We start from the raw sequence: 72,089 nt of genomic DNA, 5'->3' as shown, positions 1-72,089 counted from the left end.
CACATTATTGGGGTTAAAATCATATCTCTAACAGTCATTTCACATATGGCTTTATGAAATTCATCTCAATATTGTGTAACACCAAATTTACACAATAAATGGTAATATTTGGAAGTTAGAAATTTGTAACACCAAATATGTTACATTATTTGGATATATATCATATATCTAAATATTGTAACTCTCTATTATATGTTACAATATGTGACACTCTTTGTCACATTTATTTAATCTAAAACGTTATATTACAATATAATATAATATTACATTATATTATAAAATAATATAACATTCTCCCACTAGATTAAATAGTTATCTATCGTAACACTTATTTAATCAATCATTATATTTTAAAATATAACATATCCCCCACTTGATTAAATAAGAACTCTCTCTTATAGGAGTCATTGCATTAGTGCATAAAGCAAAGTGTTTTTCAACTTGAACATTACTATAATGTAATTATCACAAAATTTGTCGAAAATTTGGTTGCACTAGGCATTGAACCATCTTTTCGTGATAAGAAATTGGTGATAACACACACACATTTGCAATGTTCACTTGAGACCTCTATGTCTCGCTTTGCACCGTTAATGGCCATGTGCACTTTCCATTCATGGACGTTCTTGAGAATACTCCCAATTCTCATGAGAGGCGGCACCACCCTTAGGTCCATATAGGTAGAATTCTTACAATATTTTGTTACCAAAAATACTTGTATTCACAAGACTGAATTCTATTAAAAAACCTTTCGGTTTTAACCCTCAACTTGGTAACACGCAGGTACTCAATATCTCAGATGGGACTTGTTTTGAGTACAACTAATATTCACTTGATTGACTTGTTGTTACCTATTGAACCTAACACTAGTTGAATAACTAGTGTTAAGATAGGTTACCATCAATTGTGAATCTCTTTAGGGAGTTTTAGTCCCATCCCTCGAGATGATGCAGCCACTAAATCCCTCGTTATTGGCTTAGTGAAAGGATCCGCAAGTTTTTCACTTGTTCTCACATAGGATATTGAGATGACTCCTCTTTGAATCAATTCTCTTACATATCCATGTCTTAGACTAATATGTCTAGACTTCCCATTATACACTCCGTTGTATGCTCTAGCCAATGTCACTTGGCTATCACAGTGTATCGATATAGTAGATACATTCTCTTTGATTAGGGGAATCTTTATCAACAGATCCTTTAACCATTCTGCCTCTTTGCCGGTAGCAGCTAGAGCTATGAACTCTGCTTCCATAGTGGAATGATATATACAGGTTTGTTTCTTGGAACCCCAAGAAATTGCACCTCCACCAAGTGTAAATACCCAACCAGTTGTGGACAAGTTCTCCGCAAGATTGGATATCCAACTTGCATCTGTATATCCTTCTAAAATCGAAGGAATTTGGAGTAGTGAAGGCTTAATCCTTTGGTTTTCTTGAGATAACCTAGGACTCTTCTAATTTCCTTCCAGTGATCCACACTTGGATTAATTGTAAACCTACTAAGTTTACGTACCGCAAATGCTATATCAGGTCTAGTACATTGGGCAGCGTACATTACATTCCCTATAGCACTAGCGTACTCCAATTGAGTCACCGCTCTTTCTTCATTCTTCTCTAGTTTTACACTATGATCAAATGGAGTATTGGCATCTTTAACCTTGAGATGGTTAAATTTGTTTAATACTTTCTCAACATAGTGGGCTTGCCCTAGCGCAAAACCCCCACTATGTTTCTTGACTTTGATACCTAGTATGGTGTCAACTTCTCCAAGATCTTTCATCTTGAAGGTTGATGATAGAAACCTCTTCGTTTCTTCTATCCCTTTCATGCTATTACTATAAGCATGTCATCCACATATAAGCAAACAATGATCACATATCCCTTACAAGTTTTGGAATACAAACACTTGTCTCCATTGTTATATCTAAACCCATTAGACATGATGGCTTGATCAAATTTCTCATGCCATTGCTTAGGAGCTTGTTTCAATCCATATAAGGATTTTACAATTCTACAAACTTTTTGTTCATATTTTTGTAGGACAAACCCTTCAGGTTGTTCCATATAGACCTCCTCATTGAGGTCACCATTAAGGAATGCAGTTTTGACATCCATTTGATGAACATACAAGTTGTGTATAGAAGCTAAAGGGAACAAAATTCTTATAGAAGTTGTTCTTGCAATAGGCGCATAAGTATCGAAATAATCGATACCCTCTTTTTTCCTAAACCCTTTAGCTACTAATCTAGCATTAAAGGTTTGGATAGTGTCGTCAGTGTGGTATTTTCTCCTAAATACTCACTTACACCCAATTGGCTTAGACCCCGGTGGGAGGTCTGCCAATTCCCAAGTGTTATTGGAAATAATGGAATCCATCTCATCATTGATGGCGTCTTTCCAAAATGCACTATCTCTCGATTGCATAGCTTCTCTATAAGTCTTAGGATCATCCTCAACGAGAAGTACAATAGGAATTTTCCTAATAACTTCCTCTCTATTTCCTTCTACCATGTAGAATGAAATTCGTTGAGAATTTATCTCATTTACTACTAGACTTTTATGATTTTTAAGACTTTGACTTCTTCTAGCTCAAAGGGTTGCTTTACATCCTTTTGAGATTTCTCCTCTTGAGAATCAACTTTGGATGTAGAAGCTTGAGAATTGTTCTCATATAACAAATTATCCTTTAGAGATGTTGAAGCTTGAGAATTGTTGTCACATAACATATTCTCAAAAAATTCAACTTCTCTAGATTCAATCACAATATTAGACTCTAAGTCTAATAGCCTATAAGCTTTACTATTGTTGGCATAACCAACAGAAGCACACTTTATGGCTCTTGAACCTAACTTTGTTCTATTAGGTTCGTTTTTCTTGCAATATGCAAGACACCCCCACACTTTGAAGTACCCTATGTTGGGTTTTCTTCCTTTCCATAACTCATATGGAGATATCTAATTTTTCTTCATCGGTATTCGATTAAGAATGTGACAAGCGATTAAAAGAACTTCACCCCATAAGTTGAAGTTCGACTTAGAAAACACCAACATAGAATTTATCATCTCTAGATAAGCCTTATTTTTCCTTTCGGTAACACTATTGTGTTGTGGTGTATAAGGTACAGTGCACTCATGAATTATACAATTTTCTTCACAAAATGTATTGAATTCATTAGAGAAGTACTCTCCTCCTCTATCACTTCTAAGCACCTTAATCTTTTTATTTAGTTGATTTTCAACTTCTAATTTATATAATTTAAAAGCATCAAAAGTTTCATCTTTATGCTTTAAAAGAAACACATAGGTATATCTACTAAAATCATCTATAAAAGTAAGAAAATAGATTTTACCACCTCTAGTTAAAACACCATTTAATTCACAAAGATCACTGTGGATTAAATCTAGTAAATTAGATGATCTTTCTACACTAGGAAATAGTTTCTTACTCATTTTTGCCTTAACACATGTTTCACATTTACCATAGTTTTTAATATTGCATGAAATCATACTACATTTTACTACTCTTTTTATGGTTGAAAAACCTATATGCGATAGTCTAAGATGCCACAAAAATAAAGAATCATACTCAACAATATAGGCGGAATTAGCATTTTTATTGATAACATTGAAAGTTACACCATTGGTGCACAATTTAACCATACCCTCACAAGAGTGCCCATTTCCCAAAAATACATTTGATTTGGTAAGTATAAGTTTACTGGACTCAAAAATGGCTTTAATGCTAGGCTTGCCGAGAAAATCACCACTTACCAAGTTTCTACTCATTTCGGGAACATAAAGTACATTAACTAATGTAACTTTCTTGCCAGAGGTGAAAAAGACTTCAATGGTACCTTTGCCAAGTACCTTGGATTTTCCCTCATTGCCCATTTGAATCTCATGGTTGCCCTTTGACTCTTCAAAGGTCTTGAACAATGATTTGTCATAGGTGACATGGACGGTGGCGCATGTTTCATACCACCATCCTTTCACCTTGACTTGGACCGCATTCACCCCACTAAAGGTAGCAACTATGTTTTCCTCTTGAGTTGCGTTCACCTTAGGTCCTTGTTGGTCTTTTCTATGCCTACACTCTCTAGCATAGTGACCCTTTTTTCCCACACAAAAAGCAAGGACCTTTCTCGCCCTTAAACTTGTTTGGGTTGGTTTTTGGACCCAAAGGTTTCTCGTTACCCTTTTTCCCTTTGTTTTTTGGGATGTTTTGGTTGTGACACCACATTTTCTTTGGAAGTCTCTCCATTAGACCCTCCACAAGTTTATCTCTACATATCGATTCCTCTTTGATTTGAATATGCTTTTGGATTTCCTCCAAAGAATAATCCTTGTTTTTATGAAGGATTCTTTTCCTATAGCTCTTCCAAGTTGGTAATTTAGCCACTGTAGCACCAACTTGAAAGGCCTCGGGAAGTTCAATCTTTAAAACTTTCAGTTTGTTAACAATTATTTGCAATTCATGAATTTGAGGAAGAATAGGTTTATCACCAAAAAATTTGAAATCGAAGTATTAAGATATCAAAATCTTTTTGGTACCTTCCTCTTCCGCCTTGAACTTTTTCTCAAGTGTATCCCATATCTCCTTGCCCGATTTGGTCTCGGTGTAGAGGTCATAGAGCCTATTGGATAGGGCATTGAGGATATGACCCCTACAAAGGAGATTGTCCTCCTCCCTCTTCCTTCTTTTCTCCACCTCCTCGGGAGTGTCCTTGTCGGATGGTGTTGGGAGAGGTTCTAGAGTGGATTCTAGGATGTAGGCGATTTTGAGAGTGGTCAAAAGGAATCTCACATTGTCTTGCCACCTAGTGAAATTGGATCCATCAAACCTATCCAACCTCACTAGGTCTTGATTCATTATCTTGATGGTCTCACCTTCCATTGAAACAAACAAAGGAATAAGCTTTTGAATGTTAGGAAAAATAGATTGCCTCAATGGAAATGGTAAGAAAATACAACTCTATGCAATATATTACAAATAAATAATGATTGATTAAAAGGAGTGTTACAAATCTATAACTGAAAATACAAATAAAAGGAGAAGGAGATGTAAGATGATAGAAATAGAAAGTAGAACTCTATTACAAAATATACAAATAAACTAGAAGAGTTTGAACAAAGGAACTAAAAGGATTACAACTCTTAAACAAACCTACAAGTAAATAGAACAAGAAGAAAAAGAAGAAAATAAGAACAAGAACAAAAACAATAAACTCTCACTCACACAACCAAAGTGAAGAGTGTTGGGTATCACCAACTTGAACAAGGTTTGAAACCTTTGTCCAAAAGCTTATTTTCCCCTAACTCAAGCACCAAGGGATCTCTCACAGATATTTGAAATGCTTTCTGGAATTATCAAGCCCCAAGGTGTTTCTAGCCATGTTCTCTAATGGATAGAAAAGTTGTGTCTTTCAAGTGAGCTATAGGCTCATATTTATAGAGTTTAGAGACACCCATTGAATTTCAAATTCCACCAACCCTCATGGCTGTTGCCAATGTTTAATTGGATTAATATGGAATTAAAAATGAGATTTGGGGTTTATTTGAGTTTTTTTAGTCGTTCAACAAAGATTGAAAAAAATGAAAAATTGGTCAGTTTTTGGCCTGTGGTCGCGGCCACTACTCTCTGTCCCACAGGCTGCGGCCACCAACATTCAGTGGCTGCAGCCATTGACCATTTTCAACACTTAAAAATGTGTTGTTTTCCAAACGATTCCAAACCCTCCCAAATGATTTTGTAACTCCCAAAACACATTATTGGGGTTAAAATCATATTTCTAACAGCTATTTCACATATGGATTTATGATATTCATCTCAATATTGTGTAACACCAAATTTACACAATAAAGGGTAATATTTGGAAGTTACAAATTTGTAACAACAAATATGTTACATTATTTGGATATATCTCATATATCTAAATTTTGTAACTCTCTATTATATGTTACAATATGTGACACTCTTTGTCACAGTTATTTAATCTAAAACATTATATTATAATATAATATAATAGAAAAAATATGACTTATCTTGAGATGATTAACTCTATGCTTTTACATGCTAAATTGTGTTATAATTTGTGAGGTGCTTTGCTTATTTTGTATCATATATTGAATCAAATTCCTATGAAAAAGAACAATGTGTCTCCATATGAGTTATGGAAAGGAAATAAGCTTAACCTAGTCTATCTTAAAGTGTAGGGGTGTCTTGCTTATTGTAAGATCACAGAGCCTAAAATGACCAAGTTGGGTCCAAGGGTCGTAAATTGTGCATTTGTTGGCTATGCCTCAAATAGCAAGGTCTATAGGCTATTAGACTTGGTGTCTAATGTGATAAATGAATCAAGAGAAGTGGAGTTCTTTGAGAATATGTTATATTGAGAAAGCAACTCTCAAGAACCCACTGGAAGATCCAATGGTTGATGAGAAACCAATATTGTCTCGCAGAAGCCAAAGGCTTAAAGAGTTGGGGTCAATTGAGAAATGTTCTCAAGTAGATATACTCTACGGTACACTTGTAGAAGTCACATTGAAATTTCCAATTATTCTTCAAGTTGAGGATGATCTCAAAACCTACCAAGAAGCAATGTCTTCGAGAGACTTTGCTTTTTTGGAAGGAGGCAATAAATGATGAGGCGGATTCAATTATGTAAAACCACACATGGGAATTGGTAGACCTTTCACTTGGTTCAAAACCAATTGGGTGCAAGTGGGTTTCAGATGAGATATCACACCAATGTCACATACAAATCCTTCAAAGCTAGATGAGTAGCTAAAGGGTTCAAACAAAAGGAAGGAATCGATTATTCTAACACGTATGCACCGTTTGCTAGGACAACCACAAAAAGAGTTGTATTTTTCTTATCGCCAATATATAACCTTTATGTTCATTAAATGGATGTCAAAACGACATTCCTAAATGGAGATCTTGATGATGAGATCTTTATGGAACAACATGAGGGTTTTGTTCTAAGGAGAAATGAACTTATAGTGTATAGGCTTGTTAGATCATTATATGGTTTAAAATAAGCACCAAAACAATGGCATGAGAAGTTTGATAATGCTATTTTTTCGAATGGGTTTAGACACAATAATGTAGGCAAGTTCTTATAATCTAAGACTTATGATGGCTATGTCATCTTGGTGTGTCTATATATTGATGATTGTTAATTTTGATTAATGAGATGAGAGGCATAATAGAAACAAAGAGGTTTCTATCTTCAACTTTCTAGATGAATGACCTTTGAGAGGTCGATACCTTCTTTGGTATAAAAGTGAGAAGAAATAGTGGAGGTTATGCCTTAAGTGAAGATCAATTTGTTGGGAAAGTGCTTGAGAAGTTTAGTAATCTCAAAATCAAAGAGGTGAATACACCATTTGATTCAAGCATAAAGCTTAAAAAGAACAATGGAAGAGTGGTTAGTAAACTAAGAAGGATTACTAGAAGTTGAATTATCAAACATTGGAAGGAAATTGAGAGAATTCTAGGGTACCTAGAAGACCAAGAAGCTAGATCTCCAATATTTTCTAAAATACTTGAGGAATACTCCGACGCAAGTTGGATATGGAGTGTGGGAGACAATCTTTCCACCATCGGTTGGGTGTTATGCTCAAAAGAGGAGCGGTCTCTTGGGGCTCAAAGAAACAAACATATATTTCCCTCAACCATGGAGAATGAGTTTATAGCTCTAGCGGCAAATAGAAAAGAGGCCAAGTGGCTTAGAGATTTCAGGAGGAATATCTCAATGGTGATAAACAAGCCACATTAGCTAGAGCTTATAATGACATATAAATAATGGGAAGTCTAGACATATAAATCTAAGACATGAGTATGTGAGACAATTGATTCGAGGAGGTATCATGTCAATCTCATATATAAAGATAAGTGAGAACTTAGCAGATCTATTTACAAAAACCTTTTCCGAAGATGTTAGTAAGTCCCACTTCAAAAGGGATGGGACTAAAACTCCTAGAATAATATATTCACTAATGATGGCAACCCAAATCCAAACTTGTGAACTTCAAGGTCAAGTGTTCAATGGGTAAGAACAATATTGGGTGAATAGTTTCAACACTAACAAAGTCGTGAGTTCCATCCAAGGATGGTTAGTGCTGGTTGCTACCGAGAGGGTTAAGCCTAGGGATTTTAATGAAGTTCATTTGTGTACAACAAACATATCTAACGGTAGCAAAGATGTTGTAAGAACTTTGCCTATGTGAACTTATAGGTGGTGCCGCCTCTCATGGGAGTTAGAGTTTCCCATTGGAATGTCCATGAAATGGATGAGCACATGGCCATATGAGTGCTAAGCGAGAAAAGTGGGAAAATGAATGGTTAAGTGGAGGTGTTTAAGGTGTTACCGGTTATATCACTAAGGAGTACTTGGTTCAATCTTTAAGACATCAATGATTTCGATAAGACTTTGTATTGCTTTCACTAAGGTAAAGTTCAAATCGCAAGATACTTTACTTTATGCACCAACATTGTATGAGCTAAGAGTAGAGGATCATATTTAACCAAGTGGGGGAATGTTGATATTGATTAAATATAATGGTTAAGATGTTTACACGTTGAGGTGCAAAACACTTAACGATTTTCACTTAAGGAGAAGTGAAAACAAGAGATTATGTAGAAGGCATCTAAAAGTTAACTTTATGGGTCTAAAGTATACAATGAGGTATCCAAATATTCCCAAAATGTTTGGTAGCACTTGGAGAAATTTTAGGACCATTGGAGGGGTCCAAAGTCAAAGGGGTGGCGATGCGTCGCCCCCTAAGTGGCCTAGCATCACCAAAATTCGAAGTGCTTCAAAAGCCCAAGCAAGCGATGTATCACCTACATCGCCTAGGCAGTTTTCTAGGGTTGTACAGTTACGTAAAATGCTCCAAACGATGTCTTTTAAATTCTCTAATCCTATTGGTTAAACTAATAACGATACCTACACTATAAATATGAGTGACTAGAGTTTTAAAGCTTTGATCACATTTTCCAACTCTCTCTCTCTCTCTCTCTCTCTCTCTCTCTCTCTCAAAGATCAAAGTTTTCACCAAGAAACTGATCAAGCTTTGCTTGACTTGCATGAGTTTTAGGCTAGTGAAATCACAAATCTCATTCTACTTAGTTGAAGCTTCAAGCAATAAGGGAAGGCTTGGAATAGAGATTTTGGACAACAATATTCGTATTATATATAAGCCTTAGAAGTTCCCCAAGTTTGAAGATTCAAGTTGCTCTAAATCAAAGGTTGTGTCTAACTCTAACTTTGTTTTGTGTTACTCTATTGTGTTTTCATTATTAGTATTGATGATTAAATATTTATAAGTTCATCTTATCATTATTTAATCAATTAGTTTCTTATATTCAAGATTGACATTCATATTATGAACATGTTTCTTTAATTATCAAGATGTGTGCTCATGTTTTGAACAAGGTTCTTGCTTAGCATTTAGAGTTTCAAATATTTAATTATTCTCAGTATTAATTGTTGATTTGCAAAGTATAAAGTCATATATTACCAACAATCAAAATCTCTTTTTCTAATTACTTTCATTTTATGTGTTTTTCAAAAACAACAATGAGCAAAAAATTTCATCTTCTACAATCTTCAAATCCTTATTTCAATATATGGTTTTAGTTGAACACATGCCCATGAAAGAACAAAGAAAGTTCTATTTGGAAATGCTCTACATGAATGTGGATATAGATTCAAAGTCTTCATCAACTAAGGATGAGACAACTCAATGGGATTACATACTCAAGGAGATTGGTATAATGAAATTCCATATTCTAAATATGTAGATTTCAAGAATCTGAATTAAATGTGTTTGCTGTCATTTGAATAGTTGTAACCAGTTACAACTTTTTTATTGTTACGAATTATTATGACAGGATTTCAAGATTTGGGAAAAGAAAAATACAATTTCAAATTCAAATTCCACCCACAAATCAATTGTTAGTTTCAATTATTTTAATGGATTTGTAGATTGGCTTTTATTGAGATTGGGCAAAATAAAATCAATCATTGAGAATGTGTACAAGCAAACAAAAATTTAATAAATTGAGAATATATATAAAAAGCTAGTCATTCATTTTTTTTCTAGAATACTTTTACATTGTTGTCTCTCTATACAAAGAACACATGAAAATTAGTTAATAATTATATATTTATAAATAGGAATAAAAAAATACTTTGTTATATATAAATAAATATACTTATATATGGCAAAGCTAAGTATGGAAGACTTCTCAATGGTTACTACCTATAGATGGGTACTAACAATTATGATGATGTAGCAACATAGTGACTTAGTATAGCAAGTCACCAACAGGTAAATATTTTATTTTTTACATTAATTTCGAATTGAGTTTTTTTTTTTTTTTTGCCATAATTAATATAGTTTCCAACCAATGAGAGACACTAGTAATATTAAGAAATTGACATGCATTTGAAAAATGAAAAGTTTACATTATTATATTTTCATAATAAATACACTTTTTCATTAGATAACCCTTCCAAAAATTTGAAAAACTCAAATTTTATTTTTAGAAATATTAATTAACAACTATAAGTATAGACCATTGATCTTAATCCAATAATTAATATTAAAGTAATCATCCATAGGTAGTAACAATTAAGAGTACACCCGTATATATGTATGTCAAAGAGAATATCACTTAATTTTCTTTATATATATAAACTACTCATATATATATATAAATTATAATACTTTGATTTTATATAAATTTTAATATAAAGTTTTATATAATATTTCTCACAATATATAAAAAGTCACCTAAAATAAAAACTACTTATACCTATATTTAAACAAGAATGAAAAAAAAAATTTATATATAAATAGATTAATTTAAATGAGTCATATAATTTTTTGATTTTCGGTATATTTTATATAAATAATTTATTAATTATTCATGTTTAATATTTTTTGTTGCTAGAAGATTAGTTAACACATGGGAGAATATGAGATTTTTTAAAACTTAATTACTAAAAAAGCCTTATAAAGTAGACTTTTTAAAAATAATTACAGCAAAACTTACCCATGGTAAAACTATATTTTTATACATTAGCTTTTAGAACTTTCCATAAAATAAAGGGAATTTTTCAAAAATATGGCTTTTATATCATCAATGTGCAAAAATATGGGAATTATACTTTTTTTAATTTGTATGGGAAAATTTATTAAAGACAAAATTAAAGTATGAGAAATACAATTAGTAGCTAACTAAAATATGAAAATGCCATATTTTTATCATAGTTATATATTTTTTATTTTGAAGGTGATTTTATTTTATTTTTTTCAAATTTTTATTTTTTCCTTTATTTTTTAATTATTTTTTTAGTTAATTTTTCTTTTTTTCGTCTTACTTATTTTTTCTTCTATTTTTTCTTTTTTTATTTTTTTTAACAATTTTTTCCTTTATCATTTTTTTTCTTTCCATTTTTCCATTCTTCTTCTTCTTCATTTTTATTAATTTATCTATTTTTTTATTTCATTTGTATTGTTTTGTTTTCCTTTCATATTTTTTCAGTTTTCTTTCTTTTTTTTATTTTTTTCCTTCTATTTTTTCTTGATTTTTATATTTATTATTTTCTCCTTCCATTTTTTTTTTCTTTTTTCACACCTATGAACTTTTTTTTTTCTTCTTCCATTTTTTCTTTTTTTTTTCATTTTTTTCTACCAATTTTTTCATTCATTTTTTTCTTTCCATTTTTCTAATATTTTTCTTCTTCTTCTTTTCATTTTTATTCATTCATCTATTTTTTGTCCTTCATCATTTCTTTTGTTTTATTTTTTTTCATATTTTTTTAGTTTTCCTTCCTAAGGTTTTTTTCTTTCTTTTTTCTTCTTTTTTTGTACTTATTTTCTTCTCATTCCATTTTTCCCTTTTTTTGTACATAATTACTTTACTAGTTTTTTATTTATTATCTTTTATTATTGTAATATTTTATATTTTTTTCCACTATATTTAAAAAAAATTCAAATCAATTTTTTTAGCATTTTCTTTTTACTGTGACCCTTATAGGAACACCAAAATTTAGAAAGAAAACTAATAAATATATGAAAACGTGAATGGGTAGCTAGTTACCCTAAAGGGAACATTCAAATTTAGAAAAAAAAATTATATGAAGAAGATAGGAGAGAAGGGAAAGGGGGTGGATCTGATTTTTTTTCTGTCTTCAAATTTGTGGAAATTGGTTACCTTCCCGTTATTTGTATGTATATTTCTAGGGCAACTGGTTACATTCACGTTCTTTGTGTGTATATTTCTGGAGATAACTAGTTACCTTCACGTTATGATGTGTGTGTGTATTTCTGGGTTCTTTATGGTAACTGGTTACCTATGTTACTTAAATAATAGTTACTTCTTCCTTTTTTTAATGAAGTTTGTTCATCATCTTTTTCATTCAGATTTGATGTTTCTTTTCATATTTAATATGAGTAACCTGTCACCCCTTTTATGGTAACTGGTTACCCCTCTTAGGGTGTTGACGCCGTTTTTCGTCAACTTAAAACGTAGAGTAGTTAAACAACAAGAACTATGGCGCAGATAAATAATACAGAATAACAACAAGAATTTTACATGGTTCAACAGTTAACTCTGCCTAGTCCATGAGTCAATGTTATTAAGACTTTGGATATTTCAGGAAATTCTTCAGGGATGAATTCTCCAGAAATTCTCTCAAGATATCAAAAATCTGTCCCTTACAAAAGTTCATGACCTCTCTATTTATAGAGGGTTCTCAGAGTTCGTTCCCACATATTTCGGGAAGATACTCATCTTCATTAATGGGAATAATGACATTAAATTATGTAACTCATATATACAAGGAAACGTCCCCTGAAGATCAGGGGGCATATAACAGACTAGTTAATATCCCTTTAATGTAGGGAAGTTACAACAATAAATATCTTTTGGATGCATGGACTACGTTTCATCAGATGACCCACTAAGTTGTTCGAGGTCGGCAATCTGCATCGTGCCAGTCCATGTCTTTAGGTAAATTATGAGCTATTCAGCTTTCCCCAAGACCAGCTCGGACTGGGTAAATACCACCGAGGCCATTGCATTTTGGGCTCATACCCATGTCAAGCTCGGGCTACTTGATTCGAAGATACCTGACAAGGGATATACTCTGATGCTATGCGTTTCGAGCTTCTAAAGAACTTCGAGGTTACATTATCTTCGAGGTTGCCACATCTTCGAGGTTGCCACCTAGCTTCGAGGGTTTGGCATCTGGACCATGAAAATGCATTGTAGCTATCGTGAGCTCACACTTGACGAATCCAGCTTTCGAGGTCACAATCTCATGTCTCGAAATCTGGGTGTAACATTTTGCCCCCTCAAAAGTATTAGTTCGAATCCTATGAGAAGGAAACTTTTGAACTACTTCCTTCGTGAACCGTTCCACCGCACACTTGAGTATGGACAGTGTCAGCTGGGTGTTGCTTACTCAAGGTACTCGAGTGCCTTGAGAATCTGCCCACGATCGTTCGCCTGCCAACTTTATGGTACCATCATGTTATTTTTCCGTGGCCATCAGATCTGATACGGAATTTGGCCAATGGCTCAGATTAATTCAACTTTTACAATCTATGAAGGTCTATAAATATATCCCCATTTGTCTTCTCCATTTTTCCTTCACATTTAACTTCTCAGAGAGAGAAAAAAAACACTTATTTTCCTGGTTCTTGCATGTTCTCCAAGCCGAAAAGACAAAGCACTGTTGGACTTTTTGAATCAGTGAGATCGTACCTGCAACTGCTCGTTCAATCATCCATTTCTCTGTTTCCACCGATTACATTGTGTAAGTTTTCGGTCTATGGTTTCTTTGCGTTATGTATATATACATTTTTTTATGCATGCTTTTGCTTCTATTACACCGTAGGCATTAGGATTTATTCTTGTATTTCCCATTTATCAATTCACTAGTTTAACGCACTAGGATTAGGATGCTTCGAATGATGGACACTAGATTCAAACCCACCTTCCGCGAAAAAGGGTCCAAAAATGGTTCCTCTTTTGGGTTTTCAAATTTTAGAAACCGTATCTTGCACACCAAGATTACGGGTACAAAATTAGGGTTTGTCTTCAAGGAATGCACGATTCCCAAAAATATCACCTTTTTAATAATCGCCACCTTTCTTCCCTAATATTTTGGGATTTCCCATGACATATCCACTTTCCTTCCCTTCGGTGGAACACACGCTCTGGGACTGGTCTCATTCTTCGGATCGAGCTTGCCTTGTAGCCTCGATCATTCAAGCTTAGGTACTATTTATCTCTATACTTCTTTTTTTCTTGGCCCCCACCCTTTTACTTTCTAGTTACATGCTGCAGAATTTGGGAAAGTGGTGGGGGTCAAAGCTTGCAATTCCCTACTAACCAGTAACTCCGAGCCTGGAATCTCCTTTCACCCGGAATCAACGTTTAATTCGGGAGCACGAACAGAGACGTGAGCAAGAGGACACTTGAGATCACTTCCGTCGTCAAATAAACGAGGTTGAAGAAGGGAAAAGGAAAAGACTAAGGATCGCCCTTCATCCAGATCCAAATATCGAGTTTAGACCGATTCCACTCGACCCTTCGCTTAAAGTGACGATTGCCTTCAACTCAGGTGATCTTCAGTTTTCACTGATGGGGGAACCCTCTACTTCACAGCCGAGGAGGGAATTTTTCGAGGATGAGCATTATTGGAGCTCGATTACGTCACTAGGCCAGATAACTGATATCCTAGCCCTTCATGGTGTGGGACTATCAGGCTCGCTAAGGTGTCGAGCCCTGGCCTCCCACGAGCGAAGCTACTGCGCTCCAGGAGATGGAAATCCTGACAGCAAGCTGAGATACGCAGCTTAGAGCCAGGAGCACATGAAGGCAGGGGCGGTACTGCCCTTGAAGTCTTTTTCCAAGGACTTCACAGATTTTGTTGGGTTGGCCCCCTTCCAGCTCAACACTAATTCTTACAGGGTACTGTCTTCCCTGAGGTCGCTGTATCACGAGTTGAAGTGGGCAGAACCTTCACTAGAAGAGATTTTATATCTCTTATGCTTGAAAAGCAATCCCTCCCGAGCTCGGGGAGGGGACGGCTTCTACTATCTTTCGAGCTATCCGGAGGAGAAGAAGATGTTTGAAGACCTTCCCAATCATCCTCCTGACTTTAAGAAGGCCTTCTTCTGGACAGATGGCCTAGCCCCGTCTCGATTCTACTCATTCAAACGGATCCGTAAGTATTTCAACCTCCTTCTTTTTATGCTCGAACTTTGCTTTAGTCTCGTGCTTAGCTGAAATGTGCATAATTTTCCAGCCAACTATCATCACCCTACACCCACTGATGAGATGAGGGAGCGCCGAGAGACTCTACTCCAGCTTCCCTATGGCAGGAGATCCCTTTCCTATCTCCTGCATGAAGACAAGCTTCGGGCTTGTAGGCTCTTCGGAGAGGATCAGTCAACATCAGACTGGTCCAATGAAAAATATGACCAGTGGGAGCTCGTGCCTTTGCCAACTGGCAACCTCCCTCCAAGGAGAGATGCGAGGCCTCCACCTCTAGTTCATCATAGGAGTCCACAATCGGGGAACGAGGCCAATGATGAGGCTTCAAGCTCGGGCTCGGATGAGCAAGGTACAGTCATCCTTAGCTCAAAAATGTGGTCCCCTTCCCTATTAAAGCATAGACCCGATAAGTTAGTATTGTGTGAGGACGATAGGAACCATTTTTATGTATGGTCTTGGGTAGATGAACGAGTTCATAGGTTTGATAGCTGGCTCGGGAAATACGACACCATGTATAGCCTAAACGAGGTATGGAACGAAATAGCCGTCCAATATGGGACCAATGACTATAGGGACCTTTTGAGGTTGACGTCCACCTATAGGGAAGGTACTCCCCCCGCCTCTTCTGAAGATGGGGGAATTTCGTGGTCGCCGAGCACAAGCTCGGGGGAGAGTTCCAGTTAGGTTTCTCTCCACTTGTCTTTTTATCCCATGTATGTTTGCATTATGCTGAGTTACTTTTTATTTTTTGATAACTCATATTGTGGTGTAACTGTGCAGGAAAGATGGACTCCGATCTCGACAACATCCTTGAGAGTGGCAGAGCCAAGAGGAGTAAGCGTCCCAGGGGGTCACGAAAGACCGACCGGCCCGCCAAGGTCCTTAAGAGGACCGAGAAAACACCACCTCCCCCGGCTCCGGTTGCTCCGAGCTGGGCTCTAAGTCCATCTGCCCAGGTCGGGACTTCCTCGTCGACCCTACCCTCGGCTCCTTCTGCATCCCAAGTCAATCCCCCAGCTGACCTGCCTCCGAAGAAACCCTCGTCCTCAAGACACCACTGCTCTCGATATCCACTCATGTTGATGAGTATGTGATCAACAATGCTGCTGGATCCCACTGGGCAACACTAGGCTCGAACATCCTGTCTCGGGTGGGCCAAAGCTTTGGGAGCTTTGACGCTCCTTACTGGCAGTTTCTGAACAATGCCAAAGACTGCAACACTCTTTACGAGAAGAGTGTTGAGCTCCACGCTGCGGTAATCTTTCTTCTCCCGCCAGTTAGTTGCATTTACACTTAGTCCATATACTAATTTTGTGTTTTTTTTTGTATGTCAGGCTCTTGCTGTCGATGCTCAGCTTAATTATAGGCTGAACAACGAAGTCCACTCGAGCATGACTCTTGCTCAGGAGGCAAAGGATCTTCAGCTTAAATTGAGTGACCAGCTTAAGTCCACAAAAGCAAAGGTAGAGGCAGGAGCCAAGGAGCTTAAGGTGAAGATATCCGAGCTTGAAAAGCATAATGCCAGGCTCGCAGAGCTTGAGAGGGAGATTGCTCGGGTCAAGGAGGTCAATACCAAGCTTGAAGAAGAGAAGGCCCTCACTTTGGAGATCATTGAGAGTGAAAAGGCTAGTCTTCTTGAAGAGTTTAAGGAGAAAAAGGATCGGGCGGTCGACCTAGCCATGTACAGAATCTAGGCCAACAATGTCGACCTCGATACCAGCTTCCTAGGCCATCTTGAAGCAAAGCTCGTGGCCAAATGGCAGCCTTGGCTTAATGAGGAGGAGGCTGGTCGAGATGATGCAGAGGGAGTTGAGGAGGATGCAGATGCTGAGAAGTCCAAGGCGGATGCTGAGAAGGCCAAGGAGATTGCTCCTTCTCTTTAGATGATACCTCGGGGCTGCGTCCCTTTATTTTTTGTAATTGTTTTAATTTATGCCCATTCGGCTGATACAATTTTTCTTTTTTTTGACTTCATTTTAATATATATGCTTTACATTTCTCGGGTTGAAATATTTTGCACATTTTATAATAAAGTTTCATATATGCCTGTTTAATCACACAAAAATAGTTTGGATTTAAGCTCGAGGTTCAATGCCTTCATGCACAGTTTGCTTGAATTATCCGCTTCCGATCTCGTTATTTGTCAAGGTCGGATATTACTTTTACCATGCACCCGAAATCTTGTATGGTTTAGTAATGCAAATGGTTTAGTTATATCTTACTTTTTAGTTACTTTTTCTCATCCTCGGTTAGCTCTCCGAGGTTATGAGGTTGAAACTATTGTTTTGCAAGAAACTCCAGCCTCGATCTCAGCTTATACGAAGTGGGTTATGCTCCAACTTACTGTCGATTAGTTTTAGCTGGTCTGTTCCAAACCTATTAAGGTCGTGTTAGGTTTGTAATCCATACACTTACATTTTAATCTAGTTTGCATATTTGGTTACATCCAAGAATTTTTCTCTTTTTGCCAGTTTGGTTATATCCAAACTTATCTTATTTCACGCATTTGATTATTTCCAAATACTTGTGTACTTTTGACAGTTTGGTTATATCCAGACTGTCTTAGCTCGCGTATTTGGTTACGTCCAAACACTTATATGTATTTCGTATATGCTGTTTTATTTTTTCAAGCTGGTGGTATATGTGCCACTGATGCCCCTTAATATCCTATGAGTGAGAACATAGGTTATTAAATTAAGAGAGATTGCAAAAAATATAGCATATTAAACGAAATCAACCTTTATTTGAAAAAAATCCAAAAATAGAAAAATAGTACAGATAAACAAACATGGTTATAGGCAACACCTTTCCTATACTATTGATAGTAAGGTCGTAGGTGTTCGCCATTCCATGCTCGCGGTACTAGACTTCCATCCAATCTCGCCAACTTGTAAACACCAGGTCGGATGACTGACTCTATCTGGTAGGGTCCTTCCCAATTTGGCCAGAGCACGCCAGCTGCTGGATCCCGCGTTGCCAAGAATACACGCCTTAGCACCAAATCTCCCATGCCGAATTTTCGATCCTGAACTCTTTTGTTGAAGTACCGGGTAGCTCGCTGTTGGTATGCAACAATTTTTAATTGAGCTTCATTCCTTCTTTCTTTGATCAAGTCAAGAGTTTCTTCGAGCTGAGAGTGGTTCGAGGCTTGATCATAAGCGAGGGCTCGAATTGTGGGAATTTCGACCTCGATTGGCAACATAGCCTCACAACAGTACGCTAGAGAGAACGGGGTATGTCCTATCGATGTACGAGACGTGGTCCTATATCCCCATAGGACTTGGGGCAATTCTTTGGGCCATCTTCCTTTAGCTTCTTCCAACTTTTTCTTCAGCGAACTTTTTAGAGCCTTGTTTATAGCTTCAACCTAGCCATTCGCCTGGGGATGGGCCACTGACGAGAAGCTCTTTATTATTCCATTTTTTTTTACAAAAGTTGGTAAACAGATCGCTGTCGAACTGGGTTCCGTTATCGGACACAATCTTCCTCGGCATCCCATATCGACATATGATGTTTTTCACCACAAAGTCAAGGACATTTTTGGAGGTTATTGTCGCCAAAGGTTCAGCTTCTGTCCATTTTGTGAAGTAGTCTACGGCGACTACCGCATACTTTACTCCGCCCTTGCCAGTCGGAAGAGAGCCTATGAGGTCAATTTCCCATACCGCAAATGGCCATGGGGAGGTCATCATAGTTAGCTCGGATGGTGGAGCTCGAGGAATTGTATCGAATCGTTGGCACTTATCACACCTTTTTACGTAATCAAACGAGTCTGATTTGATGGTAGGCCAGAAGTATCCTTGGCGTATGATTTTCTTGGACAGGCTATGCCCCCCAGTATGGTCTCCACAAAACCCTTTGTGAATTTCTTCTATGAATTTTTTAGCTTTGGGAGGAGTCACACACCGGAGTAGTGGCATGGAATATCCTCTTCTATACAGCCTTCCATCTATAATGGTATAACGAGGGATTTGATACATCAATTTTCGAGCCTTGGTCCGTTCTTCCGGGAGGATGCCGGTCTCGAGATATTCAACTATCGGAGTCATCCAGGTAGGCTCGAAATTGATCATACACACGTCCTCCTGCTCTGGCTCGTCAATACTAGGTGCTGAGAGATGTTCAATTGGCACGACATTCAGTTCGTCATTCTTAGTAGAGGTAGCGAGCCTGGCTAAGTCATCCGCATTCGAGTTAGTTCTCGAGGGACCTGTTCTATCGCATAGAACTCGAAATGTTCCAAGGCTGATTTTGCCTTTTCTAAGTACGCTGCCATTCTCGTACCACGAGCCTGGTACTCTCCCAAGATCTGGTTAACCACTATCTGGGAGTCGCTGTAACAATGTATTACTTTAGCTTTGAGCTCTTTGGCTATACGAAGTCCCGCCAGTAAAGCCTCGTACTCGGCCTCGTTATTTGACGCGTTGAAGTCAAATCTCAAGGCAGAGTGAAATCTGCTTCCTGCAGGAGTGATCAAAATTACTCTTGCCCCCGATCCATTTTCATTAGATGACCCATCAACGTAAAGTTTCCACAGCTCGTGGGTCGGGGTTATAACTTCAACGTTGGTCATGCCAGTACACTCCACTATGAAGTCTGCTAAGGCTTGCGCCCTAATGGTCGTCCTTGGATGATAGGTGATCTTGAATTGCCCGAGTTCAACGGCCCATTTAAGAAGATGACCTGAAGGTTCTGGCTTGGACAAGACTTGTCTTAGTGGTTGATCAGTTAGTACATGGATAGGGTGTGCTTGAAAATAGGGTCGAAGTTTTCGAGATGAGTGAATTAAGCTGAGAGCTAGCTTCTCCATCAAGGGATATCTTGATTTTGCCCCCATTAACCTTTTACTGACGTAATACACGGACCTTTGCACCTTTTCTTCCTCTCGTACGAGTACTGGACTTATGGCGTGCTCGATCGTAGCAAGATATAAGTACATAACTTTTCCTGTAATGGGTTTTGACAAGATAGGGGGTTCTGCGAGGTGTTTCTTGAGTTCTTGAAAAGCCAACTCGCATTCCTATGTCCATTCAAATTTCTTGCCTCCCTTCAACAGGTTGAAAAACAGAAGACAACGGTCTGTAGATTTTGATATAAACCTACTTAGTGCCGCCATCCTGCCAGTCAAACTCTAGACATCTTTGTGTTTTCGAGGTGAAGGCATATCGATCAAGGCCTGGATCTTATCCGGATTAGCCTCTATTCCTCGAGCATTTACAATGAAACCCAGGAATTTTCCTGAAGATACTCTGAAAGAGCACTTCTGAGGGTTAAGTTTCATGTTATATTTCCGGAGCACGGCAAAGCATTCTTCGAGGTCATCAACATGGTTATTGTTAAGTTGAGATTTGACTAACATATCGTCAACATAAACTTCCATGTTGTTCCTTATTTGTTCGGAGAACATCATGTTCACGAGCCGCTGGTAAGTTGCTCCAGCACTTTTGAGCCCGAATGGCATGACGTTATAACAACATAACCCTTTATCTGTTATGAAGCTCGTATGTTCCTGGTCAGGGGCATGCATGGAAATCTGGTTATATCAAGAATAGGCATCCATAAATGACATTAGTCCATGCCCTGCCGTGGCATCCACGAGCTGGTCCATCTGTGGTAAAGGAAAGCAGTCCTTAGGACAGGCCTTGTTAAGGTCTGTGTAGTCAATGCAGGTTTGCCACGTCCCATTAGGCTTCGGGACCAGTACCGAATTGGCTACCCAATCAGGGTAAAAAGCATCCCTAATGAATCAGTTTGCCTTTAACCTGTCGACTTCCTCTTTTAGGGCCTTTTTCCTATCGTCATCCAGCTGTCTTCACTTTTGCTGCTTCGGCGGGAAGCATTTTTTATATTTAGTGTGTGGCTCACTATATTTGGACTTATTCCTACCATGTCCGAATGTGACCATGCGAAGACATCCTGGTTTTTCTTCAAAAAGCATATTAATTGCTATTTAGTTTCTTCATGGAGGTTTTTCCCGACCTTTATCGTTTTCGGGGGGTCTGATTCTACGAGCCTAATTTCTTCGATCTCTTCTAATTGTTCGAGATCAGCTCTTTCCTCCACTCTTGGGTCGATTTCTCTCTAGCTCGGGAATTTTTGTTTTGAGCCGGATGTGGCGCAGCTGCCCTCTGGCTAGTAGAAGCCTGATTATTATTCTGGTTCCTGACATACTGTAATGCCCCGGATTCCCTAATATGGTTTAATGGCTGGATTAGTAGGCCGAGAGGGCCATAACTGTTTAATTATTCCATTAAATGAATTCATGCATGTTTATATGAATTATATTATTATATGATGCTAAATGCATGCATGTGGGTCCACATTTGTTTACAGGGGTGTTTTGGTAATTTGGCCCGTTGAGGGCATAATTGTATATATTTGTTTGGATGTCAATGATATATTGTGAGGCCACATTATAATATGGATTGATTCGAGTTGTTCGGCATGAGACGATCTTTAAGTATAATTTATCAATTTGGTCATAACAGGCTTAAGATCGGGGCTCGGGGTGAGTCTCGGGGTGTTTTTAATGATTAGAGCATTACCGGGAATTATAGGGTAACGGGATGTGAATTATTGGTGTTTGAGATTGTTGAGGTTAGCGGGAATTGGAGAGCGTTAATTATAATTAACGGTACAGGTTCAAAAGTGCCAATTTTGCCCTTGGGAAGGTTTTAGAAACTTTTAATGACTTAGGGGCATTTAGGTCATTTGGGTCGATGTATATGACCTTTAGATGGCTGTAGAAAAACAGAGCAAAAACAGGGTTTTCCTTCTTCATCCCGTACATCATTTCCTTCCATTTCTCCTTTGGAGTTTTTGAGCTCAAAGTGAGGTTTCAAGCTAGGTAATCAAGGGGCTGGGTTTGTAGACTTGGTTCAGCCATTGAAGGAGGTCTAATCTCAAATTTGAGGTGAGTTTTAGCCATTGGTTTCTAGTTCTACTCTGTTTTCTTTTAGTTTTTCAGCCTATGGTTTTGTTGAGGATAGTTTGGATTTATGGAGGTTTTGATTGATGTTTAACTTGGGTTTTGATGAGGGTTTGATATAGATGATGTTTAGGGGTTGGATTGAGTGTTTGGAGGAGGTTTGGAACTGGTTTGAAGGTTTGGTTCCAAGGGAAAATGCAGGGGAAGTCGAGCTGGTGCATGCTGGTTTTCTTGGCTGTTTTGCGTAATGAGCCGCAGCATGGCTATGGTGAGCCGCGGCCCATGGTGCTTGACAGGAAAAGGCCACCTCTGTTTGAGGGGCGCGCCGCGGCGCAGCTAGGGAGGGCTGCGACCCTTAGGGAAATTTTGGCCACAATTGTGTTTTTAGCTTGGGGATTCAAGCCTTAGGCCTCGGGATCGATCCTACTACCCGGTTTAGTGGGATTCGATGTCTCGGAGGCTAGGTTTTGGTTTGGGAACCCTTTGTTATCATTTTCATTGATGAATCCTATATTTTGGTTGTGACCAGGTGACCGTCCAGGAATTAAAAGATTGATCGTTCTCAGGGGTCGTTCTTATAATAACTTTCACTCGAACCAGAGGTAAGAAAACAGTGTATGAATACAGTTGCACCTTGTATATGTATATGACATGCATGGTTTGTTATTGAAGAATCTTGGTTGATATATGTGGACATGGATTGCATATTAAATGCTAGTGAATGTTGATTACTTGTTTATGGCACTGACTAGTCAGGGACACTGACCCAAGAGTCAGAAATGGAAGAGCATTATGAACGTCGGGCCAAATGAAGATTAGATCTAATCGATATAAGCATTGAATGGTTCTATGGCATTAATGCTGGACCAACCCTAAAGTCGATGAACTTATAAGCGCTTGGCTAGTCTAAGACTAGTACTCAAAGCCAGGGCATAAGGCCCCGGTGACTGTTGTCACATGGCTAGGGAACGATGTTCCAAGGTTATGACTCTATGGTCATGAGGAAGGTTATGTTGGTGACCATTCACCATACACCTATCCTGATCAAAATTATGAAAGGATAACTTATCAGTTAAGCCTTGGTGACCCTATCATCACATAGGAAAAGGGAGCTGAACCCACTTTTGTGACTTTTGCTACTGTCACCTATCTGTTTTGGACTATTAGTCCTGAATGATTATTATGGTCATTGTTGATATTATATCATGCTTTATTGGGTTTTCTTGCTGGGCCTTGGCTCATGGGTGCTATGTGGTGCAGGTAAAGGGAAAGAGAAGCTCACCCAACCTTGAGTGGAGAGCTTAGGTGGTGTTGTGTACATATTTGGCCGCTTTACCACCACGGCCAAGGAGTTCTCAGAGGGACTAGGGGTTTACCCTATTTTTGCCGCTTAGGTCGGCGGGGATTGTAAATTTGAAACAATAGAGACCATTTTGTATTGTAAACAACTTGTAAACGTTTTGAATGGCTCATGAGTAGTTTATATACTTAATGAAATGTATCCTTTCCCTTTTACTGGTTTTTCACCTTAACCTGATAATAACATTTAGATCACGTTTTTAACCAAAGGACTCGGGTAGCGGGTCAAATTTCTGTTTCACTGTTCATCGTAATTGTTCTCGGGTAGCCAGGGTGTTACACATACTGTCTGAAGTATCCTCTCGAGATCAGTCCTTAGATCTCGTCCTTCAACTGCTTGCATTCATCAGTAGTGTGCCCAGTATCTCGGTGAAATCGACAGTACTTGCTGGAGTCCCTCTTCGACTTCAGATTTCTCATGGGGTCTGGACGCCTGAAAGGGACCTGGTTTTCATTAGCCAGGTATATATTCTCCCGAGACTCGTTGAGCTCGGTGTACACTTTGTACACGTAGAAATACCTTTCCCCTTTCTTCTTCTTTCCCCCTTCCACCTCGAGGTTACTTCCTTCATTCTTCTTCCTTTTGGAAGGGTTTTCTGCAGGGGGTTTTGAGGCTGATGGGTCTGCCGAGGTCGAGGCAGAGTTTACATTTGTCGTTGTAGTTATGGGCTAAGAGGTCATGTTCAGCGTTGACCTCGCCTCTTCTACATTGACAAACCTCTGAGCTCGCCTATTAAACTCAGTTAAGGACCTCACAGGTTTTCTCTGCATATCATCCCAGAGGGGACTTCCTGCCATTACCCCAGCTTGGATGGACATTAGGTGACCGCTGTTGTAACGACCCAAATTCACTAAGAAGGCTTAAGGGCCTTGATTAGTGTGCCGGGAGGCCATGATGAGAATTATGTGTGATGATTATGATTTTAAGCATGTTATATGACTATGTGAATTATATTATGTGATAATTATGATGTGTGAATCGTACCACGGGGGTGCTGTGATACTAGTGTGATGCACGTGCCGGGACGGTCCTAGAAAGCTAGATAATGGTAACTGGTGATTTGGTAACCCGTGTAACTTTTAGTAACCATAGAGAGTAACAGGTTTTATGGGGAAAGTGGTAGAATTGCAAAGCTGGTGAAAAGACAAGTGTACCCTTGAGGCTTAGTTAGAAAAGGATATTTGAGGAAGGTTAAAAAGGTCTTTTGGCAGTAATATAGAGTCTTTGGCTGAGGGAAAAAGATATGTACGATTTATTATGCTAAGTAAAGCTGAAGTTAAGCTTTTGGAAGGCTAGAAAGGGCAAGAAGGAAATGGGGAATCAAGAACCTAGGAAGCAAGGTGGGAGAGGAGCTGAACTGAATTCTTTGAGGCTAAAGAAGGGCTTAAGGGGTGTGGAATCAAGCTTATATCAAGGTTTATACTGAGGTAAGGGATTGATCTCTGTTTTGTTAAGTTTTGAATTTGGTTTTGAAAGGAATTGAGAAATAGTCATGGTTTTTCTTGTGTGGGATTCAGCTGTTTTTTTTTAAGGTGGAACTTAGCTCAAGCTTGGATTGGAGGAAGCTCAGGTCGAATTTCTGTTTGAGGAATTTGGAGAGGCTCGGGGTAGAGGACCGTGCTTGTGGCTACGTGGCATCGGAAACCAATGAATTGAAAGGTAAGAAAGCTGCACCTGAGTATGTGGTTAGGTTGGGACTAAGTGTTCCCTATGTTGGTATTTATTGTTATGTGAGTGTGATTAACCATGTGGTCACGATGGGACTAAGTGTTCCCAATATTTGTATATCATGTCGTGAGATGGTGTTATTACGCCATGGGACATGCGATTACCGACCTAAGGGTGTCGGAATCATTATTTGCGCACTGGGGCGCGGCTCAGCCACTGGGAGCTGAGGCAGCTTGTTTATCACTGAGCTTGGTTAAGCTGGCCAGAGTCAGTGAGTATTACACTGGGGGCGGCTCTATTGAGCCGAAGACAGTGTGCCAAATAGAGGGTGCGACTAAGGGCGCCAACCCTGAATGTTATTTGATGGGTATGACAATCTATTAGTTATGAACGTGAATATTGCGCTATGATTATAGTTGATTGACTGTCTGGATGACAACTGTTATTACTGATTGGATAAATGTATGAGATGTTGAATTCTTGGTTGAGTATTGTGAAATATTTGTTAAGTGTTGCTGATTTTATTATGTTATCATGCTTTCTTGCTGGGCCTTGGCTCACGGGTGCTACGTGGTGCAGGTTAAGGCAAGGGCAGGTTGGACCAAGCCCGAGGTGGAGAGCTCCAAGGTGAAATGTACATAGCTAGCTGTTCGATCACCACGATCGAGGAGTGGACCAGGACAGGGACTACCTAACTGCTCGTTTTTGCCTTAGTATGGCCAGTCAGTGTATTTAAACTTTGTAACTTTTGTAAATGGCTTTTAAACTGTCATTTTTGGGATCCCATGTAAATAAACAATGCTTAGTAATGAAAATATAACTTTTGAGACCAAAACACTTTTAACCCTAGTTCCTCTACTGTTTCAGTAACACGATTTTACGTAAATAACTTGATTAGCAAGTCTGGCACCTTATAAACACACAGTGTAACGGTCTTGGCTATCCAGGGCGTTACAACTTGGTATCAGAGCGTCCTAGGTTTATGGGTCCTGAAGACTAGCTGGATATGTACATTCGCCGCGGGAGACAAGCTCAACTCAGGGTTTGGTAATTGTGTATGCATGATGATGTGCTTAAATGATTTGAGTAAGATATGATTGTTGATATCTGTTTGATGAATAGGGAGCATGAGATACTGATGGGGCCTGGCCCTTGACTGCTGTGTGGTGCTATTTAGGCATGTTGATTAGTATTGCTCTTGCATGTGGTTGAATACATGGATAATGGCGATATAGGGATTGCAAGTTATTATATGTTAAATTGAACTTATAAGATATACCCGTTTGTTGGCATGGAGGGCATAAAAGGTATGAACGCATCTAGTGATAAAGAGATTTGATAATTTATGCATAATATGGGTGTTTAATATGTTTTATGTGTGTTTGATTATTATAATTGTTTGGATCTGCCCTTGAGTTGGTTTTGGGTATGAACGTCAGGGCTGAGAAGTTTAGTCGGTGAAGACAGATTAATTCAGGGTGTATGTATTGAGAATGGTCAATTGGATTCGGTTTTTGTTTTGGTAGAGATAGAAGATGATAGTTGGGGGTTGGAATCCTCCACCTTCCCTAGAGATTCGCAGCAAGTGTTTGTTGATATTTGAGTCAGGCTGTGAGGTCTGATGGAATTTATTGGATGGATGAAAAAGGCAAGTTACTGAGGAGGAACAGACAAGAATTATTGTACGGAAGTCTTATCCTCTAGTTTCGAGGAAGGTTTGGGTTTGTTCAGGAATCAATTAGTGAATGGGTGTGGCTAACCCCGTTCTAAGTGATATGAGAAGGATAAATTGGGATAAGTAACCTTACTAGGCAATTGTGGTAAAAGGGTGTCAAAAGTGGCAAGATAGCGATAATACATATTGCTGAGTTTGGTGGGTTGGTCGGTTCACTTTGGATTACGATACAAATGGATGAAGCCGAGGATGATAAGTCATTTGTGAGTTAAACTCTGAGTTGGTTGTCTGTGCTTGGGCAGTAGAGAGAGAGGGCCTCATTATCTATGGTGAAGGGAATACATGTGATGATATTTTCGTTCGTCGAAATATAGTAAGTGTGGCTACTCAGTGATTGGAAGAATGAGAACCTTTGGTGGTTTTATGGTTCCTGGTTTGGACAGGAAAGGGGTTCAATGCACAGGTTGGCCATTGAGGCAGGGGAGACTGGGATACTTTACTCATTTAAAGCCCAAGGTTAGTTTCTCAGAAGTGACCAGTGGATTGGATAGCCTTTGCTTTGGTTGGGAAGAGAGCTGAAAGGAGTTGGTGTTGTGCATCTATTAGGAAGGATTCAGATGGGTATATGTTGAGGGAAGTTAATATGTTATATTAGGGACAACTTTGGATAGTCATGAGTATTTCTTGAAGTATATTGATGGGACTGAATGGGAATTAGATTAGTCAGTAGGGAAGTAGATAAGAATGCAGTTTTCGGCCACAGCTTGGAACTTGGGTATGGAAGGAGTTGGTATCAGGGACGCAATGAGGAGTGATATTAGGTTGGCTTAAGGAATTATTGAGTTGCCTGGAAAAGTATGCGACTTTTAAGTGAATTGGGTAGAGTATTGTGTCGTGGGACTCGTGGATATTGCCTGCTAGGGATGAAGAGTTTAAATGCCTCGTTACAAGACAGGACGGTGTCTTTAGGAGTTGATTATCGGTCTGGTTATTACTAGACAAGGATCAAGGAAAGAGACATCTTAGGGAATTATTACTTGTACCGAGAGGGGTGTGATGCATTACTAGTAAGGATTTCTAGTCGTTTGTACTTTAATAACATGAGTAAGTCTGACGAGCAGAGAACAAGAAATGACATGGATGGTTTGCATTCAGGATTCACTGGTGACTAGCTGAATTACTCCCCAGTTAGAAGTGGAATGTGAACGACTACTATACTGATGATATCACGACTGAAGCAGTAGGGTTAGAGGTAAAGTTTCAGAGGGTAGTAACTTCATTCTTCAAAGGTATTCCAGGTTAAGTACAGGATGGGAGGAGATCAGGTACGGAAAGAGTTGATCAGAAGCACACTAAGACCGATGAATGTATCAGCTACTACTTGAAGTATCCTCGAAGACAGTTACAACGTGAGGGTTTTGAACATAAAGAGTCGGTCAAGCAGGGGGAACGGTGATGGGTTGTAAGAAAGGAGCGGTAACTCTTGAGTTTAAAAAGGGGAAATCCTTGCAGTGGCTGGCGTTTATATTTGGAGTGTGAGGTCTACTGCAAGGGAAATGATTAGAGCCTTAGTTGATGTGATGGACACTACTTGAGTTATATCAGTGGGACAAGACAGACTGGGTTGGTTTGTGGGTTTCCAGATAAGTTTCTAAGGAATTTGTCAGGGAGTTCGTCTGCGCAAAGAGATGGATTGGGGACAAGACTGGTGTCAGGGATGGAATTAGATCTAAGATGTTGTATTGAATAGTTTTAACAAAACGATGAGAGTTAAGGTCTTAATTGTTGAGTAGGATGACATACTTCAGGAAGGATCTTTGATCTGGTTATTACCAGCTAGAGATCAGAAATAGTTAAGGATCTTTGATCTGGTTATTACCAGCTAAAGATCAGGTGCAGTTAGGGATCTTCGACCTGGTTATTACCAATTGGAGAACAGGGAAGAGGATAAGTAGGAGGTTGCTATTATGTTGGATAAGGGCACTGAGGATGCTAGGTTATGTGTTGAGGGTTTGGTCAGTGCCAAACTGTTTTTTTTTGTGAAATAGGTGAAAAGAGTATTCAAAGATTATCTGAATTGGACTTGTAATTGTCTTGATCGACAGCATAGTGATGTATTCTGGTTAGAGCTTTGTTAAGGTTGAAGAATGCCTTGGAAGTAAGAGTTTCCCTAGGTAAGCATAATGGTACCGGTAGTTGGGTGAGATTCACGTCTTCTTACAGATTAGAATCAATTGTTGTGTTGCTATGATACCTCAAGACAGGAGGAAGTGATGATCTATGCATGGTGTTGGTTAAAGGATCCGACTGGAACTAGAGTGGAGTATCTAGTAGGCTTAATAGCCAGTGGATACCTGGAATTATTATCGTATACAGGAACAAGAATGACAGTTAAGGAAAACCCAAATGAAAGGAATTAAAAGCAAGCCTTAATTGAATTAGCAAAGGGTTCTACAGTGTTGTGTATAAGTTTGGACTCTGGTGGACATCGAAATTACATGGAAATTCTGGATGAATCTTGTACCACTCTCTTGGTCCTTTCATCCAGATATTAGGAAAAAGGTACAATAATTTAAAGGTTTTTATTGGAGGCCTAGATGGAGAAGAATATAATGAATGAGGAACAAAATTCTTATCCCGATAGAAGTTTGTGATTGGCATCGCAACCTTTGAGTATGTTATAATGGGAATAAGGAAAAATGGTGATAGGTATTGCAGAGAGGTTGTCAAGATGGTGGGGTCATCATGGAGCAGCGTCTGGGGAGAACTTGCTTTTATCAGTAAGAATAATTTATACAGCTGACTAGTACTAAGAACTTTAAGCGAGATGGGTGGTAAGCCTCCATGGAATTCAGAGTTAATTTCATTGAACAAGGACTTTATCTTACTCACAGGTCTTGGGAGGATTAAAAGAAAGGCAATGAACAGATAAGCAGAATCTGACGAGTTTTATTATTTTCAGACTGATGGTAAATCAGAGAGAAAGGGAGTTATTTGGTTATTGGAAGAACACTTGATAAAATGGAATATAAGAAGGATTGTATATCATCCCTTCGTTGGAATGAGATAAGTGATAGGTTGTGTCTGGATCTGGAGGTAGTTCAGGGGATCATTGAGATTATTAAAAGATTAGAGCATGAAACTCACTTTTCAAAGTAGTTGGAAAAGCTTTATTGAATTGGGAAACAGGAGTATGGAGTTTCGAGTAGAAGATGGTAGCTCTCGTGGGATGTCACCAGAGATAGAGAGGTGAAGAGCTAGATGGACCCCAGGGTATTAAAGTTGTTTGGATTCGGTAAGGGATCAGTGAGGTCGTTTTTAAGTTGACTACATCTTTGGGCACCGTTAGCTATATGCAGTGGATTTTGTATTCCATGTTAGGGACATGGATTGGAGAAACTCATGTGTTGATTGATAAGGATCTACAGATTAAGATGAAGATATTCCATGTGGGGTGACCGGTTTAAGCATAAAATTGAAAGACTGAGGTTTTGAGGAATAAGATTATACCTTGAGTTAAGGCAACACACTAGAAAAGGTAGGGTCAAGGAGTGACCGGGATAGCTGGAATCAGTTGTGCGGAATTTGTGTCCTGAATTGCTCAGGTGAATTTCGAGGACGAAATTCTCATTAGGAGGGGATAGTTGTAACGACCCAAATTCACTAAGAAGGCTTAAGGGCCTTGATTAGTGTGCCGGGAGGCCATGATGAGAATTATGTGTGATGATTATGATTTTAAGCATGTTATATGACTATGTGAATTATATTATGTGATAATTATGATGTGTGAATGGTACCACGGGGGTGCTGTGATACTAGTGTGATGCACGTGCCGGGACGGTCCTAGAAAGCTAGATAATGGTAACTGGTGATTTGGTAACCCGTGTAACTGTTAGTAACCATAGAGAGTAACAGGTTTTATGGGGAAAGTGGTAGAATTGCAAAGCTGGTGAAAAGACAAGTGTACCCTTGAGGCTTAGTTAGAAAAGGATATTTGAGGAAGGTTAAAAAGGTCTTTTGGCAGTAATATAGAGTCTTTGGCTGAGGGAAAAAGATATGTACGATTTATTATGCTAAGTAAAGCTGAAGTTAAGCTTTTGGAAGGCTAGAAAGGGCAAGAAGGAAATGGGGAATCAAGAACCTAGGAAGCAAGGTGGGAGAGGAGCTGAACTGAATTCTTTGAGGCTAAAGAAGGGCTTAAGGGGTGTGGAATCAAGCTTATATCAAGGTTTATACTGAGGTAAGGGATTGATCTCTGTTTTGTTAAGTTTTGAATTTGGTTTTGAAAGGAATTGAGAAATAGTCATGGTTTTTCTTGTGTGGGATTCAGCTGTTTTTTTTTAAGGTGGAACTTAGCTCAAGCTTGGATTGGAGGAAGCTCAGGTCGAATTTCTGTTTGAGGAATTTGGAGAGGCTCGGGGTAGAGGACCGTGCTTGTGGCTACGTGGCATCGGAAACCAATGAATTGAAAGGTAAGAAAGCTGCACCTGAGTATGTGGTTAGGTTGGGACTAAGTGTTCCCTATGTTGGTATTTATTGTTATGTGAGTGTGATTAACCATGTGGTCACGATGGGACTAAGTGTTCCCAATATTTGTATATCATGTCGTGAGATGGTGTTATTACGCCATGGGACATGCGATTACCGACCTAAGGGTGTCGGAATCATTATTTGCACACTGGGGCGCGGCTCAGCCACTGGGAGCTGAGGCAGCTTGTTTATCACTGAGCTTGGTTAAGCTGGCCAGAGTCAGTGAGTATTACACTGGGGGCGGCTCTATTGAGCCGAAGACAGTGTGCCAAATAGAGGGTGCGACTAAGGGCGCCAACCCTGAATGTTATTTGATGGGTATGACAATCTATTAGTTATGAACGTGAATATTGCGCTATGATTATAGTTGATTGACTGTCTGGATGACAACTGTTATTACTGATTGGATAAATGTATGAGATGTTGAATTCTTGGTTGAGTATTGTGAAATATTTGTTAAGTGTTGCTGATTTTATTATGTTATCATGCTTTCTTGCTGGGCCTTGGCTCACGGGTGCTACGTGGTGCAGGTTAAGGCAAGGGCAGGTTGGACCAAGCCCGAGGTGGAGAGCTCCAAGGTGAAATGTACATAGCTAGCTGTTCGATCACCACGATCGATGAGTGGACCAGGACAGGGACTACCTAACTGCTCGTTTTTGCCTTAGTATGGCCAGTCAGTGTATTTAAACTTTGTAACTTTTGTAAATGGCTTTTAAACTGTCATTTTTGGGATCCCATGCAAATAAACAATGCTTAGTAATGAAAATATAACTTTTGAGACCAAAACACTTTTAACCCTAGTTCCTCTACTGTTTCAGTAACACGATTTTACGTAAATAACTTGATTAGCAAGTCTGGCACCTTATAAACACACAGTGTAACGGTCTTGGCTATCCAGGGCGTTACAGCTGTCGTCTACATCCCGAGCTCGGGCGACTTCCAGATTAAATCTTGTTAGGTAGCTCTTCAACGTTTCACCCGGCTGTTGCCGAACGTTGGTCAGGGTCGATGCCTCGGGTCTTACCCCGATCATGGCTCTAAACTGCTTCTTGAAATCCTTTGATAGCTGATCCCAAGAAATGATTGAATGTCTCTTATATTTTTTGAACCAGTTTTTTGCTGGTCCTGTAAGCGATGTTGGAAATAACATGCATCTGAGCTCGTAACTCACATTACTTGCTCTCATTATGGTGTTAAATGTACTCAAATGATTGTACGGGTCGAATTTCCCTTCAAAAGGCGGGACATGAGGAATCCGAAACCCTTGAGGAAACGGAGTGTTGGAAATATGGGGAGTGAATGGTTCAAGCTCCTCATCAGAATCCTCATCCCGACTTCGACCTCGCTCATTCTGCAAGAGCCTAAATTCCCTTTTCCAGCTGGTCAATTCTTTCTTGAACTGGGCCCGCATGGGGTCTTGCCTGAAATTGGCTATCATTGATCACAATTCTAGGCTCGTGCCTTCGCAGGGGATCTTTGCACCCATTTAGGCGATCTCTCAGGTCCGGGTTCGATGGATTACCACTACCCCGATTCTGATTCAGGTGCTCCCGTAGGTCGAAGCGGTTCCTATGGTTTCTAGTATTTCTTCGTCCTTGATCATACATGCTGACTGATCTGGCGTCCCTTAAGTCGTCACTGGCGAGGCTTGTCGCATGATTGTTCCGAGACTGATTTCTTTCATGTTGCCTCGTCTCTGCAGTGCGAGATCGAGACATTTGGCTTCTCGCAGGCTAATCGCCTCTCCGTTCTCTAGTAGCCTCTCTATTCCCCTGTCTCCGTCCTGCCCTCCTTGCCTCATCACCCCGAGTTGGTTGTGTGTTCCTCCGAGGTGGTGAGGGGTATCTTATTGGTGACGGAGGGAATCGTATGGGTAACGGTGCCTGCCAACCATTTCGAGGCCTGGATGGCCTCGAGTTCGCCCGTGCTGACTCGGTAACATTTTGAGTGTTACCAGGAACCTGAGTCCGAGCCTCTGTAGGGCTCGGTTATTCCTAGTTTGTGCTGGTAACTCCACAGTCGAGTTAGCCGGAGCCCTAGCCCGAGTGTTTCTTCGGGGTCTCGAGGGAGTAGGTTGCTTTGCTAGTGGACGAGGTTGCTCCGTTCCTCTTGTGGCAGCGTTTTTCCGGGGTCGCCCACGAGGCCTGCGAGGAGGAACATGAACGTCCCGCGGAGGTGGGTCTTGGTTCTCCTGGAGAGGTTGAGGTTGAGCCGCCTACGCATCCGCGACTAACCTAGCAAATTCTTCGTTCTGCTTCTTGGCTTCAGCCAACTATTTTCTTAACTGTCGGTTTTCAAGTTCCACAATGGGGACGTACCATTCAGGATTATAGTACATGTCCTCATCATCCCTTGGAGTCGGAGGTGCTGGAGGTCCTCGAGAATCGGAGGATTCACTTCTCTCTTCAGTTTCAGGATTCATCATCGGCTGCTTCCTAGGGCGCCGCAGATAGTTTTCTTCAGGAATATTCTGATCATTCGCGACCATAGCTAATCGGGGATTGTATTGCTTAAGGCTCTCAATGAAAGCACCAAAATGTTGATGTCGTTTTTCGTCAACTTAAAACGTAGAGCAGTTAAACAACAAGAACTATGGCGCAGATAAATAATACAGAATAACAACAAGAATTTTACATGGTTCAGCAGTTAACTCTGCCTAGTCCACGAGTCAATGTTATTAAGACTTTGGATATTTCAGGAAATTCTTCAGGGATGAATTCTCCAGAAATTCTCTCAAGATATCAAAAATCTGTCCCTTACAAAAGTTCATGACCTCTCTATTTATAGAGGGTTCTCAGAGTTCGTTCCCACATATTTCGGGAAGATACTCCTCTTCATTAATGGGAATAATGACATTAAATTCTTTAACTCCTATATATAAGAAAACGTCTCCTGAAGACCAGGGGGCATATAACAGACTAGTTAATATCCCTTTAATGTGGGGAAGTTACAACAATAAATATCTTTTGGATGCATGGACTGTGTTTCATCAGATGACCCACTAAGTCGTTTGAGGTCGGCAATCTGCATCATTCCAGTCCATGTCTTTAGGTAAATTATGAGCTATGCAGCTTTCCCCAAGACCAGCTCGGAGTGGGTAAATACCACCGAGGTCGTTACATTTCGGGCTCATACCCATGTCAAGCTCGGGCTACTTGATTCGAAGACACCTGACAATGGATATACTCCGATGCTATGCCTTTCGAGCTTATAAAGAACTTCGAGGTTACATTATCTTCGAGGTTGCCACATCTTCGAGGTTGCCACCTAGCTTCGAGGGTTTAGCATCTAGACCACGAACATGCATTTTAGCTATCGCGAGCTCACACCTAACGAATCCAACTTTCGAGGTCACAATCTCAGGTCTCGAAATCTGTTAACCAGTTACTCTATGTTAACCCTATGTTAACTAGTTACTCTCAATCGGTCTAAGCTCGGTGGTGCTTTCATTGAGAGTAACTGGTTATTTTTTGTATTGGTGTAACATAAGGTAACTGGTTACTCCTCCTGGTACATGTTATTAACCTACCTCTAGAATATTTTTTTACATAATTGTCAAAGATCAATCAAATAACTGGTTACATCACCCAGGATTTGAAAAAAGAAACGTACAACATAAAAATAAGGAACAAATGTTTATAATAAATAAAAAAATAATAAACACAATTCATATCACAAAAAAAAAAAAAAAAAAAATTTGTAAAACAACCAAAGAAAAATTTAATATAAAATTAATATAAAAAAAACAAATAAGCTAAAATAAATAATCAAATTACAAACATACCCTTTCAAATTAATAAAACTTTATTAAGAGTAAAACTATGGCATAAACAAAGTTTTATACAAAAATATGGAAAAATAAACCCATAAAAGGGAAAAATCTTTTAAAAAAAGCCATAAATTAACTTTTTTTTTTAAAAGTCATATTTTTGCACAAACTATTAAAAATCTCATATAAAATGTAATTTCCTCTAAAATAAACACATATCATTGGTCTTGAACCGAACAATATACATTCAATGTGGTCCACTAATTTTGCTAGTAGGCTTTACTCTTCAACTTTGTTTTGTTTGGGCCTTCGTATTTGGGCTCTTGATGTCATGCCCCTAGTTTGCTCTCTATCTGAGTATACATTCCTATGAATAGATATATGTAGACTTTCCTATTTAAACATATGCATTTGGACTAAACCTAAAGCAGACCAAGGGTATCGGCAGTTTTTTTAAGACTATTCTTAGGAGCATTTATGTTTAGTTTTTAAAGGCCCAAATGAAGACAACTTGGCTTTATTATTTTTGTTTTGTTGATGGTACATTAATATACTCACGGACTGGGTTTCACAATAAGCTTTTGTATGGATTAGGCTCAAAGACATAACTTGTGAATGATGATTGAAATATTTTTAGGATGCTCAGAAATTATATTGATTTGCTTTTGATTCTTCAGGTATCAAACATTTTCATTTTTTATCATTATATGAAAATGTATTTTTTCCAATTAGTTTTGCATATACATTACAATTAACAACTTAACCTTGGAGTTCTCTTGCAAGTTTAAAGGAAATTACATAAAATATGAAAATATTGAATATCAAAATAAAACAAATTAAAAAAAATTGTATAATAATGGCAACAAAACAAAAAACAAAAAATAATAGGCCTAAAGTATAATTTTTAGAAATATTAAGTATTTTAGCTGCTATTTAGTTAAACTGTTTAGAAATTAAATTTTGTTATGCTTCAAGTTTGTTTAAGAAAGTTGGAGAAGAAGTTTGCGGGCCTATTGGCACCATAACTTTGAAGAAAGTTGTATTGATCCTAGGTCAGCTAATACATTGAAGAAAGTTGGAGAAGAAGTTTACGAGCCTGTTGGCTCCATAACTTAAAAATTGTTTTCTTTTTTAAAAGATAGAAAATTGTTTGTAGAAAACAATGTAAGTTGTTTGGTCTTATTTTAAACAATTTTAAAAAAACTGAGTTAAAAAAACAAAAACAGAAAATATCAAAATGTTGTTCTCAAAATTCTGACTTTCAAAAAATAGAGAACTCAAAAAAATCTCAATCTCTCGATTAGAAAAACAGAGAGAGAGAAATCAGTCCATAACAATGGAGGGTGAGGTGAGCTCTTTCGTATTGGTGATTCTCATTTATTCAACCTGAAATTTATTGTTCTCTCGAAGTCGCACTCTATAATTAGGTATTTTTTCGTTGTTCTTCTTCTTATCTCCCTCTCTTTAGAGCCCTAAAATACTTTTAAATCTCAAAACCTTGTATACATTTGAAATTTTGGGGTTTTTCTAATTTATGATTTTATTCTTAGTAATAATAGGCATAATGGTTGTATTTTCATAAAACTCTTATTCAATTCCCATTATGTGTTTGTAATAATATTATAATGATTTTATCTGGTGTGGGTTTTCAATTTTAGTACCAGATTTTCTTTATCTAATTTAGAATATATTAACACGACTACTCTTACATATTACCAATAGTTTAAGAAGACTTTGAATCTTTAATCACGTGGGGTTTCACTACAAGAAAAAGACTTTACAGCAAAGACTTTTCTCATCACTGTAGATTAAGAAGTCGTCACTAAAACGGCATCGCTGTAGGTCTATATGTGTAGCAACCTACAGCGATGACATGTCGTTCGCAGTAGGGAATCATTTTTTTGGTTGGACTGGGATATTGCGGCGACATTTCGTCGCTATTGGTGGTTGCAAAATTTGAATTTCAAAAGCTCCTACTGCAACCACATGTTGTCGCTGTAGGTTTGTTGACCGCCCCATCTGCAGTGACAATATGTCGTCGCTGAAGAGTGTGTGGGTATATATGCCTGCAGCAACACCATGTCGTCATCGTAGTATCACGAAAACTCAGATTTTCGTGTTCAGCGAGCATCCTACAGTGACAACATGTCGTCGTTGTAGGTATACAATTATTTTTTTTTAAAAAAATAATTAATTATATTGATTAAAATTTATTTAATAAAATATTAAATATTGATTAAATAAATAAATAAAACCAACTTATTTAATTAAATAATAAAACTAATTTATTAATTAAATAATAAACCCATTTAAGAATATCCATAGTCTCCAAAATGTAAAAAACAAAACATAAGAAGTATTATCTCCAAAATAAATAAAAAACAACACAAAATATTAATAAGTTCAAAATAATAATATAATAAAACTAAATGTCATCAAAATCAATTCCAAAGTCATTATCGTCGGACTGTTGTGGTGGTTGTGGTTGTTGTTGTTGTGGTGGCTGTGGTCGTTGTGGCTGTTGTGGTTATTGTGGTTGAAAGCTTGCCATCATGAACTGTATCATATTCATGTCCAAGTTGACAGACTGAAATTGTGGAGCTTGGATGTTCAGATTTGTTGCTTGTAAACATTGTTGCATTTGCTGGAAGTTGTTGTTCTGGGTCATAAAGGCTTGACTGAAGTGTTGAATCATGGACTGGAAAGCCTCAGGTGATACCGTTGGAGGGCCAACTGTGGTGAACGGAAACAGTGATGCTTTTGATTGTGAAGGGGATCCGGTGGCGCTTGAGGCAACGGTACTAGTGCTCGTCAACTTGCATCCAATACCTCAGTTGTGGCCACGACATTGACCAAGTACCTTTGAGACGACTTGTGTCTCATTGACAGTGGCACTTCATGCTGAAGATTGAGATTAAGATTGGGATTGGGATTGGGATTGTGTCTAGACTTCTTGTTGCAAGGCATCCTGCAGTTTAGAAACAAGACAATTAATACATAATATAATTGAATAATATACATATATACAAAACTTAGAAAGTTACTTACATATGCATCCTTAGCATTCGTGTTCACCCATCCACGTTTCGAATGATTGTGCATGCCATGGCACGTATCGATAATGCTGGGCAGTTCCTTAGTCTGAAGATTCTTCTTTAGAAAAAAAAAATTAACAAAATCTCAGTTAAATATTGAAATTATTATTAAGATAACTTAAAATATTTCAAATAATCTATATATTTTTATTTACCTTCTTAAATCAAGCAGAAGCATAAGAAGTCTTGGATACTTTTGTTTTGCTCTGTTGGCAGCATTTGCCTTTGAGCGTGCCATGAATTGTGTAGTGATGAAAAGGTCAACCAACTTCTTCCAACTCTCATTGTCCATGTCCTCTGGTGGATTCTTTCTGGCTGTCTTGATATCATCATACACTCCATGTTCATCGAAGTGTCTTTTCTTGTGACCTTTTCTATCCTTGTAGCAATCCTGAAACTCTCGCTCAATCTCAGTCTCTATCAGTCGCCACTTAGGAAGAGCTCGAGGAAGAATGGAAAATTCCTCCAAAAAAAATGGTGATATTTTTTAAATTATAAAAAAAAAAAGCATTACATGTGAATAAGTTGATAAATTTATCTCAAGCTTTTTCATCGACCTATCTTGTGCTAATCTGGAAGACTCTACTATGAGTCATAATACAACGCGACATGTTGATCAATAAGTCTCGTGAACAATGTCCCAAAATCACCAACTTATATGTAGGTTCCCTCCTTCAGATCAAATTGTAGAGCCAACGAACCTTTATTATCATTGACAAGGTGTTACAAATTTTTGGATCGAGACCGACCTCTTCTTTTTGTGAGAACCGCTGCATATGTTAATTAAACAATACAATTAAATTGAATAAAATAATAACAATTTGTCATATATTGATAAGAGATAGACTAGTTATAGTATATTACCTGTCTCATAGGAAGTAGGAACTCGCGTGGGATCTGGAGGAGGAGGATTCGCTCTATCACCGCCATGAGAACGAGAAACAATAGCAAACATATCTTTGCAGCTTAAATAATTATTATCTTAAAATCAGTTATAGTTGGAGGTTAATTACAAAACTTAAATAATTTCGGTAATGCATTTGAAACTATAGAAAAACAAACATTGTTGAGAAAAGTAATATATTGATTGAAAAGTCTTGAAATTAAAACATACACATTAAACATACAAATATGAATATGCATAGGAAAATATTATTTTTCACCAATGTCAATTCCAACATCATCATCTGTACTTTCTAAAATATCTTCACTAATTTCTTCATCATCATCGTCATTGATGAAATCATCATCCACATCCAAAATAGATCAAGACGTTTCCCCAATTATGCTGGTGTGACCAGATCGATCCAAATGCATAATCTTCAACTCTCCTAATTCCACAGTGAGTACAAAATTTGATAAAGTGCTATCATGCACGACATCATCATCAATACTTGGATTATCCAATGTCTTTCGATGATTGACTTCTTCTACTACCTTCCAATTTTTGTTTCTTGAAGGATCTTCCAAGTAGAAAGTTTTCCTTGAGTGGCGGAGTAAACTGGTCGTTCTTGTACCATTCAGAATTAATCATGATACTAGTTATGTTATTCTCAGTCACATTTTGACCCTTGCTTACATCAGTGTTGAACCATTTGCATCGAAACAATACTACTGAGTAACCATGGGAATAGCATAACTCTACAATCTCCTCAAGTTAGGCATAGAAAATGAAACCATCAGTTCCTGGCACCGAAACTCCACTATTTTGAGTGGTACGTCTTTTCTCACGACTATGGACCAAAATCTTCACACTGTTAACAATGCAAGCCGTGTAGGAGTATGCATTCTGATTGGACCCGTTTGGTAAAGTAAATAATAGATCAGTACACTTAGTTGACTGTACTTGTCGTAAACGACCCATCTATAGATTATGACACAAAAAAAAACACAATGAGATGAGTATTAATCGATACAAATTTCATTAGAATTCTACAGTTTTGATCATTTACCTTCAATTTAAACCAGCTAGGGAAATACTTTTGAATATTTATGTTTGAATTTTCTCGAAGGCATTCACTGTATAACATAAGGATTAAGGTAAGATAACAACTTGCTATGAATTAAATTTAATGAATTCATATATGTGTTGAGCTACTTACTCCATATATGGTTGGATTTCAAGGCAATTGTTGAGTACAAACCACTCTGCTTCTTTTCGATGAAGATAGTCAAGGGATATGATTTTATTTTTGCTACTTGGACGACATTGTGATTAAAAAATTGACACCTGTCTTTCAGGAATAACAATATCCACATTTCTTTCTGGACAATTAAATTTAGTTTGTACGCCCTGAAGATATTGCGAACAAAAAGTCAAAGCTTCATCGGCAACATAAACCTCTGCTATAGAACCTTCAGGGCGCGCCTTATTCCTGACATAATTTTTCAACTTCTTCATATATCTCTCAAACGGATACATCCACCTCATGTAGACTGGTCCTCTGAGAATAGCTTCTTGCGGTAAATGAAGAATTAAATGAACCATTATGTCAAAAAAGGCTGGAGGAAAAATTAATTCCATCTTGCACAAAATTTGTATCACTTGATCTTCTGCATTTTCCATGTCCTTAATAATCAATGTACGAGCACAAATTTACTAAAGAAATTGCAAAGCTCAATGATTGTCTTCGAAATAGACTTACCCAAATTTCCTCGAACTCCTACCGGCAACAAATGTTGCATAAGAATGTGACAATCATGGGATTTCAACTCGACAATGTTGCCATCATTGTTAGTTACTTTCTTAGAGAAATTTGAACCTAAGCCATCAGGAAGTCTAACTCCTTTTACGAACTGACAAAAAAATCGTCTATCATCCGGTGTGAAAGATTACATAGGATGTGGTTTGATCAAATTCGTACCGTCTTCCTTGAGGTGCAACTCTTCTCGGATACCCCGATTCTTCAAGTCTACTCATGTGTTGGTGGTGTCTTTAGATTTCTTATTCATAAGAAAAGTACTGAGTAAACTGTCGCAAACATTTCTCTCTACATGCATCACATCTAAATTGTCTTTCAGTTCAAGTTTGGACCAGTAATCAAGTTCAAAGAAATACTCTTTTTACTCTAATTAATCTCTTTTGGATCTCGCTTTCTTTTCACACCCCCAAAACTAACATGTTTACCCGAAAAATGATCTGGAACATGCACTAATTGTTCGAGTATGTCTTTACTATTGAATTTTCTTGGAGGACATCCTTTTTCATAATTCCCATCATACAAGCGACTCTTCCTCCACTTATGCGTAGAAGATAAGAAACTTCTATGACCAACATAAGTTGTCTTCCCAATTACTTGACATGAAGGAGTGTCTTCATTGCATGAAGGACATGCCATATATCCTTGGCCACTCCAACCAGACAAACTACGTTGGCCTGGAAAATCATTGATAGTCCATAATAGTGTTGCACGCATTCTGGATACACTGTTTGTCGCAGCATCTCTGGTTTGAACTCCTTCAATTCGTCTTCCACAGGCCTAAAAAAGACATACTTGTCCTTCCCAGGTGATTTTGAACCGGGAATCAATAAAGCCAGCATGAATGATGACTCTTTCATGCACAATCAAGGAGGCATAATGTACGAGCAGAATATTACCGGCCACATGATGTAAGATAGACTCATGTGTACCAAATGGATTAAAACCATTAGCGACCAAACCCAATCGAATATTTTTGGGTTCTTTGGAAAAATTAGGATATCTATAATCAAATTGTTCCCAAGCACCCCCATCAATAGGATGGGGCATCACACCATCTTCTTTCGACCGTCTCGTACTATGCCAGGTCATATCATTTGGTGTATGTCTTGAACCATAAAGACGCTTCAACCTAGGAGTCAAAGGGAAGTACCGCAACACTTCGTGGGAGACTTTTTTCCCCTTTGGGTCTTTGTCAACTCATTGGTTCTCACCACATACAAGAGAACTCTGTTTTTGGGAATTCTCCTTCCATAACAAAAAACAATCGTACTTGCAAGCAAAAATTGATTGATAACCTAACCCTAACTTCCTCATTTTTTTCTCAGACTCATAGAATGAAGCCGGAATCTTATTCTCCTTTGAGAATGAAAATTTCATAAACTTGAAAAGTTCATCAAAGGAACTATTTTTCCATTTATTCATAACATTCATGTGCATCATCTTCGCCAAGAATTTCAAGGAAGACAACCAAGTACAACCAGGGTATAACTCAGCTTCGACCTCTTGAAACAGGTCATAAAATTGATTCTCCGCACTATTGCCACCACCATCTGAAATTTCTTCATTTACGCCTTCTTCGTTAGTCACTACAACAAATTTGATATACAATGACTCCCTACAATGTCTTACACCATTGGTGTAAGATATTAAAACTTATCAGGGGTTTTAAATGTCTAATGGTGTAAGACATTGAAAGTGTATATTAATGGCTACAATTGGAAGACATTAAAAATGGTGGAAGACGTTGGAAATAGGCTGGGGTAGTGTTTATGGGTACATCCAACGTCTCCCACTGGGAGACGTGGGACACGTGGCACGTCTCCCAGTGAGAGACGTTGGATGTACTCCCATGCACATCCAACGTCTCCCACTGGGAGACGTGCCACGTGTCCCACGTCTCCCAGTGGGAGACGTTGGATGTCTCCTTTTTATATAACCCATCTTCTTCCTCTTCCTCACATACACCAACCCGAGAGCATGCACAAACCAGAGAGACGAATTGGGGCTGCGATTTTAGGGTTCTAAGGTAAGTTTTTATTTTATTTTATTGATTTTTAGTTAATTATTTTGCAAATAAATCATAGGTTTTGCATTAGGATGAGTAATATACATGATTTTGTGTTAGTTTTACATTTTTATGCATTTTTTTATATACATTGTAGGATTTTGTGGTTTTTCCATGGAAGTTTTTAGGGATTTATGATTTTTTAGTTTTTTTTTAATTTAACCTATCACATTGTATAGATTTCATTAGAGTATATATGTTCATGATTTTTTTAAATTTTTATCATTTTTTATTTCAAAATTTAGATATATTTTTTTATATTTGAATTTTTTTTTTTAATTGTAACTATTTTGTTATATATATAGTTATGTTAAAATAAATTTATTAAATAATTTATAAAATATAAATATAAATATATGAAAATTTTTATGTTTTTGTTTATTATTAAGTTTTTAGGTTATGAAATTTTATATTGATTTTTTGTTGAGGTTATAATTAGTAGCACATTGGGATTTTTTTTATTTGTTTACCAATATCATTTACTATTATTAGATATTTAGTGATATTTGTTTAGTTATGTTTAACATATTAATTAATTTAATTTCATAGGTTGTGATTTTTGTGGTGAGATTTTAGAGAGTATTTTGCATCAAAATTCCTATATCAATCATACATTTGAGGTAATTAAGTTTCTAAAATTACAATAATACGTTATATATTGCTAGATATTTAGTGATGTTTTAATTATTATTTATTAATTTAATTTTATTGGTTTGTGGATTTAATAGCGAATTTGATTACTAAGTGAAGTAATTTTGCTAGCTTTTAGATTAAAGATTGCAAGAGGTACATATATATTCTCTTACTTCTACTTTTAATATTATTAAAAAAATGTTAGAGGAGTTTGAATATCTTAAATATTCATCCATAGTGAAGTAGGTTCTGAGATTAAAATTGTGTGCTGCGGTGATAACGGAAGGTTGAGAACTTGTGTGTATTAGTGAAGTAGGTTCTGAGAAATTTGACTGTGTGCTGCGGAGCTAAAAGGAAGAAACTTATTGTATGTTGTTTGAATTGTTTGTTTTGCTATTCACATGCAGATGGTTAGGCCACTATTATAGGGGAAATGCTGCCCGATTTTATCTAGGATAATAAACAATTAGTTTTATATAGACATTCTATAAGGAAGAAACTTATTGTATGTTGTTTGAATTGTTTGTTTTGATATTCACATGCAGATGGTTAGGTCACTATTATAGGGGAAATGCTGCCCGATTTTATCTAGGATAATAAAAAATTAGTTTTATATAGACATACAACTTTATCATCACGTGCTTATTTAGTGTTATTTCTTTTCTTTTCCATAAACATAGGAGAATATATGGATAAACAGTGGATGTCAGCGAATATGTTATCTGCGGAATATAGGAACGGAGTCGATTTGTTCTTAAGGTTTTGTTCAGAAAATGTGAAAGACCCAAATTTTACTTATTGTCCATGTCTTAAGTGTGGAAATGTTAAAAAGATGGATCCAAACGTTGACTTTCCACCTCTCCCATTGGGAGACGTGGGAAGTGACTCACCTCTCCCAATGGGAGACGTGGGATGTCTCCTAGGGACTTCCCACGTCTCCCATTGGGAGAGGTGGGTCACTTCCCACGTCTCCCAATGGGAGAGGTGGAAAGTCAACATTTGACTTTCCACCTCTCCCAATGGGAGACGTGGGAAGTGAGGCACGTCTCCCAGTGGGAAACGTGAGATATATACCTATGATGACCCTAGCAACAACGTCTCCCCAATTGGGAGACATTGTAGACTTCCAATGTCTCCCAATTAAAGTCATAAAACCTCTATTTTGTTGTAGTGAGTGTCTTGTTCACCAATAACATCATTGATGATGTCAATCATCTCATCAGTCACTGGAGCCCCGTCGTCTACTACTAGAGGCATATCAACTCCACTGTGGTAGGTCCACTTCACGTATTGCTGCAGAAACCCAGATCTGTGTATGTGAGCCTTCACTACATCCATTTTCTGATTCAACATATTGACAGACTGAACGCATGTGCATATGACTTCTCTCGAAACATTCACATGACTCTTGGCCATATGTATAAATGCTTGAAGACCATTCCAAAACTCATTAGAGTTACGTCTTCTATAAGTTATCCAACTCTTCTCAATCGTCATAACTGATTCAAGTAAAAAATAAATTATCACAATGTGATAATCATAAAAACTACCTTTATTTGCTAATAATTTTTTATCACCAAAATACTAATTTTTTGAAGTAGATTGTGAAATCTTATTGAATCTTATGAATATATATTATCAAATTTTATGAATATATTATCAAATTCATTAAATAAATAAATATTTAATTATAACCTTATTATTTACCATTAAAGATTATTATTTTAATTTATTTAATAATCATCAAATTATTAATTTATTTTCTACTTTTTATTTTAATAAATTTTTAAGAGTAAAGTTGACTATATTAATTACTTTATTATAATTTTTATTACTTTATAATTTTTTATTAATTACATTAAAATCTACTAAAATTTTGACACCATAACGACTATAATCTAACATATCCAAAAAATTAAAATCTGCATAAAATATACAAAACTAGTTCCAGAATATACATATAATTGAATATAAAGATATAAATCTCATATCAACAACATAAATAAGATTATAAACATTTAATTAGATTTATTTAACCTAATAAACTATTTATTATTAAATTCCAATATTCATATCCACATTAACATTAAATCATATAAACATATTCAGATTTATATATACATACGTATTCATATTTATATACATATATATTCATATACGCATAAAAAATAAACGTACATATATTAATCAAAAAAATTATATCATCTAATATCCAAACCTATCCTATGCATTTTTTTATAACATAATATTTAATTAAATCAAATTAATAAATATATTTACAATCTATCCCTAAAAAAATACAAATATAATTAAATTAACAAATATACAAATCTAACCTAAAAAAAAAAAAAATTCAACACAATATAGATAACCAATTACACAATTGAAAACTTAATTTAACAGTTAATCAGTAATGAAAAACTTAAAAACAATACCCAAAAGTCAGGCTATAGCGTTATCTTCCGTCAATAATATAATCCCAAGGCTTGGGCTAGGCACAAGTATTCTGCAAAAAAAAAAAAAAAAAAAATAACCCAAAAAATTTCAAAAACTCATTTATACCAAACACAAAATACACACATATACTAACAAAAAAAATACGTTTTAAACCATAAAATACAAAGGAAATGAGATTAGATTACCAAAACAAGGCAAAAATGGCAGCAAATAGGCTCGGATCATCGATGGGACTAGGATGGCTCTGGATTTTCAAATTTTTTTTGCAAAAAATGAAGAAGAAGGCTCGGGCTGGGGAGTTATATCGACTGACTCTATAGCGACACGTCGTCGCTATAGAGTACAAGAATGTCGTCACTGATACCAAACATACCGTTTCACTCAAACGGTGAGACCCTATAGCGACGACATGTCGTCGGTGTAAGATAGTGAATAGTACACAAATCTTCTCGTGTGCTACGCGTCTACCCTACAACTATGATATGTCGTTGCTATAAGCAGTGGAATTTGACTTAAATTTTTTGGCAGTTCACTTTCCCACGTTTTTTTTCGGGCCTACTATGACGACAGGTTGTCATGATACAGTACAAAATAACTGACCATTGGATTCAAGTGAACTCTACAACGATGACATGTCATCGCTATAGGAAGTGAAAATTTGACTAAATTTTTTTGACGATTCACTTTCCCACGTTTTTTTGGAATCTATCGCGACGACATGTCGTCGCTATAAAATACAAAAATAACTGACCAGTGGATTAGATTGGACTCTATAGCGACGACATGTCGTCGCTATAGGGAGTGAAAAATGGGAAACCAACTCTTGGTGGTTAATTTCCTCCCTGTCCTACAATGACGACATGTCGTCGCTCCAGAATAACATATTTCCCATTTTTCCACGATGACTCTACAGCAACAACAAGTCTTCGCTATATGATGTGCAAATAGGCAACCAACTCTGGGCAGTTGAGTTCCCTCTCCATCCTACATCGACGAAATATCGTCACTATAGTCAAATATATTTCCCTCTTTTTTCTTGACGAAGACCCTACAACGACGACATGTTGTTGCCGTAGAGTCAGTTCCCGCCTCTTGTTCCCTCCAAATTCCTAATACCCTACGGCGACATCGTCGTTGTAGGGCACCAGGAATTTGGAGGACCTGGTCGTGTGTTATTGACAACCCTTCATCGCTGTAGCTTATTTTTTTTAATAAATTAAGAATATTTTTTTTTTGGATTTCAACAACATATAGCGACGATTTTGGAGTCGTTACAATAGATGTCGTTGCTGTAGAATCTTTTTCTTGTAGTATTTTGTGTTTTAATAAAATCATCACTTTTGCAGACTTAGGAGCCCTTGGTAGGTATTCTTGTTCTCATTTTCTTCTACCAGATTCTGACATCCTATTTGACTCTCCGAAACCAGTGAATATTTGTAAGTTCTATTGCGATTATTTTTATTTTTCTCCTTTATTTCGAGATTGAATGCATTGAGTTCGTGTAATATTCATATATGACTCACTCGAGAATGGCTTATGTTGTTTATTCGAACCTTACTTGAGTAGTTTAAGGACATGTTTACTATTATGGAGAAACAAAAAAAAAATAGTGATATTTGAAACTCATTGGCCTTTATTCCTTGGTTTTGCTTATTGCTATGTGATGATCTGTATGTGTTTGTTGTCACTTGTGAGTGATGTTGTGGCTTGAATTTGACACTGCCATACATAGTAGAATAACTGTCTCTTTATCGTTTTATTGGGCTTGTTTTAACATGAATTCATTATGTGTTTTGGTTATAATTGATGTATTGTAACCAAGTATTATAACTAAGTTTAAATTCAGTTTTTTGCTAATATTTTTTGACAATGGATTTTAAATTCAGTTTGCCTTTGATTTTGTTTTTCCTTTTTAACACACTTGGTGTTGATATCTTAATCTTGATGGCTTTTGCTATGATGTTGTTTCGTAATGTTCATATTGAAATTTTTAAGGTAATTCCGACGAACATAGAGGGAGCTAACACCGGTGTGCCAATATATAAAGTGAATTTATTTAATAAATTTGTTGCAACAATGACAAGTTGAGGAGGTCGTATTGCTCAAGCTATATAAACCATTAAGAAATACTCAATTATATTTTAGTATTACAGGATAATTTTAGTGTTAAATTATGTTTATATGGACACATTGTAAACAAATGATTGTTTTTCATTTACTTTTAGATTATATATATTTTTAGGGGAATTCTTCTATAGGGGCTTCACTTTAAGCCCTACCGGTGAGACTCTCAGTGTTCTCGACCCGTGAACAGTTTTCGGCGTCATTTTTTTATAGTCGTGTATATTGTAGCTATTTAGAGCATCCTGCAAATTTTCAGAAAATTCCGAATAGTTTACATTACCGAAAACTAAGTACAAACATGTTGTTGCATGCGTGACTAATTTTTTTTATGCGCGTGGAAAGCAACATGTTTGATCCTAGTTTTCGGTACTGTAAACTATTCAGAATTTTCTGAAAATTTGTAGGATGGTCTAAATAGCTACAACATACACGGTTATAAAAAAAAAATCGCGCCGAAAACTGTTCACGGGTCGAGAAACATTGAGAGCCCTACCGATAGGGTTTAAAGTGAAGTCCCTATAGAAGAATTGTCCTATATTTTTAAAATTTATTTAGTTATTAAAATTTCTCTAAATTATATGTTTAAGCATTATAATTTTTATTAACTTATGTAAATATTTATAGTGACATAGTTAATATAGATCAAATATACTTTTTTTAAAAAAATAATAAAATAAAATCATGATAATATGTAATAATATTGGGGGAAAATTGTTTTCTAAAATTAAGTTGTTTCTCATCATCTAAACATGTGTGTTTTTCGTTTTTTGAAAATTGTTTTTAGAAATCATTAGTCAAACAATATGATTTTGAAAACTACAAAAAAAAAATTTCTATTCTCATTTTTTTAAACACAATTTTTGAAAACAAAAAATAGAAAATAATGCCAAGCAGACCCATATCACACTCTCTGTTTTTGTTCTCTTCTCAACTTTTCATAAAAGAGAATTTTTTTAAAATATGGCTTTTATACCATCAATGTGAAAAAATATGAGAATTATATTTTTCTTAATTTGTATGAAAAAATTTATTAAAGAAAAAATTAAATATAGGAAACACAATTAGTAGCTAATTAAAATATGAAAATGCCATATTTTTTATCATAGTTATGCTTTCTTTGATTTTGAAGATAATTTTATTTTATTTCTTTTATTTTTTTCTTTATTTTTTCATTATTTTTCAGTTATTTTTTCTTTCTTTTTTTCCTTACTTATATTTTCTTCCATTTTTTCCTTTTTCTTTTTTTTTCTAACAAATTTTTCATTCATCCTTTTTTTTTCTTTCCATTTTTCCATTATTCTTCTTCTTCTTCTCATTTTTTTCTTTTATCTATTTTTTTTTAATTTGTAATGTTTTGTTTTTTATTTTTTATTTTTTTAGTTTTCTTTCTTCTTTTTTTCTTCTATTTTTTATTCATTTTTGTATTTATTATCTTCTCCTTCATTTTTTTCTTTTTTTCACACATATGAGCTTTTTTTTCTTCTTTCATTTTTTCATTTTGTTTGTTTTTTCTACCAAGTTTTTCATTCATATATTTTTTTTCTCTTTCCATTTTCTATTATTTTTCTTTTTTCTTATTTTCATTTTTATTCATTCATCTGTTTTTTTCATTCATCATTTCATTTTTTTTTTGTTTTTTTTCATATTTTTTTAGTTTTTTTCCTTCTTTTTCTTCATTTTTTGTACTTGCTCTTTTCTCATTCCTTTTTTTTTTCACACATATATTTTAACATTACATAATTATTTTACTATTTTTATTTATTTATTATCTTTTATTATTGTAATTTGTTTATAGTTTTTGTTGTAAATTGTGCTCTGAAAGCATATTTAATAGATATTGTTTTAAGAAATAAATAAATAAATTGAATTTGTTATGCATATATTTTATGGACTATATTATTCTGTGATAATATTGAGTAAATATAAGAAAAATTCCTAAGTTCATATATGTGATCTCAACCATGTATTGGTACAAGAGGATTGTGTTTGAGATAAATGAACTTGAATAGTTCGCATTAAAATAAAGTTATGGAATCTTTACATTAATTACTACAAGTACGATTCACTAGTATTATAAATACATGTGATCTAGATCCAGATTACTAGTGTAGTAGGACACTTTAGTGGAGGTGCTTTATATATTAGAGAATATATAGAACTGGACCAGATAAGTTTATTAATACTTAGTTACATACTGTTTCGAAGTATTAATTAAATATATCAACTGATGATCATATACAAATAGATCTTAATCTTGAAGTTACTATGAACTCATGTTTATGTTATATGAGTTCTTTGATTCACTCGTTAGGGTTTGTCAGAATGATCAAGCTAGAAACTTTTGTTTTGGGAACTTATTAATGTAAATGGCTGGGACATAGTATATAGATAAGGAATCTATACCTTCTCGTAAGAGATTGAATAATTGTTCTCTTAAGGGTTGACTTTTGGGAGTGAAAGGTTATTGAGCTCAAATTCATAATTTGGTTATGAATTAACCTTCACCAGTAAAGTCAATGGTACTTAAGGAAACAAGATATAATTAAAAAGATAAAACAGTCATTTTATTCCCGGTTAATTATGAACCATTATTAGATGGTTAATTTGTATGTAATGATTATATCAATGGATGCTTTATTGTTATAAAGTACTCAATACATGAAATGTATATAATTACAAGAGTGCAGTCTCATATTTATAGTGGAGTAATCATGAGATTAATAAATTAAGATTATTCAATTAAAGAGTTTGATTAATAATCATAAATTTATTGGAGCTTGGAATTATAGGTCCATAGGTCCCCACAGTGGCTCTATCAACACTATTCAAGTCAAGAGTTGACATAAATTGTACAATGGTAAAAAGACATATTTAAGAAGAATTTTGTTCTTCGGGCCAAATATGCAATTATGTGATAATAGTGATTAATTAATTAATTACAATTTAATTGTAATTATCAAAATTAATTAATAATTAATTATTGTGTAATTTTCAAAATTATATAAATAATTAATTTATTATAATTTTTGAAATTTTAATAAAATAAATATTAAAATTTTGAAAGTAATATTTAATTAAAATTGGTTTTAATTAATTTGTAGAATTAATTAAATATCTTTATTTGAGTGGGATATAATAATCTGACAAGTTCAAATTGGATTTGAATTTAAAAGATTAATATTTATTCAAATAATTAATTATATGTGATAATTAATTAAAAAGATAATATATTTAAATTTGAATTAATTATCAAGTTGTTGGATTTTATCTGATAAGATAGTTTGAATAAATAATTAAATAAATTGTGGAAAAATTCTTGGACCCTATTTTGTAGGGAGCTACACGCACCAAGGAGTCCCAAGGACTCACTTGGGTGTGTAGCACAGTAAAGAATCAAAATTGGATTTTTCACTTCTATTTATTTAATTAATTAATTAATGGATAAGTCAAAAGTTAGTTTTGATATTTACATTATTAAAATAGTTGAAAAAATAAATCCCCTATTTTATGAGGTACTGCACAACACACACAGTCCCTCGACTGTGTGTGGTGTGCAGCTATAGTAATCAGGGAGTGAATTTTTCACTTTTAATTAATTGAGTATCAGAAAATAACAAGATACTCAATTATTCGCTCTAAAAAAAAAAGAACGATACTTTCCATCTCTCCCTGAAAAAGATACAAAACCAATCTCGTGCCTATTATATTGATCTCATGTGTTGAGTACATCAAGTTGAATCATAAATATACCATCTTTTATTCTCTAAGTGCCCACACACTTCTTAAGGTGTAGAGAATGTTGTGGAAGATCTTGGTGTGAGTACCTGGTAGCAGCTTGGATAGGAAGATCGTTTATTTTACGAAAAGATAGCAAGGACACTTGATAGGCATTAAGAGGTGTGTTCTTTATTCTTTTCTTGTTTATGATTAATGTATGTATATTAATGGATCCTCGTATTTAAAAGTAGTTTAAATATGTTACCAAATTTTTGTTGTACACTGGGCTAACCCATCACACTACGTATTAGGAAACTCGTTCCTAACAATTGGTATCAGAGAGGTCATTAATCTTTGCATACATTAATTACCATGTGGGAATAATATGCATTCTTATGTTATCGTAATATGTGTGAATTGATAGATGTATGTATGTTTAAAGTTTATTCTTAAGGGTCGTTAATTATATGTTCTTTTGGGTTTAGGAGCTTAAATTTCTAGATGAAAAATGTAAGTTATTTTGGGGAATAGGAATTTTTGTAATTTAATTTTCTGCATTATATTATTGGAAAAAATTATGTAAGGCTCGAGCCCTGGGTTCCGTGCCCTGAAGCCCTAGCCTAAGGCTATCGCATGCTACTGTACGACCCTATGGCCTATGGCTCCCCAACTACGTGCCCCTGCGCCTGCATCCACTCGTGCCCTGCTGGCTCCCTGCCGCAGCCTGCACGCCTTTCAGCCATGGCCCCAGCTACTGGCCCGTGCCCCTTGCGCAACATCCCAGGCCCCGACGCCTGCTCCAGCGGCACCAGGACCCCGTCGAGCCACTACCAGCCCTTATTGTGGCCTCCCGCCATGCCTCTTGCCTCGCCGAGCCACATAGTTGTCGGCCCTAGGGTTTCTAAACCCTAGGGCTTGCATCTTTGTTATTTATTTAAATTGTGGGCCTAATTTATTTTAAGCCCATAATTTAAATTGTTTTTTTTAATTAATTGTTTGAGCCCAAATTCAAAAGTAGGCCTAATAACTTGTTGGGAATTAAAGCCCACGTTAATTAAATGGCTTAATGGATCAAGACTACTTGTTAAGGCCCAAAGCTGAAGATAGAGATCTCTTTAGGTTTTATTTAGTTTCTTACATTTTTGTGTATAATTTTGCAAGTGTTGTAATTTTTCTAGAAATACCCAAGACACATGACCCTCATTTATTTATTTAGTATTTATTTATTTAAATGTTTCAATGTGATTAAATTATTTAATACTTTATCATGCATTTTTAACATGCCATACATATTACCCACACAGTATTTAAAATTAGCATGCATCTCGTCTAAGTATAAACATGCCTTAGGATTGTCCTTTGTGATTATATGCTTTATGTAATGGACCATATAATAATAAATCTAGTTTTAACTAGTTCAAGAGCGGAAATATATTTTAAAAGTTGTTTAATTTCTAGTATTTAATAAATTTGTTTTATTAAATAATAAATGATATTCCTAGTAATTATAACAAATTAAAATTGAATTAACTAGGGCATAGTTATATAATTTTAATTTAGCTTAATTGGATTAGTAATTATTAGAATATCATTTGGTAAAAATAGATTACTTTATTTTTACAAAATAATTAAAAAAACATAGGATGTTTTGAGAAAACACATATTTTAAAATAGTGAGTGGGAGAGGGAGTTATGAAAATAAGTCCCATGGTCTCCATTATTAGTTAGCACCGAGGTAACATTGACCATTGCTTGTGTCCCCCTAAGGAAGGCTTCCGACTGTGTTATTCTCAAGGTAAACTTTTTTAAGAATAGGATGTAATGATGTATTTCAAGTTTGACTGACCCCAAGGCACACTCTTGAGTTAAGTTATTGATCTAAAATAATGGGTTACACTCACAAGGTACATTAGGCTTTCGAGCGGACTATTGTATCCTTTACCGAACAAGCAGTTGTTTATAAGTCAAAAGAGAAATGTTGATTTGAGTTTTAACTTATAAATTTGAGAACTTGTCTCAAAATTAATTTGGAATTAGTCTGACCTACCATAAGGCTGGTCCATTAATGCTCAAATTAATTAATCGTGGAATTAGTAATTATTTTTTTATGTGTTCTTTAATTATTGCATTCATGCATCACATTTACTATTCCGAAATTTACTGATATTTATTTGAGCAATCATGTCTAGCTCAAATCCTGTATCTTTTACTTGCTAATGAAAAGTTGACAGGTGAAAACTACATGAAATGGAAATCAAACATGAACATTGTATTAATATGTGAGAACCACAAATTTTTCTTGACTGAGGAGTTTCATGAAGTCCCTCCCGCTACTGCTGCCAAAACTGCAAGGGAAAAGCTTGATAATTGGATCTTATCAAACAACAAAGCAAAGTGTTATATGCTTGCAAGTATGAACGATGTGCTTAGAAAGAAGTTTGAAGACACTGAGACTGCTTATGAGATCTGGGATTCCCTTTAAGATATGTTTGGGCAGCAGTTAGATCAATGGAGGTATAAGGCTACCAGATCCTACATGACCAAGAAAATGAAGAAAGGAGTTTCTGTCAGAGAACATGTATTAGACATGATCAATATAATGCACAATGCCATTATGCATAGGGCAATCATTGATGAAAGGACGCAAGTGAGCATTATACTTGAATTGCTTTCTCCAGCTTTTAAAGGTTTCACAACCAACTATGTCATGAACAAATTAGAATATAACATGACACAACTGTTGAATGAGTTGCAAACTTATGAATCTCTTAACAAAGGTTCTGAGAAAGAAGGAGAGGCAAACATTGCTGATTCTGGCCCATCCTCTTCAAAGGCTAAAACCAAAAAGAGGAAAAATGGATATGGAGAGGACAAAGAGAAAGGAAAAGACAAGAATTCAAAGAAGCCTAACAAGTCATCCAAAGGTAAAGAGAACAAGAACACCAAGAGCTCCAAAAAGAATACTCCTAAAGGGACTTGTTTTCACTATGGAGTAGATGGTCAATAGAAGAGAAACTGTCCAAAGTATCTCGCTGACCTGAAAGAGAAAAAGAAAGGCAAATTTTATTTACTTGTGTTAGAAGCTTGTTTAGTGGAAGACAATTCTTCATCTTGGATAGTAGATTCAAGAGCCACTAACCATGTTTGTTTTTCTCTACAGAGTCTTAGTTCGACGAGAAAGCTTGCTGATGGAGAGGCGACTATGAGGGTAGGTAGTGGTCAGATTGTCTCTGCAGTAGCAGTTGGAACAGCTCGTCTAGAATTTGAGAAGAATAAATTTCTTATTTTAGAGAACGTTTATTATATTCCTGGAAATTCTAGAAACTTAATTTCTGTTTCTATATTGCATGAACAAGGTTTTAAATTTTCTTTTAATAATAATTCGATTGCTATTTTGAGATATGGTTTTAAGATATGTTCTACAAAATCTATTGATGGACTTTATAAACTGCAAGCTAAAGAGAAATCTGCTTATAATTTTGAATTATTTAAAATAGCTAATCCTAGATCTATTAAACGACAAAAGATTGATTCTGATAGTGAAACATATCTGTGGAACTTGAGATTGGGCCATATTATTCTAGATAGAATTAATATGATTGTAAAGGATGGTCCTTTAAGAGAACTATCTATTGGATCTCTCCTTGTTTGTGAGTCCTGTCTAGAAGGCAAGATTACCAAGAGACCTTTCTCTGCTAAAGGTTCAAGAGCTACAGAACCACTTTCAGCTGGTACATACGGATGTTTGCGGTCCACTTAATGTACAAGCAAGAGGAGGTTATGAATACTTTGTCACTTTTGTTGACGATTATTCAAGATATGGTTACCTATACTTAGTGCAAAGAAAATCTGAAACTTTTGGAAAGATCAAAGAATTTCGAGCAGAGGCTGAAAAGCAATTAGGTAAATCACTGAAAGGTCTTCGATTTGATCGAGGAGGAGAGTACTTGGATTTATAATTTGAGGACCATCTGCGTGAGCATGGTATTCAATCCCAACTCACAGCACCTGGATCGCCACAACAAACTGGTGTTTCAAAAAGATGGAATAGAACGTTACTATATATGGTTAGATCAATGATGAGCTTCTCATCATTACCACTGTCATTCTGGGGCTATGCAATTCAATGTGCTCTATACATATTGAATGGTTTTCCATATAAGTCTATCCAGGAGACACCCATGGAATAATGGAATGGTTGTAAACCTAGTTTACACCATTTTCGCATTTAGGGGTGTCCTACACATGTGCTAAAAGGAAAGACCGGGAAGTTGGAATCACGCTCTAAAGTGTGCATGTTTGTAGGCTATTCCAAAAAGACTAGAGGTGGAATTTTCATCAGTCCAAAAGAAAATAAAACATGGGTATCGACAAATGCAACTTTTCTTGAACATGACTATGTTAATAACCACAAACTTCGCAGTAAGGTTGTACTGGAGGAGATGGTCTCGAATGAAGTTGCAAAGTCACTAGCAACAACAAATGAAAATAGCAAGAGGAAACTACTAGTTCTAGTCAGAATAGTAGAGAGTCTCGTCGTAGTGGGAGGGTTAGTAAGCAACCCATACGCTATGAACATGAAGTTCAAAAGCTTGTGTCTGACACAAACAAAGATGATCCATTGACATTTAAAGATGCAATGAATGATTTTGACAAGGACAAATGGCAAGACTCCATGACCCAAGAAATGGAATCGATGTATTCCAATTCTGTCTGGGTTCTTGAAGATCCACTTGAGAATATCAAACCCATTCTGTGGATATCTAAATTTTAGTCGCACAAGACCTTGACTTGTGAACCTCATGGTAAAGGCCTGGAAGGCGAGTAGCCAAGGCCGGCCTTACACCTTGCGCCCCTTCCTTGATTTGCCTCCAAATCCTGGCTCTCCGAAGATGGTCTTAACGTCTCCTTGCACCTCTGGGGCTACCTCCCGTGCCCATGGCAAGGATACTCCCTCTTTCGGCCTTTGGTTTTCTTTGCGGACGTATCTGCCCAAATGTCCCCTACGTATAAGCTCTTCGATTTCTATTTTCAAATGAGTGCATTCTGCGGTGGTGTGGCCGATATCTTTATGATACTGACAATATTTAATGGGCTCCCTTTTTTATCGGTCTTTTTTCATTGGCGGGGGCCTCCTGAAAGGAACCTGATTTTCATTCGTGATGAAGATATATTCCATAGCGTGTGTGAGGTCAGTATAAAAGGTGTAGGGGGCATGTTTGTGCTCATCAATGCGTTGGGGCTTCTGAGGCCAATCATCTCTTGACCCTTCGTAGATCCTCTTCTTCTTTGCACTGCTTTGGCCTTCCCGAATTAAGGGTTTTGGTGGGGACTGGTCTTTTCCGGCCTTAAGGCTCTCGTGACCATCCTCAACACGAATATATTTATGTGCCCGTTCATAGAAATTGTCCAAGTATGTGACCTCTCTCTTAAGCATGTTATCCCACAACTTACTTCCCGGGCGTACTCCAACCGTGATGGACATTTTTAACTCCCCACGGGTCAAGCTCCCTACTTTGGCTACCTCCATATTGAACCTGTGGATATAGCTCTTTAGGCTTTCATTTTCTCCTTGTTTAACGTTAGTGAGGCTGGTGCCTGGCATTGTGTAATCACGCACAACATGATGTTGCTAGAGAAATTCATCAAAAAATTGTTGCCAAGATCTGATGGACCCTGGCCAAAGTCTTTTTAACCATTTGTATGGAGGTCCCTTCAACGTGACAGCAAAGCAATGGCATCTGGCCTTGCTACTAATTCCCCTTAATGTCATCAGGTCGTTAAATGCATCTAGATGGTACTTGGGATCCGTATTTCCTTCATATGGGGTCATATGAGGCTCCTTGAAGTTGGTTAGGAGCTGGACAGCTTGGATTTCGTTAGTGAAGGGCGATTCATAGTCGAACTCATCATCGAAGGCTTGCCCTCCACATACGGTGATTATCTTGCTCCGGAGGCTCATCATTTATGTGTCTAGGTCTTGTCTCCTCTTATTCAAGGAGTCTCTCAACATGGACGGGTTAGCCTTTCCCTTTCCTTTGTCTTCTCAGGGGGCCATAGGAGGTGTAGTCCTTTTATCTATCCTTTTCTTATTGAGCTCTTCCCGTAAGTTTGAGGGTGTTTTCCTTGAAGTGACTTCGACTTCGTTTCGGTGGGTCTATGGTCCGAAACAGCCCCAGAGGCCAGAGCATAAGAACAACTTTGACCCTCAGCAACCCATGTATACCTTTGCCCATAAGAGGCCACCATACGACCCACCCAGGGTGCCGCCTCCGAGTTGGGGGCGCTCAGCTGAGCAGGGACAGATGACCCACTCACCGAAGGAGAAGGGGCACAGGAACACTGGAAAAATGAGCCCCCGACGGACCAGGATTGAGGGGAGCATGAGGAAAAGTATCGTATTCCTTAGAAAAGGGACAGACAAAGCACCCTGGCATGGCTTGTGGACCGTGGGAGTGAGAGGACATGTCACGGTCCATAGGGACCAAAGGAGGGCACCCCCTGGGAGACGAAGATGATCGGCGAGGTTGTCTGGGTTATGGGGAAACCTCCTCGAGCACCCACTCCACGTCGCCCCCGTCAGAGTGATGCTCAACTAAAGGCTCCTTCTTCCTTCACTCAGAAACTTGCCACAACACATCAAGATCCAAAATCGCGGATAAGTTGTGGCAGTTCAAGTTTGCCACGGTGAAGAGGCGGGCGACAATTTTCTTGGTAGGGTCGGTATCGAGGAAGTTGTCCACTGGCACTGCCTCTGACTCGAGAACGTCAAGGTTACCAAACTCCTCTGCACAATCAACAAAATTACAAATATAAGCATAAGTTCCAAAATAACCAATTCAAAGTAAAAGGAAGACAAACTTGAAGTACTTACTTGGGGACGAGCGAAAATGTTCACGTACGAAAATGAGACCTTTTACGAAGAAAAAGTTATGCTTCCAGGACCCTAGGTTTGATACAAAACCCTCTATGAGGGAAACATGGGAATTGGCCTTCTATAAGAAATAGAAGCCTTTGGATTTAGGGGTTGGCATGAGGTTAAACATAAAATGCACCTCTCGAGCTGTAGGAGCGCGTTGGTTGAGCTCAGTAAATGCCATGTATAGGCAACTTAAGGTCAGCCAGCTATTAGGTGCCAGCTGGAGCAGAGCAAGGTCGAAGTGATTAAGCATCATGGTGAAAATGGGTGTAAAGTAATGGTCCCACCGGCTTTCAAGATTTGTTCACTCTTGGCCACACACCCTTGGTGGGGATTATCGACCCGACAGTTATTGGAAAGAACATACAACTTGTATTCCTTTCTAATGCGATATTTAGCGGATAGCTCCAATAACTGATTCTCCGGCACATTGGACATAATAGAGGATGCAAATAGAGGACCAAAATCTTGCCCTTCGGAAGCCACTTGCTGCCGCACTCTCTTTGCCATATTTGCAAAACCAAAGGAAAAAGGTGAGGTTGAAACAGGGCACTTTACCCTCCATTTTTTCTTCCTAGCAAGGGCCTTCCACCGAGGTGTTGAGTGTGGGAGCGCTAAGCAAGGGTGAATCGAAAACAAGGGTTGAGAGGAACCAAGGGTGACCCCATGGCAACCATAAGGGGAGAACGGGGCAGGAGGTTTAGGCGAGATATTTCCCTCCATGAACTCCAACTCCATCTGTAGATCCAAAAGGGTCACCCTAAGGTTTGCAATGTGGTTTCTAAGGTCAAAGGGGAAAGTAACTCCATCGCCCCTCAAAACTGAGTCTATTTCACTCTTCACTACCCAGATTTTACACCTAAAATTAGCCTTATGCTCAAGGTGACGTATACGGGCATGCCTCAAAGTGTCATAGTCTTGGTGAGGGTTATTTTCTGGGGACTCTGAGTCTAAAGATAAGTCTACAAACTCGACCCCTGGAGGAGCACCAGATGATCCCTCACATGCCATGGAACCTCATCTCGTAGGTAATAAGGGTGCACGTGTAAATGAGGGGATTGCTACAAAACACAAAGGAATGGGCTCAAAACCTCTAGACATGAGCGCTCTAAATGACCAACTACGGGGTACAAACAAGGGCATTTAAGGGGATAAACTCACAACGAGCTCCGTCTAAGGTGACCCATCCCGAGTAGTGCTAATTTGGACCCAATGAAATAAGAAAGAAAGAAAGTATACCTTATGTAAGAAAAATCGGGCATTGTCACGATTGAAGGGAGGCCGAAGGTCGAAGGCACTGTCACGATTGAAGGGAGGCCGAAGGTCGAAAGTACTGGCATGGTCAAAAGGAGGACAAGGGTCCAGAGCATTGCCGTGATCGAACAAATGTGAAGGGTATAAGACTTGCGCTTGCAAAAATGGAGGAGAGAGGAATTTTAGTCCCCAAGTTCCTGTGTGGATATTGGCATAAAATAAATGAATTCGAATAATAAAAAAGAAGAACAACGAAAGTGAGGTTGTGAGGAATCAAACCCCTTACCTCTTGAAAGAAGTAAGGACTCCAAAACCACTAAGCTAAAGAGGTAAAGTGTAAATAATAGGCTAGATATGAAGGCCTATTTATAAGAACCATAGGCTCATCTTAGCCATCAAATCCGATGCCTGATCAATGGTCAAGGAGGGGCCTTGGCACTCGCCTTGGGATCCGCGAAGCACAGCGATAGGCTCATATTCACTCTCAACATCTCATAATAGTCTCCACCTCCAAAATGTGTTTTTGTATGCCACCAAAGTAAAGAAACACACAAACACCACCGACGCTTTGAAGACACCATATCGAAAGTCTATCGGAGAGCCTAAAGACCCTCCCATAGATTGGGGGGAAAGTGTGGATATCAAAATTTTAGTCGCACAAGACCCCGACTCGTGAAGCTCAGGGTAAAGGCATGGAAGGCAAGTAGCCAAGGCCGGCCTTACACCATGCGCCAAGGGCCTCGTAAGGCATGCACCCCTGTTATAGAGCCTTGCTTCATGCATAGGCTCAGCTAGGATCACCCCTCAAAATTAACGGCACGTCTCGCACTAAGGGTCCCAAGGAGGCAGATATGCCATTCTAGAAATAGACCACCTCGCCCCTAGGCGTCTCACGAGGCTCGGCCTCACCCCTAAGCATCTCGCAAGGCACAACCTTGCCCCTAGGCATCTCGCGAGGCACGGCCTCGCCAAGGCGTCTCGTGCCACCAACGTCTCACGAAGCATGGCCGCACCAAGGTGTCTCATGCCACCACTATCTCATGAAGCACAACCTTGCCAAGGTACCTTGCACCACCATCATCTCGTGAAGCACGAATGCGTCAAGGTACCTCGCGCCACCACCGTCTCGCGGGGTACAGCCTTGCCAAGGCGCCTCGAGCACCTGGGTCCATGTCGCGAGAAGGGCCTCGCGTAGTGGTGCACACCTCACCTCGCCCCTAGGCATCTCGCGAGGCTCAGCCTCGCCCCTAGGCATCTCATGAGGCATGACCTCACCCCTAGGCGTTTCGCGAGGCACAACCTCGCCAAGGCATCTCGCGCCACCACCGTCTCGCAAAGCATGGTCGTGCCAAGGTGTCTCACGCCACCACCGTCTTGCGAAGCACGGCCTCACCAAGGTGCCTTGCGCCACCACCATCTCACGAAGCACTGCCGCGCCAAGGTTCCTCACGCCACCACTGTCTCGCGGGGCACGGCCTTGCCAAGGCGCCTCGCACACCTGGGTCCATGCCATGAGGAGGGCCTCGTGCAGCGAGGAACACCTCGCCTCGCCCAGGAATTTGTCTCGTGGCCCCTCGTGCCTGCACCTCGCACACCTAGGTCCATGCCGCAAGAAGGGCCTCATGCAGTGAGGCACACCTCGCCTCGCCCAGGTATGCGTCTCGTAGCCCCCAAACAACCCTGCCTCGCCTCGACGGACTCGCGGTCCCTCACGCCTAGGCCTCGCGCATGGGGACCACGGGGCATTGGTCTCGTGAAGTGAGACCACCGACTCACGCATGGGCATCAAGTCTTATCGCATACATAACAGACCTCGTTGAAGAGGCCTTATCTCTCTCCCTGAGATAAGCACCACCAACGGGGCACCTCTTTTCCTGTGGGTCTCACGAGACGTAAAGTCGAGGACCTCTTTAACACGTGTTAAAGGAAGGATAGGGAAGGCCTCACAACAATTTGGTATGAAGTTAGAAGAGGTACATAGTGTGTTTACAAACCAAGAGGAGTTAGAGTACGAACACGATGTACACGCCAGACAGGTAGTGGTCGCACGAGTAAGGTACCTGATGTGGTCCTCATCAGTCAATCTCTGACACTCGTACTAAGCAAGTAGTGGAGGCACGTTCGAGCACTAAAGTGGAGGTGCTCCCACAGACTCTAACCATGTACTGGAGCCAACACCATAACCCTTTGCTCCACAATGACCTGTGCCACGACCCTGACAATGTACATATGTACAATCTTGTCCCCTGGGACCACAATGTATCAAGGACCATTAGAGACCCACTATAAATGGATCTTCTCCTCTCCATCTGAGGGGGGGAAATTTTTTTGTAAGATCAGGCTATTCTAAGAGCCATATACGAAATTTTCTTCTATTAATCTCTTGCAATTTTCCTTCATATTCCTACAAGTTCTTTTGCGTTCATTAAGTTCTGATTAGTTTTTTGAGTTTTCAACCATATTTTGTTGACAAGTTTTCGCCGTCAACACATTGGTTACAAGTGGATATTCAAGAAGAAAAGAGGAGCGGTTAGGAAATTACAGATTTTCAAAGCAAGGCTTGTAGCCAAAGGCTACACACAAAAAGAAGGGGTTGATTATGAAGAAATTTTTTCACATGTAGCCATGCTAAAATTCATTCGTATAATCTTATCCATTGCTGCGTGCATGGATTATGAGATTTGGAAAATGGATGTCAAAACAACTTTTTTGAATGGCTACCTTGACGAAACCATTTACATGTCTCAACCAAAAGGGTTCGTAGTAAAAGGTCAAGAGAAAAAAGTTTGCAAGCTTCTTAGGTCCATCTATGGACTCAAACAAGCTTCTAGATCTTGGAATCTTAGATTTGATGACACAATTAAAATGTTTGGTTTTGAACAAAACGTTGACGAACCTTGTTCTTGTTCTTTATGTTGATGATATATTATTGATGGGTAATGACGTAACATCATTATCAAAGTTAAAGAATTGGTTAGCTGAACAATTCCAAATGAAAGATTTGGGAGAAGCCAAGTATGTTCTAGGCATTCAAATTCTTAGAGAAAGAGAGAACAAGACTTTGGCACTGTCTCAAGCAACTTATATTGATAAGGTTCTAGAATGCTTTAATATGAAATACTCCAAAAAGGATGATATGCCAACCCATTCTGGAGTATTCCTTTCCAAGGAGTAGTGTCCCAAAACACCTCAGGAAGAGGAAGATATGAGGCAGTATCCCTATGCCTCAGCGGTAGGCAGTCTTATGTATATGCTATGTACAAGACCTGACATTTGTTATGCAGTAGGGTTAGTCAGCCGTTATCAATCCAATCTTGGATTGAGTCATTGGATAAAAGTGAAGAATATTCTCAAGTATCTTAGAAATAATAGAGATTATATGCTTGTATATTCAGGTGGAGACCTGAACCATACTGATTACACTGATTCTGATTTTCAATCAGACAGAGATAGTCTGAAATCGACTTCTGGATCAGTGTTTACTCTTGGAGGAGGAGCAGTAGTCTGTAAAATTATTAAACAAACCAGCATTGCAGACTCCACCATGGAAGCTGAGTATATAGCAGCTTGTGAAGCTGCTAAGGAGGTTGTGTGGCTCAAGAAGTTATATTCCAATCTGGAAGTAGTACCAGATGTGGATAAGCCACTAGTCTAATACTGTGACAACAGTGGGGCAGTAGCTAACTCAAAGGAACCACGGAGTCACAAGAGGGGAAAGCACATAGAGAGGAAGTATCACTTGATCAGAGGGATAGTTCACCGAGGAGATGTTGCAGTTATGAAGATAACTTCAGATAATAATCTTGCAGATCCTTTCACAAAGACTTTATCCATGAAATCTTTTAAGGTGCATGTAAGAAACATGTTAATGAGAGAGATGCCTCATTTTCTTTAGGGAAAGTGGGAGATTGTTGAGAATTGTGCCTTGAAAGCATATGTAATATACATTGTTTTAAGAAATAAATAAATAAAATGAATTTGTTCTGCATATATTTTATGGACTATATTATTCTGTGATAATATTAAGTAAATATCAGAAAAATTCCTAAGTTCATATATGTGATCTCAACCACGTATTGGTACGGGAGGATCGTATTTCAGATAAATGAACTTGAATAGTTCACATTAAAATAAAGTTATGGAATCTTTAGATTAATTACTGGAAGTACGGTCCACTAGTATTATGAATACATGTGATCAAGATCCGGATTACTAGTGTAGTAGGACACTTTAGTGGAGGTTCTTTATATATTAGAGAATATATAGAACTTGACCAAATATGTTTATTAACACTTAGTTAAATACCATTTTGAAGTATTAATTAAATATATCAACTGATAATCGTACACAAATAGATCTTAATCTTGAAGATACTATGAACTCATGTTTATGTTATATGAGTTCTTTGATTCACTCGTTAGGGTTTGTCAGAATGATCAAGCTAGAAACTTTTGTTTTGGGAACTCTTTAATGTAAATGGCAGGGACATAGTATACAGATAAGGAATCTATACCTTCTCGTAAGAGATTGAATAATGGTTCTCTTAAGGGTTGACTTTTGGGACTGAAAGGTTATTGAACTCAAATTCATAATTTGGTTATGAATTAACCTTCACCAGTAAAGTCAATGGCACTTAAGGAAACAAGATATAATTAAAAAGGTAAAACGGTCATTATTCCCGGTTAATTATGAACCATTATTAGATGGTTAATTTGTATGTAATGATTATATCAATAGACGCTTTATTGTTATTGTTGACCCTCAATTTGGTCAACTGACACGGAGTCAAATGCCTGATGTGAATGAAGGTGTTGAAATAGATCTAATGGAAAGAACAGTAAACGACACAACAAATTATAGTGGTTCAGCCCCACGAATTGGTAATGACCTACGTCCACTTAAGCTATTATTGATATTAATTCTCAAAGGAGTGATCAAGGAGCTAGGGTTCTCTGAGTTTCACAGGCCTTATAGAGATGAATAATACAATCGTAAGATCATAACCCTAATTATCTTGCAAATTATAAACTTAAATCAGCTAAAAGTCTGTTCCTTTAGCTATTTCTCTCTATTTATAGGCTCAAGGAGGATTACACGAATTAGTTACAGATATTCTTTCCTAAATAATCGGATCATCATGGATCATGGGAGATAATCTCGGATATGATTACAATTGTAAAAAATTATCTCAAAATATATGGAGTACAGGACCAGTCTGGTCGTATATAAAATCCAAATGTTATGTCAAGGGAATCTCACTGGTCGATGGTCGAACAGAACTTCTGCTAGGTGTCAGCCACGTGTTAAAAATGTCTGCCACGTCACCCATGCCTACTTTTTGGATAACATTTGCACCCCAAGTTTATTTATTATGACTAGCAATAAATGAACTTTAAGGAAAACGACTCTTCGATTACCCCACCAAATCTGTCGGAGTAGTTCGTGCCTTCTTGGAAAAAGTGACCTACCCCTGTGTAATCATGCCTTTTCGGTTCGCAAGAAATCCATTGACGGCTATCACTCTTCCCCATGCTTTGAAAAGAGGAAACTTATGATGGCCTCTTTTTTCATACCGCAGACAAAATATATAGCCTCCAGAACTTCCTTTTTCTTTTTACGCAAGCTATTTTTCTATCAAGAAACCCTAAGTCAGAACCCCTACTCTCCCTGAAGATCATCTTTCGACGCCTCAGGAATCAGTCGTTCGCTCACCTACGCTCGAAATTTCTTCAAAGCTTCATAATCTTCACATTGGTAAGCTTTAGAACTTTTGCACTATTCATTTTTTTTGTGCATGCCGATGTAAGTTAGCTTTTAGGTTATGATATTGTCTGTGTTCTTGGGTTGAGATGCATGAAAATAGGGCATTTATCGAGTGATGCTAGATAGGATGGTGTATCTTTGCCATGTAGGAGTTATAAATTAGTTTGATAGTCGAGATCATAAATTTAGAACGTAAAATCGAAGTAAAAATTCGATCTTTATGCTAGTTGAAAAACTGAGTTTTTCCCGCCCTTACTGGAGTTGACAAAGCTTTTTCAAAAAAAACTTTTTACTTTCACTTTTTGATATGTTTTTCAAATTGTTCGCATGAAAAAGTTAGTTTTTTGCTAGAATGTTGTTGTATAAAAGTTTGACTTTTATACACGACCAGCGTTATTCTAACCAACTTTCTAGACTCTCCATCCTCACCTCCCCATTTTTCTGTTCGCAGATTTTAATGCTAGATTTATGGGGAGGTGAGAGTCCGATTGAAGACGATATTCTTGCGCAACTGCTTGAAGGCAAAGAATAGCCTGCCTAGCGCATTCACGAGATTCCTTTCTCTAGACTCTCTCCTACCAGACCTCAACCATCTTCAGCCAGAATGAGTCGTGTCAAATCCACTGCCCAAAAGAAAAAACCTAAACACACTTCAAACCCTCCAGCTCAGCCTGATTCGCAGGCTGGGGTTCCCTCGACCAGTGGTCGAGAAAACATTGTCCTAGACCCTCTCATCCAGGTTAGGGCTCGCCCTCGGCATTCAATTCTTCCTGATGTCGAGTGGTATCTTTCTCCACTTAGCCAAGTAACCCCCAGGATGCTTGCTAATTACCTCAGGAAGTATTGCCTCACTGGGGTAACTCTCAAAATCCCCACTGCGGATGAGAGGGCTAATTTCCTGGAGGCATTTACAGAGCCTGGTCGAGGTATCACATAGAGGCAGGGGCTATCCTTCCTCTCCATCCATTCATTCAGGGGGTGGCGAACTACTTTGGTGTCGCCCCTTTCCAAATTGCACCCAACGGATATAGGATGCTTGCTGCACTCTATATCCTTTATAAACATAAAAATTGGCCAGAGCCTACCCCCCATGAGGTCAATTATCTCTTTGACCTTAAATCCAACCCCCAACAGTCTGGTACGGGGTTCTTTCATTTCTGTCACCAGGAGGGGAAATACAACGTGGGGAAATACAGTCAGGAGTATTTCCTCATGCCTGACATGGCCGCGAATAAACTGGCCTTCGCTCGAGGAGGTAAATGCCTTTTTCCACTGGTCGCTGTTTTTACTCAGCAATTTTCCTTGTATTTTTCTGAAATATCTTATGTTTTTCAGGCCCATGGTTACGACCAGACCCAATACCAGACATGGTGTTGAGGTCTGCCATGTTGGCCAGAATGACAGATGCTGAGAACAACGTCAAGTCTCTGGTCACTGAGGCCAACTTGAGGCTGGCTGGCCTCCTGCCCCCTCACCAGGATATGAGTGAACCCACGGCGGTAAGTGCCACTGCCGAGGGAAATCCCGAGCAGCAACCACCAGCGTCTCCTCCTTGACGGAGACCGACTGGGGTTACAATCAGGGAACCCACTGGCACTCCCTCAGCACAAAGGTCTTCTGCCCCTCAATGGAAGGGAAAACAAAAGGCAGTTGAGATTGTCATAGATTTAGACGAGTCTTCCGATGAAAACGGTATTGTTATTTCACTCTTAGATAACTTGCCAATTCCCTGTCATTTATTTGATGGGGACGTCAATTTTACATATACTCCAAATCTAGGGCCAGACTTCTTCATGCCAAAGAGTGAGTGTATGACTAGTAGATTCAATAGTGTAGCGACAAGTAGTAATAGCTCGGGTATTGGACTTTGTAATTTTCTTTATCTCTTTTCTGATGTGCCATAACTTGTCATCTATTTTTAGCTTATTGTCTGCATATTTGTTTCTTTTGCAGATATGGCTTTCGCAAATGTTTTTGATCTGTATAGCACCCAAGAAGAAGAGGTTCCCTTGGTTCAAATGAGAAAATCGACCAAGAAACATGACGGGGAGTCTAATCAAGTACCTCTAGCCAAGAAGAACCGAGCAACCGATCCTTCAAAGGGTGGGCCCTCTGGCCAACCATCTGCCCAACCTTCTGCTCCTACTGAGAAGGAAATCCCTCCTCCTTCTGCTGCCACTAATCCTTCACCCACGGCTCCTACCGAACAGGCCCAGCAAGCCGAGGGTGTTCTCCCTGGGGCCAGATTATCGGGTCGCTCCCTAAGGTCAGCCAAGGATCGCCTCGCCCACATCCTTAAGCATGACCATTGCAGAGAGGCCATGGCTGAAGCTGAAACCTTGGGGGTCGACCAGATCCTCAATAGGGCCCTTAATGAAGTGGCCAGTGTATGCACTCTTTCTCCTTTTTTGTGATCATGGTCTTGAATTTTCCTTTTTTGAAGTTGGTCTAGCTCTTATTCTTTGATTGCAGGCCATGCTGACCATGATTGGTGCTCGTGCTCGCGCGGGTGCAAGCATCGAGCAGATCTGAGCGAAGCTTACTGAGGAGCTTCAAGCCGTGGGGGAGCTGGAGGTGGTGACCCAGCAGAAGGATTCCTTGGCTACAGAGCTGGGAAAAAAGCAAGCCTCTTTGGAAAATTCCAGAAAGCAGAGAGATGATTACCAAGATGCTAGTCAAACCCACTGGCGTGAAGTCAAAAGACTTCAGGAGGATAATCTTGCTAAGGACAGGAGCATTGCTGTCCTTAAGAGCCAGGTGGAGCAGCTCAGGCTTACAAATGCCAAAGATCTGGATAGGTATAAGCATGCAACACTTCGATGTTTCTATGATTTCTGGAAACACAAGCAAAGTGCCAATTTCGACTACCTTCCAGAGGATGCCAGGAAGGCTGAGCTGGCTCGCTGTACTGCTCGATTGGCTGCTAAAGAAAGGGCCAGAGTTCCTGCCTCCCCAGAGATTTCACTGGCCACGGGGATGGAAGGAGGGGAAGCTGCAGAAGACGTAGTCGACCAGAATGCTCCCCAGGATCCTCCGCCTCCTCAAGCTTCATGATTTTTTCTTCTTTTATATTTCTTCTTTTTTTTTTAACCACACGACCTACGGGTCGTGATGTAAAGACTATGATTTTTCTTTGGTTTTGCTGCACAGGCAGCTTATTTTACTTTTACTTTTAAACAATTACATCCAAGCATTACTGCTTGTGGTGTAAAAGAATTCCTTTGATATTATAATATTTCTGCTTTATTATAACATCTGTTTGCATGACCGAACTTAGCATAGTACTTTGGCTTGATTTAACAAAATATAAATTTTGAAAAATACTCTAAGTACCGTAGTATGCTTTCACTTATTTTGTTCATGTGTTTACATACCTCTTGATATGCTTCGCTATCGATGTGCCTTATATGCCCCCCAAGTGATTAAGGAGCTTTAGGTCCTTGGTCACTTGCCTTGACCACGACCTGTATGAACATTACTGCTGGGTATAAAATGCAAAACTCATAATACAGCAAAACAACACACGTAATGAACAAATACTTGTAAAAAATTACAAAGTTTGCCAAGAATGACTGGCTACGCACAGTCCCTTATAATTCTCGTATTTAAATGGACTAAACATGTCTTTACGAGTGATCTTTAAAAGATCTTACACTTATAAGCGATTAGCCATATAACATGACTAACCCTTTTTCAAAACATGTAAAAAGTAAAAATTAATACAAGCCAGTCCTTTAAGAAGGATTGTTTACTAATAATACTTGCGCAAGTGTTCTCCATTCCAATAGCCCGGAACAAGATCTCCATTTAAGCGTTCAAGTTTGTATGTGCCTGGATGAAGGACTTCTTCAATCTGTTAAGGTCCTTCCTAGTTTGGTCTGAGTACTCCAGCAACCGGGTCGCGGGTGTTTAAGAAAACTCTTCGAAGTACTAAATCTCCGACGTTGAATTTTCTCTCTTTTACTTTGGAGTTAAAATATCGAGTGACTTTTTGCTGGTATGCAGCTACTTGGAGTTGGGCTTTCTCTCGTTTCTCCTCAATCAAGTCTAGGGACTCCATCAACAGTTGGCTGTTCTGGTCTTGGTCGTATGTGATTCTTCGATGTGAGGGTGGATCTAACTCGATTGGCAGCATAGCTTCATACCCGTATGCTAAGGAAAACGGGGTATGACCTATTGCTGTCCGATGAGAAGTTCTATACGACCAGAGTACTTCAGGCAGCTGTTCTGGTCATACTCCTTTAGCTTCCTTGAGCCTTTTCTTCAAGGTATTCTTCAATGTCTTATTTACTGCTTCGACTTGCCCATTTTCTTGTGGATGAGCAACCGAAGAAAAGCTCTTGATGATCCCATGCCTCTCGCAGAAGTCTGTGAATATGTCACTATCAAACTGGGTGCCATTGTCTGAGACAAGGTTCCAGGGAAATCCATATTGACAAACAATGTTCTTGATGACAAAGTCAAGCACTTTCTTTGTCGTTATGGTAGCGAGTGGCTCAGCTGCGCATGGGATCTTAGAAAACCTCTGACACTTATCACACTTTCGCACAAACTCCATCGAGTCTTCATTCATGGTCGCTCAGAAATAACCCTGCCTCAGAATCTAATTTGATAAGCTCTGCCCCCCAGCATGATCTCCACAGAAGCCTTCATGTACCTCTTTCATTAGTTCTTTAGCTTTATTTGGCGTAACACACCTGAGCAGTGGCATGAAGTATCCTCTTCGGTATAGAACACCATCGACCAGTATGTATCTAGCATCCTGTCTATGATGGGTCCTGGCTTTGTTTCTATCTGCTGGTAGTACACCACTCGTGAGATACTCCTAGTATGTGCCATCCATGTATCTGTTAACCGAACCTCCATATTGGTTTCATCTGCTCTTATGCTCGGCTCGTGTAGCCGCTCAACTGGCACTATATTTAAAGTGTCAGCATCCTTCGCACTGGTGAGTTTGGCTAAGGCATCTGCGTTTGAATTCTGATCTCGAGGTATTTGCTAGAGAGTATATTTCTCAAATTGTGCCAACAGATCTTTGGAATTGTTCAGATAGGCCACCATTTTCAGACCTCGTGCTTGATACTCCCCTAAGACCTGATTCACTACCAGCTGTGAATCATTGTATATATCCAGCACTTTTATGCTCATGTCTTTGGCCAACCTTAACCCAACGAGTAGGGCTTCATATTCGGCTTCGTTGTTTGAAGCGTCAAAATCAAACCTAATTGCGCAGTGAAATCGATGCCCGTCTGGCATTATCAATATCACTCCTGCTCCTGCGTGAGATTCGTTGGACAATCCGTCAGTGAAAAGCTTCCACGAAGGAGCTACGTCTTGAGGCTCAGGCGCACTAGGATTTTCGCTCTGTTCGCTGTCTGGGAGTTCAGTAAATTTGGCAATGAAATCAGCCAAGACTTGTCCTTTTACTGCTGCTCGCAGTGAGTATGTTATATCGAACTGCCCGAGTTTGACTGCCCATTTCAACAAACGACTAGCAGCCTCTTGGTTGGGCTTTTGGAGAAATACCATTTTTCTTGTTACTTTCTTTCAAAATTACCATCTTTCCTTTGATTTTCTTGCTTTTCAAGGGCAATAATTTTCCTACACAATAAATTATAAACTAAATTAAAATTAAATATTTTCATTAATAAAATATATCATATAACTCCTATGAAAACATTAATTAAAATTTAATTTACATAACATTTAATTTCAATAAAATCATATTTTTAGCATTCAAACTAACAATACTAATTTTAAATAATTAAACTACAACATATTATAATAACATATCTATAAAAACATATAAAAATCTAGAAAACTACAATAAGACTAATAAATTAAAAATTACATAAAAACTTAATAAGTTAATTAAAAACTCATGAACTAAGCAACAATTAGCATGTAAAACATGGTAAAATAACTCTATTTTGTAGAGTTATCACCTCTGGCTTTTGTAGAACTTTCTGAAGGGGCTGATCAGTTAAGATTGTGATTGGATGGGCTTGGAAGTAAGGACGTAACTTTCGCGAAGCCAAAATTAGGCAATAGGCTAATCTTTCAATGGGAGGATACCTCAATTCGGCCCCGATTAACCTCTTGCTTACATAATATACTGCCTTTTGTACG

Source organism: Humulus lupulus, chromosome 5, assembly GCF_963169125.1.
Source record: "Humulus lupulus chromosome 5, drHumLupu1.1, whole genome shotgun sequence".
NCBI classification, from domain to species: Eukaryota; Viridiplantae; Streptophyta; class Magnoliopsida; order Rosales; family Cannabaceae; genus Humulus; species Humulus lupulus.
Note: the sequence above shows the minus strand (reverse complement) of the source record.